The 72,089-nt window shown below is 36.5% G+C and overlaps 4 protein-coding genes and 1 long non-coding RNA gene across 5 annotated transcripts; 3 read left to right on the forward strand and 2 right to left on the reverse strand.

The window, feature by feature from the left end:
- The first annotated feature begins 2,552 nt into the window (after positions 1 to 2,552).
- On the forward strand, positions 2,553 to 19,234 carry LOC140889409 (uncharacterized). The gene is made up of 2 exons (XM_073297123.1): positions 2,553 to 2,645; positions 18,788 to 19,234. Exons 1-2 carry the CDS (start codon positions 2,553 to 2,555, stop codon positions 19,232 to 19,234), a joined length of 540 nt encoding a protein of 179 aa, XP_073153224.1.
- A 2,314-nt stretch (positions 19,235 to 21,548) lies between these two features.
- Positions 21,549 to 29,581, forward strand: LOC140889411 (uncharacterized). The gene is made up of 6 exons (XM_073297124.1): positions 21,549 to 21,822; positions 21,918 to 22,010; positions 22,096 to 22,284; positions 22,378 to 22,663; positions 29,182 to 29,275; positions 29,510 to 29,581. Exons 1-6 carry the CDS (start codon positions 21,549 to 21,551, stop codon positions 29,579 to 29,581), a joined length of 1,008 nt encoding a protein of 335 aa, XP_073153225.1.
- An 8,514-nt stretch (positions 29,582 to 38,095) lies between these two features.
- Positions 38,096 to 38,639, forward strand: LOC140886453 (uncharacterized). The gene is made up of 3 exons (XR_012151559.1): positions 38,096 to 38,203; positions 38,283 to 38,346; positions 38,541 to 38,639. It is a non-coding gene; the product is annotated as an uncharacterized lncRNA (long non-coding RNA).
- A 10,171-nt stretch (positions 38,640 to 48,810) lies between these two features.
- Positions 48,811 to 52,888, reverse strand: LOC140892733 (uncharacterized). Its single transcript, XM_073301705.1, has 3 exons — positions 51,893 to 52,888; positions 49,420 to 49,968; positions 48,811 to 48,989 (listed from the first exon to the last, which is right to left on the reverse strand). The coding sequence occupies exons 1-3, from the start codon at positions 52,727 to 52,729 to the stop codon at positions 48,894 to 48,896; spliced, it is 1,482 nt and encodes a 493-aa protein (XP_073157806.1). The 5' UTR covers positions 52,730 to 52,888; the 3' UTR covers positions 48,811 to 48,893.
- A 189-nt stretch (positions 52,889 to 53,077) lies between these two features.
- Positions 53,078 to 54,964, reverse strand: LOC140889412 (uncharacterized). The gene is made up of 4 exons (XM_073297125.1): positions 54,896 to 54,964; positions 54,578 to 54,803; positions 54,012 to 54,154; positions 53,078 to 53,101 (listed from the first exon to the last, which is right to left on the reverse strand). Exons 1-4 carry the CDS (start codon positions 54,962 to 54,964, stop codon positions 53,078 to 53,080), a joined length of 462 nt encoding a protein of 153 aa, XP_073153226.1.
- Between the last annotated feature and the right edge of the window lie 17,125 nt (positions 54,965 to 72,089).

The following is a 72,089-nucleotide window of genomic DNA, read 5'->3' on the forward strand; positions in this document are numbered from 1 at the left end:
ATAGAACATTGTTCATGGGAAACTATGAAACTTCGGATGTCGTTGGAGTTGGCAATGTAGTGCTGAAGATGACGTCGGGCAAAGAAATGATGCTAAAAAATATGCTACATGTGCCGGACATTCGTAAGAATTTAGTTTCGGGCTCTCTTTTGAGCAAGGCAGGGTTTAGAATGGTGTTTGAGTCTGATAAGTTTGTGTTGACAAAATCCGGTGTATTTGTTGGTAAAGGGTATCAAGAGAGTGGTCTCTTTAAATTGAATGTAATGAATGTTATCCGCCCTGAGGCGAAAAATAAAGTTGTTGGTTCTGCTTACTTGCTTGAAAGCTATGAATTATGGCATGAACGATTAGGACATGTTAACTTCAATACATTGCAACGACTTGCAAATTTAAACGTAATACCTACGTTTAAAAGAAATTCACAAAACAAGTGTGAGATTTGTGTTGAAGCAAAAATGGTTAAAGCTCCATTTCATAATGTCATGAGAAGTACTACGCGACTTGAATGAATACATACTGATGTATGTGATTTAAAAATGGTACAAACACGAGGTGGAAATAAGTACTTTATAACATTCATTAATGACTGCACCAGATTTTGTTATGTATATTTATTGAAAAGCAAAGATGAAGCAATCGAAGCTTTCAAGAAATATAAGACTGAGATTTAAAATCAACAAAGTTCAAAGATTAAAATGATTCGAAGTGATCGAGGTGGAGAGTATGTGGCTCCTTTCGAAGAATTTTGCTCAACTTCGGGCATCATTCATCAAACGACAGCCCCTTACTCACCTCAATCCAATGGTGTTGCAGAACGCAAAAATCGAACATTAAAGGAAATGATGAACGCGTTGTTAATAAATTCTGGCTTACCTCAAAATATGTGGGGTGAAGCAATTCTCTCAGCAACTCACATTCTAAATAAGATTTCAATCAAAGGAAAAGATGAAACACCGTATGAACAGTGGAAAGGTCGTAAACCTTCTTACTAATACCTCAAAGTGTGGGGGTTTTTGGCTAAAGTAGAAGTACCTAAGCCAAAATAAATAAAAATTAGGTATAAACGGTTGACTGCATATTTATTGGTTATGCATACAATAGTAGTGCATATCGATTCTTAGTGCATAAGCCAACAATTCATGATGTAAATGAAGGCACAATCATGGAATCAAGGAATGATGTATCTTTGAAAAGATATTTCATTGTAAAGAAAGGAAAGAAATAAGTTCGAACAAGCGAACTTATGAAAACACAACTGACACTCCACAAAACAACGAGGAACCAAGACGCAGCAAGCGTGTAAGAGTTGAAAAGTCTTTTGGTCCTGATTTTCTAACATACATGTTAGATAATGAACCAAGAACTCTTAAAGAGGCTTTATCAAATCCTGAGGCTCCTTTTTGGAAGGAAGCCATACAAAATGAAATAGATTCCATCATGCATAATCATACGTGGGAGTTGGTTGATCTCCCTCCGGGATGTAAAACTTTGGGATCCAAGTGGATTCTTAAAAGGAAATACAAAGAAGATGGATCTATAGATAAATATAAAGCTCGACTAGTGGTTCAAGGTTTTAGACAAAAGGAGGGATATGATTTCTTCGATACCTACTCTCCGATTTCTAGAATAACATCCATTCGTGTTCTTATAGCTATTGCAGCATTGCATGATCTTGAGATACATCAAATGGATGTTAAAACAGCGTTTTTGAATGGAGAGTTGGAAGAAGAAATATATATAAAACAACCAGAAGAGTTTATTGTACCCGAAAAAGAAGGAAAGATGTGTAAACTTGTCAAGTCATTGTATGGACTCAAAAAAGCACCTAAACAGTGGCATGAAAAGTTTGAGACTGCAATGTTGTCAATGGTTTCACAATAAATGAATGTGATAAATGTGTCTAGATTAAAGATACTACAAATGCATATGTAATTGTTTGCCTTTATGTAGATGACATGTTAATCATGGGAAGCAACCATGAATTGATTGTGAAAACCAAGAAAATGTTGAGACAACATTTTGACATGAAGGATTTGGGATTGTGTGATATTATTCTAGGGATTAAAGTGTCTAGACTTCCTGCTGGAATTATGTTATCCCAAACTCATTATTTAGAAAAGGTTCTTGAATAATTTAATGCCACAAATCGTCATCCGACTAGCACACATATGGAATTGGGTACACATTTAGCCAAAAATAGAGGTGAACCTGTTTCACAAGTGGAATATGCAAGGATGATAGGAAGTTTAATGTATTTAACTAACTGTACCCATCCTGGTCTTGCATATACCGTAAATAAGCTAAGTCGATTCACAAGTAATCCAAGTGAGGATCATTGAAAAGTACTAATGAGAGTGCTTGGATATTTGAAATACACTTCTAGTTATGAAATAGTGTATACAAAATATCCTGCGGTCCTAGAAGGATATTGTGATGCAAATTGGATTTCTGACACGAAAGACTCCAAGTCTACGAGTGGATATGTGTTCACAATCGGTGGGGGAGCGGTGTCATGGAGATCCTCTAAACAAACTTGTATAGCTCGGTCGACTATGGAGTCCGAGTTCATTACTTTAGATAAAGCTGGAGAAGAAGCCGAGTGGCTTCGAAACTTTCTCGAAGATATTCCATGTTGGAATAAACTGGTGTCTTCCATTACAATTTATTGTGACAGTCAGTCAGCAATAGGAAGATCACAAAGTAGTATGTACAATGGTAAATCTCGACATATTCGTCGGAGACACAATACCATAAGACAATTGATCTCGAATGGGGTTATTTCGGTTGACTATGTGAAGTCAAAGGAAAACCTTGCGGATCCGCTTACAAAAATTATAAATAGAGATCAAATGTACAAACTACTTGGAGGAATGAATTTAAAATCCACAAATTAAAATATTTATAGCCGTAGAGAATTGGAGATCCCAAAACCTTGGTTCAATGGGACAACTAAGTTATAAATATTAGTTTGAGTGCTTGGAATTGTTACTTGCTCATTCCTGAAATATCCAAGTCTAAATGACCTGCAAAATGTGATGAGGTTAAGTTTTCTTTTAATGATTCCTATACCTATGAGGTAGAGTAACGCATGATACTCTTGATAGGAGATCACCTATATAAGTACAAAGTATTGGCCGCTTTGATTGCAACACTTATGAATCAAAGATATGGTCCAGGGCCGAAATGGACACAACGTGAGAACAAAATGTGTTAGAGTATTGTTATGTAAGTACTATTGACTTGGTTTACATAAACGGTTGACTAGTTCAAGATATCGCGTCACTATGAAACTAGTAAATCCGATAGTATTTTACTACGGTAGGTTCAAGGCCACAAGCTACCTATCCTGATGTAACAATAACTCAAATGACTTTCTAGTGAGAATGCTAATATACGTGAAATTCATTCATGTGGGGGATTGTTGGAAAAAATGTTGAATGAATTGTTGGAATAAAATGGCATGAAATGGGCTTGAATTACTTGTCCAAAAAGCTTGTATACTTGTCCAAAAAGCTTGTCCCAATTGATGCAAAAATTTGAATTTGGTGAAATAAATTGGAGGAAAAGTTGTCCCACATTGAAACATGTTCAATGTATTGTTCACCTTATATAATCCAACTTTGGATTATGGGATTGGGCCCTTAGGGCACCGATGTTTTGTAAAGTGGCAAGACGCTAATCGATGCGACAAACACACACGCGCGGCCGGCGCGGCGTGGCGAGGTCTTATGATCAATTATTCTTTTTGGATAAAATTTGGTTATAAAAAAATAATAATAATTTTTATTATTTTGTTAGTGCGCCCGATTGGTAGATTTATACCGACTGAACGCAGCCCTCACCTGCCGAGACAGAAAGTTTGACAAAGTTGGCCGCCCGATCGTTAGTTTTATATCGACCGAGCGCACCCTTATTTTTCCGAGGCAGAAAGTTGGGACAAAGTTGGGCGCCCGATCTGTTAAATTTGACCGATCGAGCGCGCCTTCTGCAGTCCATAAAGTCACGTCTCTTTCTGGGCTTTTTCTGTCATGGGTTGCATCCTTACGCCATAAAACGTGTTTTTTGGAGTCATAGTATATATATATGACTGTTATAACGCAGAGGGATCATCTGAAACATCTGATAACGTAATATATCAGATTTCTCTGCGAATTCTTCCCTCTCTCTCACAAAAGAAAAAGTTGATATATATTTTAGTTCGACGAAGATCGAGATATTTGTTGTGCTGCTATATCTCGATTGAATAGTCGTTGTATCTTAGAGACGATTGCCGCCAACGTTGAGCACTGTTAACGGGCAATTTCGTCTTGCGATTAGTGAGATTCTCTCGCCTCGACTTGTTCATCAGTATTGCTGCTTTTGTTGTTGTTGACGTTCAGAATTCAGAATACACCCTTATAATAATTTTCAAATTTTAAGAATCCACCAGCTTGTCTTAATATTTTTTGTAGTGATATATGCGCTCAAAACTTGAAAACACAATAAAGTTAGTAACTACATTAGGCTTTCAATAATGTCGTGGTTTCACGTTATCTAATTATTCCATATTTTTAATTACAAATATAATGACTTCCGGCAGTCATCGTCCCTATTATCATATATACCATCGATTAATGAAACACGAATGCCTAGTAGGGACCGTGAACGTGATTGCATCATTTGCACAATAAAAATTTGTGCCATTCCATTCTTATCCACTTAAACACACACATTTCCACTGGCTTTTCTTTTCTGTCATAATGTTCTGTATGGACATTAGGATTACAATTTTATATTTTTGTACGTATGTTTAGGGGTAAGTTTTCGGTATACCGTATAAAAAATATTGGCATGAAAAAAATTCATACCGGTATCGATATCGAAATTCTGAAATGTTGGTACAGAAAAAATCCAGATAGGTACCGTATAGATATCGAAAAAAAATTCAATATACCAAAAAAATGTCTATATTTCGAAAAACGTTCGGTACGATATCCCGAAAATTCGATATTTTAGCTCGATATCCCTACCCTACATATGTTTACAAATTTTGAAAATATATATTCTCATGTTTTTAAATTTTGAATATATGTACTCTTGTTCGTACATATTTTTTATAAGTATGTTTGCTCAATATTTGAAAACTTAAGGACTTTATATTCACGAGAAAAATAGACGTCACCATTATAAGCCCAACCATCAATAGCCCCAATGGACTCAGAAATTTCAATCTACTCGAACTATTTAACCTTTTGAATACTTCAATTATTTAATTGAGCTATCCATGTTAATGTCAAATTATTTCAAAATTAATACATATAAAATGCAAAAAAATTTGTGCCAGCAGAACTTTAAATGTGGCTCTGCCACTGCCAACCGCCCAACAACCAGTTCATTACAAATTAGTGATGGATATTCACACATTTACAAAAACTAGAAAAATACACATGAAAACACATTTGCATTGTCGATAAGAATTGTTAATCAAAGAAGTGAGTTGAAAAAAGATTAAATTGCAGTAAATCAATAATTTTCATGCTTCTTTAGTCAATATATAATAAAATTCAATGTAATATACTAAGTACAAGATGTATATCATAAATTGTACTTGCAAATGAATTTTGTTCAAACATTTTTATAGGTTAAAAATCTAATTGAATTGATAACTGTTGGAAAACATATTAGTAATTAATATTTTAGTTTTGTATAAATTAGGCATTGAGAAAAATATAATATAAAATAAATATCATACTGGAGTTATTAAAATAAAATTTGAGAGAAGAAAAAATATATTTCATAGCGTTGACCACTTATTTTACCACATTGATTTCTAAACAATAAAAATATAATATAGATAATGTATTTTAAACCTTAAATTAAATTATAACGTCAAATATTTTCTTTCTTTATAGTCATCCGCTTTTCTTCTCTGTAAAAAAAAATTATATTTTTATCATCTTCCATAGATATTTTTGTAGTCTTGTCGTCATCAAATATTTTGCATCTTCATATATGTATTTATTCTTTGATTTTTTTGTTACGTTGGACAACCTCTCCCTTTTTATTTAATGTTGAAAATCCTTCATTGCAAAATTATAATAATTTCATCATCTTCAAGCTTAATTATTATATTGTTATAGTCTTCTATAACTTGTATTCAATATTTTTAATAATTGATCCCTTTGTGGGACGCTTTCATTTATTTTTAATTTCATGTTGTTCGAAATGGGTTGATCTCCTTTTTTTCTTGCAATATTTTTTGAAACAAAATATGATTTGCCTTGCTAGGAATTAATTATATTCCTTGATAATATATTTCCTTTTTGATAAAATAGTATTGTGTTTTTTATTTCTAGACCTGTGATTATCTTTCATAAGAAAATATGATTTCTTTTATTTAAAAGTGTTTATTTTCTAATATACTTTTTGTAGTGACCCTTCTGGAATCACTAACTAATTAAAGTTTAAGAATACAATAAATATCTTAAAGAAATAATCATTAAGAACTAGCGAGAACTAAGCATGGTACAACTAAAAACCCCAGAGGAATACAACCGGTACTAAAATCAAGTGTAGTTAAATATTATACAGCTTCATCGAATAACAATACTAAAATCCACTAATAGAAAATTTGGTATATATAGTACAAATCCAACCTTGTTGCAGCTCAACGACCGCTAACTCCTGGTTCGTCCAACCTAAGCCTTGTCCCATAGAATGGGGTGTCCAGAACCAAAACCGAGGACGTGAGCTAACAATGCTAATACGAAAGTATGAGTATACACATTCTATGAATGCTAATGCAAATGAAAGGATACCGAAAATCTATCACGGTAGAAAACTCTTGCTCATATAAAATGCAAAAAAATTTGTGCCAGCCGGACTTTAAATGTGGGCTCTGCCACTGCCAACCGCCCAACAACCAGTTCATTACAAATTAGTGATGGATATTCACACATTTACAAAAACTAGAAAAATACACATGAGAACACATTTGCATTGTCGATAAGAATTGTTAATCAAATAAGTGAGTTGAAAAAAGATTAAATTGCAGTAAACCAATAATTTTCATGCTTCTTTAGTCAAGATATAATAAAATTCAATGTAATATACTAAGTACAAGATGTATATCATAAATTGTACTTGCAAATGAATTTTGTTCAAAAATTTTTATAGGTTAAAAATCTAATTGAATTGATAACTGTTGGAAAACATATTGGTAATTAATATTTTAGTTTTGTATAAATTAGGCATTGAGAAAAATATAATATAAAATAAATATCATACTGGAGTTATTAAAATAAAATTTGAGAGAAGAAAAAATATATTTCATAGCGTTGACCACTTATTTTATCTCATTGATTTCTGAACAATAAAAATATAATATAGATAATGTATTCTAAATCTTAAATTAAATTATAACGTCAAATATTTTCTTTCTTCATAGTCATCCGCTTTTCCTCTCTGTAAAAAAAAAAATTATATTTTTATCATCTTCCATAGATATTTTTGTAGTCTTGTCGTCATCAAATATTTTGCATCTTCATATATGTATTTATTCTTTGATTTTTTTGTTACGTTGGACAACCTCTCCCTTTTTTTTAATGTTGAAAATCCTTCATTGCAAAATTATAATAATTTCATCATCTTCAAGCTTAATTATTATATTGTTATAGTCTTCTATAACTTGTATTCTGTTGTGAAAAAATAAAAATTTATGGTAAAAAGTAAAAACTCCAAAACTCAAAATATATCAAACTCTACACTTCACAAATTTTTCTCTCTCAATTCAATTGTATTTTTCATCACAAATGAAGACCTATTTATAGATCCACATTTGAGATTAGTCCAAAAATAAATACATCATCATCTACATAATCACACACTAATTTTCCATATTTTAAAACTCAATATTCAACATTCAACATTCAATATTCAACATAATATTAATAATAATATTATTTTTCAACACTCCCCCTTGTGATGATGATCGTGATATGATGATTGTCTTCATTACGTGTTTTATACTGCCTCGTTAAAAACCTTACTAGGAAAAACCCAGTGGGATAAAAACCTTAGTAAGGGAAAAAGAGTGCAGCCACGTAAACTCCCCCTCATGTTAACATGAGTGATTCTTTACATATTCCGCAGATTGCGCATCCCAATGTTGTATGTATGCTTTCTGAATATCGTCGTGGAAAGTGCCTTTGTGAAGAGATCTGATGAGTTCTCACTTGATTGAATATAACAGATATCAATATCTTTATTCTTCTCAAGCTCTTGAGTGTAGGCAAAGAACTTTGGGGGTATATGTTTTGTTCTGTCACTTTTGATGTATCCTTCTTTTATTTGAGCAATACATGCAGCATTGTCTTCATACAACGTCACAAGCTTCTTGTCTACTGATAATCCACAAAAAGTTTGGATATGTTTTGTCATTGATTTTAGCCAAACACATTCACGGCTTGCTTCATGTAGCGCAATAATCTCAGCGTGATTTGATGAAGTTGTTACGAGTGTTTGTTTCTGTGAACGCCAAGAAATTGCGGTGCCTCCACGAGTAAATACATACCCGGTTTGGGAACGTGCCTTATGTGGATCAGATAAATAACCAGCATCGGCATAACCAATGATACTTTGATTGGTGTCTTTTGAGTACAAAAGTCCCAAATCTGTCGTTCCTCGTAGATAACGAAATATATGTTTAATTCCGTTCCAGTGCCTCTTTGTTGGATATGAACTGAATCTTGCCAATAAATTTACAGCAAAAGATATATCTGGTCTAGTGCAATTTCCAAGATATATAAGGGCACCAATGACACTTAGATATGATACTTCTGGACCAAGAATAACTTCATCATCTTCACATGGACGGAATGGATCCTTTTCTATGTTTAATGATCTTACAACCATTGGAGTACTTAATGGATTTGATTTATCCATATTAAAACATTTAAGGATCTTTTCTGTATAATTTTCCTGGTGAAAAAAAATTTCACATTCTTTTTGTTCTATTTGCAAACCTAGACAGTACTTGGTTTTTCCAAGATCCTTCATTTCAAATTCTTCCTTCAAGTACATCATAACCTCTTGAATTTCTTTATTCGTTCCAATGATGTTTAAATCATCAACATATACAGCAATAATTACACATCCGAATGTTGTTTTCTTGATGAAAACACAAGGGCATATTGGATCATTTACATATCCCTTTTTCATTAAGTGCTCACTTAGCCGATTATACCACATTCGGCCGGATTGCTTCAACCCATATAATGATCTTAGCAATTTTACAGAATAAAATTCTCTGGGTTTTGAACTTTGTGCCTCAGACATCTTAAATCCTTCAGGGATCTTCATGTATATATCACTATCAAGTGATCCGTATAATTAAGCCGTAACAACATCCATCAGACACATTTCCAAATTTTCAGACACTGCCAAACTAATAAAATATCAAAACGTAATTGCATCCATAACAGGAGAATACGTTTCTTCATAATCAATTCCAGGCCTTTGAGAAAAACCTTGTGCAACAAGTCTAGCTCTATATCTTACTATTTTATTTTTCTCATTTCGCTTTCGAATAAAAACCCATTTGTATCCAACAGGTTTTACACCTTCAGATGTGGGGACTATAGGTCCAAAAACATTACGTTTATTTAGCGAATTCAATTCAACCTGGATGGCATCTTTCCATTTTTCCCAATCATGACGATTTTTACATTCACCAAAATTTTTTGGTTCATGATCCTCGTTTTCATTTATGATGTCACATGCCACATTATAAGAAAATATCTCATCAATATCTTCTATATCTTTTCGGTTCCATATTTTTCCAGTATTAATATAATTGATAGAGATTTCACGATTCTCGTCAGTTTGTGGTTCTGACAGAACATTTTCATCATCAGGTATTTCTTCTGGAACACCATTTTCTATTTTATGATCATCGTGTTTCTCTATGCCTTTTCTTTTCCGAGGATTTTTATCCTTGGAACCGACTGGCCTTCCACGCTTCAAGCATTTTATGACATCATAAGTGTCTTCAATTTGTTTCTTTGGAATTTCATTTCGAGCAGGGGCATTTACAGCATGTATATATGATTTTGTTACCCCTTTTGTGTCTGCAAATGCATCTGGAATTTGATTTGCAATTCTTTGCAAGTGCACAATTTGCTGTACATCTTTCTCACATTGTTTGGTCCTTGGATCCAAATGTAACAATGATGGTACATATCATGTGATTTCTTTTTCGATGTGTTTCTTTTCTCCCCCTAACATTGGGAAGATTTCTTCATTAAAATGACAATCAGCAAAACGTGCTGTAAACACATCGCCTGTCTGAGGCTCAAGATATCGAATGATTGATGAGCTATCATAACCGATATAAATACCGATTTTTCTTTGAGGACCCATTTTTGATCGTTGAGGTGGTGCAATAGGCACATACACCATACATCCAAAAATTCTCAGATGAGAAATATTTGGTTCTTTACCAAATGCAAGCTGCAATGGAGAGAATTTATGATATGCACTTGGTTTGATGCGAATTAATGCCGCAGCATGTAAAATTGCATGTCCCCATATAGAAATAGGGAGTTTTGTTCTCATAATCATTGGTCTAGCAATCAGTTGTACACGTTTAATCAATGATTCAGCTAATCCATTCTGTGTATGAACATGAGCAACAGGATGTTCAACAGTAATTCCCATTGACATACAATAGTCATTGAAAGTTTGGGAAGTAAATTCTCCAGCATTATCAAGTCTTATTTTCTTGATTGTATAATCGGGAAATTGATTCCGAAATTTTATTATTTGAGCCATTAATCTTGCAAATGCCACATTCCGAGTTGACAATAAGCATACATGTGACCATCTGCTAGAGGCATCGATTAATACCATAAAATATCAAAATGGTCCACATGGTGGATGAATTGGCCCACAAATATCACCCTGAATGCGTTCAAGAAATATGGGTGATTCTGTTTGGATTTTAGCTGGCGATGGTCTTATAATAAGTTTTCCAAGAGAACATGCTTTACATTGAAACTTATTATTCTGAAAGATCTTCTCGTCTTTCAATGGATGACCATGCGTATTTTCAATAATTCTTCGCATCATTATTGAACCAGGATGCCCCAATCGATCATGCCAATTGATTAATATTGAAGAACTATTAACCATCATATTTGATTCGATTGACCTTATATGTGTATAATGCAATCCAGTAGGGAGCATTGATAATTTTTCAACCACATATTTCTTTCCTGATTTATATGTGGTAAGACACATATATTTCTGATTTCCATCAGTTATCGTCTCAGTATCATATCCATGAGAATATATGTCATTAAAACTCAACAAATTTCATTTCGATTGTGGTGAATATATAGCATCATTTATCAAAAATTTTTTACCATTTGGTAACAAAAATTATGCTTTACCACAACCTTCAATCAAGTCTACAGGACCTGATATTGTATTCACCATTGTTTTTGTTGGTTTTATTTCCAAAAAATATCTTTCATCTCGCAGAATAGTGTGCGTTGTACAACTATCCGATATGCAAATTTCCATGATATTATTTCCATGTTTGCTCATAGCATTTTCCATATCAAACTTCACAAAAATGCAATAAAGAAAAATTAAGTACAATACAAATGCAAAATATAACATGCTTTATAATACAAGAATGCATAAAAATACAAATTTGTTACAATCTAATCCCACCAATCTTTTAATCAATGTCTTCGAAATCATTCAAAAAATCTGCAGCATTGAAACTAGTTGAACCAATTAAATGGTCACTATTTTCAACAAAATTGGTCTCTTTTCCTTTCCCCTTTGTCGATTCTTTATAGAGTTTACATAGGTGCTCAGGGGTTCGACAAATATGTGACCAATGTCCTGGAGTGCCATATCTATAACAAACACTCTCAGATCTTTTTGAGTGATTTTCATTTTCACTCGTATTTTCATGCTACCTTTTTGGTGGGTGGTTCGTGACGTTCTTTTGAGATGAGTTATTGAAATAACTATCTCGATTATTTTCATATCCACGGCCACGACCACGACCGCGATAATTTTTACGTCCACGTCCACGCCCACGCCCATTTCCTCGACCTCGTTCACGACCAAATTCTGGTCTATGTCTTTGATTTTGGTTTTCATTTTTCATTACGACATTTGCTTCAGGAAATGCCGTTGATCCAGTGGGTCGGAATTGATGATTTCTTATTAACAATTCGTTGTTCTTTTCCGCCACAAGAAGACATGCAATGAGTTCAGAATATCTCGTAAAACCACGCACTCTATACTGTTGCTGTAGAGTTATATTTGATGCGTAAAAAGTGGAAAACGTTTTCTCAAGCATTTCCATCTCTATGACTTCAAGTTCACAGAATTTTAATTGCGAGACTATTCGATACATCGTAGAATTATAATCACTGAATTTTTTAAAGTCTTGGATTCTCAACGAATTCCATTCATCACGGGCGGTCGGAAGTATCACTTCCCTTATATGCTCAAATCTTTCTTTCAACCCTTTCATTAAAATCATTGGATCTTTTTCTGTGAGATACTCACATTTCAACCCTTCATCAAGATGTCGGCGTAAGAAAATCATTGTCTTTGCTTTATCTTGTGAGGTTGATATATTAATTTCTTTGATGGTATCACTTAGACCCAATGACTTAAGATGCATCTCTACATCGAGAGTCCATGGCATATAATTCTTTCCAGTGATATCGAGCGCAACGAATTCAATCTTTGCCAAATTTGATATGGTGGTACTAAAAAAATAACAATGCATTTTATTAGTTAATTTCTATTAGTATGATAATACAAAATAATGGAAGGACGAAAATTACAAGTGCGTATATAAATAGATAAAAAAATCTGTGGTGAAAAATCGTCGGTGAGTACAAAACTCGTGAGCATGATGATCATAGTCGTTATGAAAAATAGCCTTAGAAAGTTCAAAAACTCCATCTTCTTCTTTTTCGAAAAAAAAAAACCGAGGAGAAAATATTTTGAGAGAAAGAGTGAATTTGGTGTGATTGAAAATGAGTTTGAGTGAACATATTTATAGGGCAAAAATTTAGCCGTTTGTGACCATTGGGGGTAAAGAAAAAAATCGAGTATGTGTTGAATAAAAATTTGTGATAATGATGCAATGCATATAATGATAATCATAATTAAATAATTATGTATATCATATCACATTATTATAAGGTCAGTGTCGTAGACAGCCTTTTATATAATGTTGTGAAATTATACCAATATAGTTAGTATAAAGTAAGGTATAGTATATCATATCACATTATTATAAGATCGGTGTCGTAGACAATCTTTTATATAATAACATGAGATTATACAAATATAGTTAGTATATAAATACACAATAATATATATCATATCACGTTATTATAAGGTCAGTGTCATAGACAACCTTTATATAATAACATGAAATTATATATTAATATAGTTAATATATATACATAATAAATATATATCACGTTATTGTTTAAAAACCTTAGAGGCTTTTATACTTGTCGTATCCCTTACCGGGAGTGTGGGATGTCGTCTTAACATCCTCCCAGGATTTATAACAAGTTTTGATAAAAAACTTATTTTTTCATAACATGATATTATATATTAATATATACATAATAAAAATATATAAACAGTAAAATAAAAATTCTTACTTGTTGAATATTTTTGACTTCTTCTTGTATTTTGGAGCGTCGAAAAATATAGAGAACCTTCGAGCGATCGTGCTGATAACGTGTTGTGAAAAAGAAAAAAATTATGGTAAAAAGTAAAAACTCCAAAACTCAAAATATATCAAACTCTACACTTCACAAATTTTTCTCTCTCAATTCAATTGTATTTTTCATCACAAATGAAGACCTATTTATAGATCCACATTTGAGATTAGTCCAAAAATAAATACATCATCATCTACATCATCACATACTAATTTTCCACATTTTACAACTCAATATTCAACATTCAACATTCAATATTCAATATAATATTAATAATAATAATATTTTTCAACATATTCAATATTTTTAATAATTGATCCCTTTGTTGGACGCTTTCATTTATTTTTAATTTCATGTTGTTCGAAATGGGTTGATCTCCTTTTTTTCTTGCAATGTTTTTTGAAAGAAAATATGATTTGCCTTGCTAGGCATTAATTATATTCCTTGATAATATATATTTCTTTTTTGATAAAATAGTATTGTGTTTTTCATTTCTAGACCTGTGATTATCTTTCATAAGAAAATCTGATTTCTTTTATTTAAAAGTGTTTATTTTCTAATATACTTTTTGTAGTGACCCTTCCGGAATCACTAACTAATTAAAGTTTAAGAATACAATAAATATCTTAAAGCAATAATCATTAAGAACTAGCGAGAACTAAGCATGGTACAACTAAAAACCCCGGAGGAATACAACCGGTACTGAAATCAAGTGTAGTTAAATATTATACAGCCTCATCGAATAACAATACTAAAATCCACTAATAGAAAATCTGGTATATATAGTACAAATCCAACCTTGTTGCAGCTCAACGACCGCTACCTCCTGCTTCGTCAAACCTAAGCCCTGTCCCATAGAATGGGGTGTCCAGAATCAAAACCGAGGACGTGAGCTAACAATGCTAATACAAAAATATGAGTATACACATTCTATGAATTCTAATACAAATGAAAGGATACCGAAAATCTATCACGGCAGAAAACTCTTACTCATATAATGGATGTCATCGTATATAGCACACTAGGTCATCGCATCAGGAGGTACTCTCATACCATAATAATAAGTGGACAAAAGTAATCGGACCCGAATCCACGAAATCCATTCACAATAACTCGGGACTGAGAAACCCTTCTACTGGTAATATCAAGTTATAGGCTTAACATGATGCGTGTAACAGTAATAACTGTGACATAATAAATGAACATAAACCACGCAGACATAGAACATGCATACTCAACCAGACTCGAATAGTATGTATGTACCTCTATCAAGCAACTCAAGAAACCTAGCAACACTGCTCTCTAGTAAGAGTCTATTATAAGCAGATTAATCATCATATCACTTATTGTCTACTAAAAACCTTAACTAGACTATATCTACTCACAGAAGCTAATCAGAGTCTATAATTATACATGCGTTTGTCGTTAGTCCTTTGAAGCATTGGCCTCAAAACCTAGGCACAACTTCGTTATTATCTCGGTAGTGCTTTGCTATTGACTGACCCTCAAGACGATGCCCGGAAGTCTTCCAAAACCACCAAAACCGAGAGAGGAATAAGTGAATTGGTGAGTCGTAAATAAATCTCTCAGCTCTTATTTATAGACAGTGATGGGATCTTCCGATATATATACATCAAACGAGTGTCCCTGATTGGACAACACATTGCTACCGACATAGTTCGAACCTTCCGAATTGGGTTTTGGAGCTTCCGATCTAGTCACGCCAAGTCATCAATCAGAAAGCCCCTAATTTCTTATCTAGAGGCAATCAGACCTTCCGATCTTGAGTTAAGAGATTCCGAACTCATCCTCTGCCTCCGAAGTACAACGTTGCTTCCAAACTAATCTTCAGAGCTTCTGAACTGTCCAATAACTTGTATCCCTTGGAACCATTTCCGATCATTCTGAATCCAAATTTCAACTCCTTAAACCCCTTAATCATGTTTAGGAGGTTGATTATGGATGAAAATGAGACAATCATAGAATATGATCGTCGCTTGATTAATATAGCCAACGAAGCATACAACATTAGAGATCCAATATCAAATAAAAGACTTGTTAGCAATGTCCTTTCACTTTCGTAGCGTTTTAACATCCAGATTTTAGATTTGTGCAATTGATGAATCAAAAAATACATCTACACTTGGTTGTATGACTTGGTGAGTTCTCTTTGCACCTTCGAGATGAATTTAGAAGCACAAAATAAGGATAAAGGTAAGACAATAGCTTTTCAAGTATCCAAAGACTCATATATACAATGAGTTTATTAAATTGTAGCATCGAAGCAATGAGTCAGACTTGTGTAAAGATTCAATTTCCTTAATCACTAAGAAATTTGGAGATTATTTGAAAAGGATAATGGCCTAACTCTGATCGGACATTCCGATCATGGTTCAGATCTTTCGAACTACACCCTTATCTTATGAACTTGAACAATTCCTCTAAACCTGATTGCATCTTCTGATCTGGATTTCAGATCTTTCGAACACGTCGTTGGTTCTAAAGTCATAATTTACCATTTCTGATCCGATTAAACATCGGGCTAATTAGGATTCTAGTTCCTTAATCATGTTTTATAATTTAATATTGTAAGGTCCAAAAAGTTCACTAGCTTAATCACGATTAATTGATTAAATTATATGATTTAATGCATGTTATTTATAAAATTTAATTGTTATGTGAAATTATGTGATTTATTATAATGCCTGAAATTTATGTGATGTGTATGTTTTTTTTAAGTTTTCAGGTTGGTATTAATTTTGGGTCGTAGGGACGAGCCTAGCCTTGGCTGGAGTTAAGAAAAATATGTTTATTTTAAATTAAGTTTAAAGGGATGCAGTGTATTTTTTTATTGAGTGGGAGAGTAAAATTTTAAAAGCATTTTAAAATGTAACTAATGGGCTGTGTTAGAGCCCATTAGTCACAAACAAAATAAGCGTTCAGAATTTTATTTTGAACTCTCATTTTGAACGCTCCCTTCTCAAAATCTCTCTCAAACACTGTGATCTTCAGGCTAGGGTTCTTCGAATTCTCAAGGCTAGATTGTTCCGCCGTCCAGGTTAATCCCAATCAGACGATTCAGGCAAGTTTTTAGTGATTTTGAAACTCATTCAAGAATATATGTATTTTCAAGGTAAAACCCTAGGTGTTTTGATTGATGATCTATGCACGTTCTTGAAAAATTTTTGAGTATGTTGCTTGATTGTGATACGTGAAGCATTCCTGATGTGTTCGGTTCAATTTTATTGAGTTTTGAATGATTTGAAGGCAATGAATCAGATTTTTGGGGCAAAAGTTTGAAGGAAGGTTTTTGATGAAAGATCTTTTGAGTTTATTGGTGTTTGGGTATATTGTTTTAAAATTTTCATGATGTTGAAAGATATTTTTGACAGAAAAGTGTTTCTAAACATCGTAGGTTCAGAAAAAGTGCAGAAAAGATCAATTTTTGGAATTCATATTTTGCGAAGGCGTACCCGCGCTGCCGAGCAGCGCGCCCGATCCTGAGCTGCACATTTATGCGCACAGGCAGTGCGCCCGCGCTGCTTGCCCGTGCCGCGGTTTCGCAGGTGTGCGAGTGGGCTGCGCGTCCGCGCTGTGGAGACAGCGCGGCCGTTCCGTAGGTTCGCATATCCCACCCCATTTTACGAGTTTTTGGGTCCTAAAAATAATGATTTTGATATTTTAAGGTATTTTAATTATTTTTAAGAATGTTCATGAAGAATTTTAAAGTTTTGAAGGTCTGGGACGGACAGAATGCCTCACGTGGATCAGTCAAGTTATGTATTGCATGATTGTATGAATTTCTCATGAAATGTTTTGAAGGATTTTAAGCATTTAGCATCACGAGAAACTTTATGAACATGTTACGATATTTATGGAAATGACATGATATGATATAATAAGATGAATCATATGATACATGAAAAATATTTTGATGAATTATGCGTCTTGTGGTGATTATATGGGGTATGCACTTCGGGATGAGCTCCGAAGTGGCTATCCAAATATGGCTCACAGGATGGTTATATGGGGTATGCACTTCGGGATGAGCTCCGAAGCGGCTATCCAAAGAATGAAAGTTTACAGGCTAAATTTCATATGCTTGTTGATCAACAGAAAACTATGAACGACTCGTTATGACAGTTACCACACTACTCATACTTCATCAACCCAAATATTTTATGTTATTGTTACACATTCGAGATGTTATTGCATGAAAGCTTAAGTTAATGTTTCTCTTTTAAAGTTAGAAAATCTTTTTTATGCATTTTCTTGCTGAGTCTTTCGACTCACTATACTTGAATGGTGAAGGTAACGAGGATGTGGATGATTTTATTGATAATTATGTGGGCGGACATGAAGAAGAGGCAGGGGTCGGTCCGACGGGCAATGCATGAGTGCAAATGCTTTAGATTGGAAGATGTTTTAAACCTTTTTATTTGATGAGAGGCAAACAAGTTTTGAATCTTATGTTGAGGGTCATGTTTGGAAAAGATTTTTAAATGCTATTTCATTATTTGTGCACTTTTAATACGCTTATTTTTAATAAAGAAGATGATGCTTCCGCAAAGTTTTTATTTTTCCCAAATTTTAGGTATGTATGTTTGAGTAACGTTTCTATTGAGAAATTTGGACGTTACAGCTTGGTATCAGGGCAGTTCGCTCTGGATTTGTCGCACACATGCATTCTCGCCAAGATCCTATGCTTCGTCTTCATGTCTGTATGTTTTATGCTATGGAATGTTTAAGATGCATAATAGTACTTACGATTAATAAGTTATGCATGTTGATTATGATGTTATGTTTAAATAACGTAATTAAGCATGTGGACTGTATGTACATCAGGATCATGGATAACCGTAGAAATCTGAACAATGAGGACAATCAGAATAACCAGTTTTTGGCTGGGTTGGCGACTCTGTTGCAAGAGCAGAGTAGAGCCCAAGGGTAACAGATCCAACAGTTAATCTAAGCACAAGAGGGGGGGACGGAACAACAATCAACCTCTTTTGACCATTCCTATCTTTAAGCAGTTTAAGGATCTAGGGCCACAGGGGTTTAAAGGAGGGGCTGATCCCCTTGTAGCCGAGGAATGGGTGCAGTCAGTGGAGGCTATTTTTTACTACATGCAGCTCACTGATGCAGACCATGTGAGGTATGTCATCTTTATGTTCCGTGATGATGCACGGGTTTGGTGGCAGGGAGCCCGTTCTGTTGTGGATATGACTATGTTGACTTGGAATGGATTCAAAGATGTGTTCTATGGGAAGTATTTCACTATCAGCACCAGGACTATACTTGCCAGAGAATTTCTGGAGCTCCGCCAAGGAAGCATTTCCATTGCCGAGTATGTGAGGAAGTTTGAGAGGGGGAGGTATTTTGTTCCCATGATTTCGGGTAATGCTGCAGAGGAGTTGAAGCATTTCACGGAGGGACTGAATGCCACTATTCGTCGTGATGTCAGATTGAGTGGGGAATAAACGTATACCAAGTAGCCGTCAACGAGGCTATGTTATCAGAGAAAGACGGGAATGATATTATCAAAGAATTGCAGGCGAAGAGAACCAGTTACCAAAGGAGAGAGCAGCAAGGGCCTAGTCAGAAGAGGCCATATCAAGCTCCAGCTCAGAGGAGACCACAGCATCAGCAGTGCCAAAACCCAAATCAGGCGCGACCTCAGGGGCAGAATCAGCTGAACGCCAATGCTCAAAGGCCGGCGAATGCACCTATCTGTTAGAAGTGTGGGAAGTCACACTCAGGTCAATGCATGCTTGGGACCAATACTTGCTTTCTTTGTAAGAAGCCAGGGAATTTCGCCAAGGATTGCCCACAATCAAAGGATCCTATAAAGGGAAGAGTGTTTGCTATGACTCACGATCAGGTTGACCCAGATTCTGCAATTGTCATAGATATGATCCGTATTGCTAACGTACCTGCTTTCATGTTGATAGATACAGGAGCTAGCACTCTTTTATGTCTATTAATTTTATGATGAAATTGAGGGTCTTGCCGGATAAATCTATTTTGGAATTTTGTGTCTCGTTACCCTCAGGAGAAGAACTAAAAAGTAGTAGTGTGGTAAGAAATTGCAAGGTTCAGATGCAGAGTCTAGTGTTGTGTGCAGATTTTATTGTTCTGAAAATGGTGGATTTCGATGCGATTTTTGGAATGGACTGGTTGTCTCTGCATGAGGCTATTATTGACTACAGACGGAGATCCGTCTCTTTGAAAGATCAGAATGGAAAACCATTTGTGTTCCGCACTATATCTAAAAGGAGCTCACCAGGTATGATTTCCGCAGGAACAACCTGGAAATTATTGAGTAATGGGTGTACATGTTTTCTTGCAAGTATAACCGGTGATCTGGAGGTACAGCGACCGAAAATTTGGGAAGTGGAGGTAGTGAAAGATTTTCCAAAAGTTTTTCCCGATGATGTTGCGGGATTGCCTCCAGTCAGGGAAGTCGAATTTGGGATTAAATTGATGCCTGGAACTAAGCCAGCTTCTAAGGAACCGTACAGATTAGCACCGACTGATCAGATGAAAGAACTGAAAGATCAATTGCAAGAATTGCTGGATAAGGGGTTCATCAGACCGAGTATGTCTCCATGGGGTGCACCGGTGTTATTTGTTAAGAAGAAATATGGGTCAATGAGGTTGTGCATTGACTATAAAGAATTGAATCAAGTTACAGTGAAGAACAGATATCCCTTGCCCAGAATAGATGATCTGTTCGACCAGTTGCAAGGGGCAGTGGTGTTCTCAAAAATTGACCTACGATCAGGCTACCACCAACTGAAGGTGAAAGATGAGGATGTGCAGAAGACAGCATTCAGGACTCGCTATGACCACTACAAATTCTTAGTAATGCCGTTTGGGTTGACCAATGCACCAGCTGTGTTCATGGATTTGATGAACAAGGTGTTTCAACCTTTCTTGGATCAGTTTGTCATAGTCTTTATAGATGACATACTGATCTATTCTCGCAGTTTGGAGGAACATCGTTAGCACTTGACTACAGTATTGCAGATTTTGAAAGAAAATCAGCTTTATGCTAAGTTCAGTATGTGTGAATTTTGGCTAGAGCAGATTTCATTTTTGGGTCATATAGTTTCAGCTAAGGGAATTGAGGTGGATCCGTTTAAGGTGGAAGCGGTTCGAAATTGGGTTGCTCTGAAGAATGCTACAGAAATATGAAGTTTCTTGGGCTTAGAAGGATACTATTGGAGATTTATTCAAGACTTATCTAAGATATCTCTACCACTGACTTCCCTAACTTGAAAAGGTATGAAGTTTGTGTGGTCAGAACAATGTGATAAGAGCTTCGCAGAATTGAAAGAAAGATTGATGTCAGCGCCAGTGCTAGCAATTCCCGATGGCACGGGTCGTTTTGTGGTTTATACCGATGCTTCTAAGAGTGGATTATGAGCTACTTTGATGCAGGATGATAAAGTAATAGCATATGAATCTCGATAGCTGAAGGTCCATGAGAGGAACTACCCGACTCATGATCTTGAGTTGGCGGCAGTTGTTTTTGCCTTGAAGCTATGGAAACACTACTTGTATGGCGAAAGGTGTCAGATTTTCACTGATCACAAAAGCCTAAAATACTTCTTCACCCAGAAGGAGTTGAACATGAGGCAGAGGAGATGACTGGAATTGGTGAAGGACTACGACTGTGACATTAGCTACCATCCAGGTAAGGCTAATGTAGTAGCAGATGCATTGAGTCGCAAGTCTGCAACATTAAATTAATTGACAGTCCAACAGGAGTTGATTGTTGACTTTGAACGGATGATCTTGGAGGTACTCGAACCAAGGGATGTGTGCACACTATCAGCAATAACGGTAGTACCTAATTTGCTCGATAGAATTCGAACAGGACAAGTTTATGATGAACAACTGATAACCTGGAGAACAAGAGATGAGGCTAAGGGTGGTACATTGTATATCATCAAAGACGGCATTGTGCATCACAGAGGTAGAATGTGGGTGCCAACAGTGGATTCATTAAGATTGGAAGTGATGACTGAAGCCCATACTGTTCCATATTCTATTCATACAGGGAGTACAAAGATGTATAAGGACCTGCAATCCTTATATTGGTGGCCAGGTATGAAGAAGGATGTTGTAAAATTTGTGAATGAATGTTTGACTTGTCAGCAAGTGAAGATCGAGCATTAGAGACCGGAAGGACTCCTGAAACCATTGCCAATACCCACATGGAAGTGGGAAGATGTCACTATGGATTTCGTGGTAGGATTGCCAGTTTCAACGCGAAGAATGAACTCGATTTGGGTTATAGTTGACAGGTTAACTAAGTTAGCTCATTTTATTCCAGTCAGAAATAACTTCTCGATGAATCAGTATGCAGAGCTGTACATTCGAGAAATTGTCAGATTGCGTGGAGTACCAGCGAGGATAGTATCTGACAGAGATCCTAAGTTCACTTCAAACTTTTGGGGAAGTTTACATAGAGGATTGGGAATGAAGCTAGCTTTCAGTACAACATTCCACCATCAGACAGATGGTCAGTCAGAACGAGTGATCCAAATACTCGAAGACATGTTGAGAGCTTGTATGATCGACTTTGGAGGTAATTGGGAATCGAAAATGCCTTTAGTGGAATTTACTTACAACAATAGTTATCAAGAAACTATTGGCATGACTCCTTATGAGGCATTGTACGGGATAAGGTGTAGAACTCCCCTACACTGGGATGAAGTTGGAGAGAGAGCTGTTTTGGGACCGGATATAGTGACTCAAACGGTAGATGTAATAGCCAAGATTAGAGACAGATTGTTGACAGCTCAAAGTCGACAGAAAAGTTACGCCGACCAGCGACGTAAAGATTTGGAGTTTGTAGTAGGTGACCATGTATTTTTAAAGGTGTCACCTGTTGGAAAACGGTGTTCAGATCAATTAGAATTGATACCCAGTGCAGCGGAAGTTTAAAAATTTATTTTTATTAATATGGAACGATTCCATATCTGGGTATCAAAACTTTTACGATTAAATTTATGTAAGTAAAATAAATAATCACAATTAAATATTTTACCTTAAAATCTCGAAGCGAGATTATGGACACCAACAGAATTTAATCTGCTCTTGTTGTATATCCCCGGAACTGATGAACGAACATTTCTTCAATCAGGTCCACGAATAGAAAACAAAACCCTCTGATTGACTGCACTAGAAATCAATCAGAAGTTTGCGTAGAGAATAAACAGATATGATCTGTTAATTCAGATTGTAATTTTTCATAAAAATCACAAGACGAATTTTCTCCGAAAGGGACAGAGGATTTCGAAATTCCTCTTGAATAATCTAGATTGATTTTCGAAAATTCAAGACTGAAAATCACACACAATTTTCGAACACTGCAGTCCTATTTATAGATAATTTCTAGACTGGATTAAGTTATAATTATATCAGGACTCTAACTCCTTAAAGCCCACAATCCATAACTTAAGCCCAACAAGCCAAGCCTGTTGTTATAGAAATTAATATAAAATTTATCGTGAATCCGATTGATAAACTGATTTCACCAATGTGCACAGAAACCATTTCTGCATCTTTTAGAGTCAAGATAATTTTTCTGAATCCGAATTCAGTGATTTCCAAAAATGTCCATCCCTATGTCATTTTAGGAAATCCCACTCCCTTTAGTTAAGAAGTCCAACTTCTCTTTCATTAAATTTAACTCTTTAAATTTAACTATCTCTACGGGGTTTTAGTAATCCATTACTTGTGTAACCCTCAATGGTTCAGGAATACAGCTAGCCGTGGGCTCACAACTCCTTGTGACTCGGAACAACAATTTCCGACTTACCCATCGAATCATGGTAAGAGCGCCTAGCAACATCGCCCCATGATTCCCTAGGTATTACTGATAGTGCCTGCAAGAACCAGTAGATTTTGGTTAGTGTACAGTACGGTCCCTTCAACCAAATATCCCGATCGAATCAACAACCATTGGTGCATCGAGAGTCGTTCGAGATTCGATAACTATGCATAACATCTTGGAGATCTATTAGTGACATCGCATGTGTTACTAGGAACACCAAGTAACCTAAAACACATCATGTACTCTGGCCAGAGATTCGTCACACTAATATCTCCTCAGATCGCATAGGATATCCACACTCGCAAGTATGTGGTGAATCCTTGACAACAAAGCATCGACTCCTATATGTGTCGTAACTGTACCCAATCCTAACACCTGATGACCCCAATAGAGTCGGTAAACGAGTCAAAGCACAGTACTAGCATATAGAGTCTCAATGATGTTTCAAGTAATAAGGACTAATGGTGTACAACCAAAACCGCGGACTTTATCCACTCGATAAGTGATAACCACTTGGAAAGTCCGAATGCGGTAGTTCGATCATTCATCATATGAATATCCATTTGCATACTTTGAACATCTCTATGTTCCATACCAATGAAACGTGGTACTCGGCATCGCAAATGCTAGTCTCAATCTCGAGCGATCCTTATCCTTATTTGCGGACGGCGCAATTGACTAGGAACTGTTTAGAATATACAGTGACTATAAGATGTGTTTCATGATAGCCATCCCCATGTGCTACCACATCTTACATACACTATAGTATATTCAAGGTCCTTATCAAAACAACAATAGTATATCATAATATAACAATATGAAGAAAGATAAAGTCAATGCCATTATAAAAGTGTAAATTATATTAAACAAAAGATTGTTTTACATAGAGTCATAAAAGCCCTTAGCCACAAGTTGGCTAACCGGGCACCCACTCTTTCAATCTTCCACTTGCCCTAAAGCCAACTAGTCATACTACGTAATCACATTGCTTCGCGATGTTTGTCAAACAATGGTCCTGGCAAGGGCTTAGTAATCGGATCAGCGATATTGTCTGTAGAGGCCACTCTCTCGACACTGATGTCTCCTCTTTCCACGATCTCCCGGATGATGTGGTATTTCCTCAGTACGTGTTTGGACTTCTGATGAGACCTTGGTTCCTTTGCCTGAGCAACGACACCCGTGTTGTCACAGTACACCGGGTGTTGGAACACGGTCGTTCTCCGGATCGAAAAAGAAAGTGATACCCGGTGCATCGGAAGTTTTAAAATTTTATATGGAACGATTCCATATGGGTATCATATTCCTACGATTAAAATTGATAATATAAAATTTAAACAATATAAATTTTACCTTAAAATCTCGAAGCGAGATTATGGACACCAACTGATTAAACTGCTCTTGTTGTATATCCCAGAAAATGATGAACGAACAATTCTTCAATCAGGTCCACGAACAGAAATTTAATCCCTCTGATAGACTGCACTAGAAAGTCTATCAGAAGTTTCTACGAAGAGAAATAACATATTTGATCTGTTAAACCAGACTGCAAATTCAAAATTCACAGGCTGGAATTTTCGAACAGAGAGAGGAGAGGGGGCGGCCACACCTAGAGAGAACAACTAGGGTTTTCAAAAATTTTGTGTCCTCTGTTGTATAATTTCTGTACTGCAATAAATTATTTATAATGTGGGCTGCTAATAGCTTAGGGCCCATTAGTCATAAGTTCAAGCCTGACAAGCAAAGCCCGCATGTTCAGAAATTAATATAAAATTCATCGTGACTCAGATTGATAAACCAATTCACCAATGTGCACAGAAACCATTTCTGCATCTTTTAAAGTCAAGATAAATTTTCTGAATCCGAATTCAGTGGTTTCCAAAAATGTCCATCACTATGTCATTTTAGGAAATCTTACTCCCTCTACTTTTAAATAAGAAGTCCCACTTTTTTATTCACTAAATTTAACTCTTTAAATTTAATTATCTCAACGGGGATTAGAAATCCATTATTTGTGTGACCCTAAATGGTTCAGGGATACAGCTAGCCGTGGGCTCACAACTCCTTGTGACTCGGAACAACAATTTCCGACTTGCCCATCGAATCATGGTAAGAGCGCCTAGCAACATCGCCCCATGATTCCCTAGGTATCACTGATAGTGCCTGCAAGAACCAATAGATTTTGGTTAGCGTACAGTACGGTCCCTTCATCCATATATCCCGATCGAATCAACAACCATTGGTAAATCGAGAGTCGTTCGAGATTCGATAACTATGCAATACATCTTGAAGATCAAATAATGACATCGCATGTGCTACTAGGAAACCAAGTAACCTAAAACACATCATGTACTCTGGCCAGAGATTCGTCACACTAATATCTCCTCAGATTGCATAGGATATCCACACTCGCAAGTATGTGGTGAATCCTTGACAACAAAGCATCGACTCCTATATGTGTCGTAACTGTACCCAATCCCGACACCTGATGAACCCAATAGAGTCGGTAAACGAGTCAAAGTAAAGTACTAGCATATAGAGTCTCAATGATGTTTCAAGTAGTAAGGACTAATGGTGTACAACCAAAACCGCGGACTTTATCCACTCGATAAGTAATAACCACTTGGAAAGTCCGGATAGGGTAGTTCAATCATTCATCATATGAATATCCATTTGAATGCTTTGAACATCTCTATGTTCCATACCAATGAAACGTGGTACTCGGCATCGCAAACGCTAGTCTCAATCTCGAGCGATCCTTATCCTTATTAACGGACGGCTCAATTGACTAGAAACTGTTTAGAATATACAGTGACTTTAAGATGTGTTTCATGATAGCCATCCCCATGTGCTACCACATCTTACATACACTATAGTATATTCAAGGTCTTTATCTAAACATCTTATAGTATGTCACAACATAATAATATGATAAAAGATAAATGAAATGCCATTATAAAAGTGTAAATTATATTAAACAAAATATTGTTTATACATAGAGTTATAAAAGCCCTTTGCCACAAGTTGGCTCACCGGGCGCTCACTCTTTCAATCTCCCACTTGCCCTAAAGCCAACTAGTCATACTACGTAGTCCCATTGCTTCACGATGTTTGTCAAATAATGGTCCTGGCAAGGGCTTAGTAAGTGGATCAGCGATATTGTCTGCAGAGGCCACTCTCTCGACAGTGATATCTCCTCTTTCCACGATCTCCCGGATGATGTGGTATTTCCTCAGTACGTGTTTGGATCTTTGATGAGACCTTGGTTCCTTTGCCTGAGCAACGGCACCCGTGTTGTCACAGTACATCGGGACTGGACCAACAGCTTCAGGAATAACGCCCAACTCTTGGACGAAATTCCTCATCCAAACGGCCTCTTTAGCAGCAGCTGATGCCGCAATGTATTCTGCCTCAGTGGTGGATCCGCTGTGGTGTCCTGCTTGGAACTCTTCCAAGAGACAGAACCCCCATTGAGCATGAACACAAATCCAGAGGTTGACTTCGAGTCATCCACATCACTTTGGAAGCTAGAGTCCGTATAGCCTTCCAATTTCAGTTCTCTTCCTCCATAAACCATGAATACATTCTGAGTTCTTCTCAAGTACTTAAGAATATCCTTCACGACTTTCCAATGCATTTGACCGGGATTGGCTTGATATCTGCTCGTGACACTTAGAGCAAATGCCACATCCGGTCTGGTAGATATCATCCCATACATGATACTCCCTATGGCTGACGCATATGGTATGTGTGTCATTTTCACTACAACAAAAATGGCCTTTAACAACAGTTAAAAGACAACGTTTTTCATAAAAAGTGTTGTAAAAAAATTTAACACAACGCTTTTTATAAAAAGTGTTGTTGTTTTTTTAAAAATTTATAGAAACACAACGCTTTTTTCAATGCGTTGTAGATGAACGTGTTTTTAACCCATACTACAACGCTTCGTTTAAAAGCGTAAAAAGACGAAATAAAACCCTAAAAAAACCCATTTCACCGATTAACGTCACCGCTTCTCGCCTCTCTGCCTTTTTTCTCTGTGGTTTTCTTCCATTAAATCACTCGTTTCCTCTTTTTCAATCTTCTTGATCGTTCTGTGTTTTGCTACGACTTTGGATGCTCGTCGTCTTCTTTCTTTGTGTGAACCAGGCGTCTTCTGATTTCTATTTCGGAGTAGGGGACTTGGTACGGGTAACGGACTCGTTGTTCTCTGTTTTTTCCCCTTTTTTCCCTTCCACCTGTTGTAAAATGTGCTCTACCTCTATGTTCTCAGATCTATGTTTTCTGGGGCTTCTATTTGGGACTCGGTATGAGTTTGTTCTTCTAAATCTATTTTCTTTAGGTTTTATTCCATTTGTTCCAAAGCTTGATCTATGCTTTTAGATCTGCGTGTTGTTTTCTTTACACTTAAAATTTCGTCCAGGTTTCTTTTTCTGCCTTTTTTTTCCTCGGCTTTGCTTCTACACATTAACATTATGTCTTTTAATTTGTGTTTTGTTTAAAACGGTTTTTGTTCTTATGGTTTCTTCCATATCTTGTTAAATGTGATATATGTTTTTAGATATACGATTTATTTTGGTAACTCTATCGTGACTCTACAATACTTGATAGAATCATTTGATTTTTTTTTACAAAAATAAAACATGCTTGTTATATGTAATTAATTCTCTTTTAAGATCCCGAGTTTTTAAAAATACGATGCAAAAGCCCCTGCAAATGACAATATATCTGTTTTTTACAAAATATGGGCTTTTAAAAGTTCTCTAAATTAATATCAGAGCTTGTACAAGAAATAGGTGTTTGTGTATACTTCTTCAAATCAAGAAATATGTATTTGTGTATGGTTGGATTTTCCAAATTCAAATCAACCATCTGTGCAACGCTATGGAAGCCAACTACAAATCGTGGATCTTCGGATTCACGTAGCTCGTGGTAAGCGGAGACATGGATTTGATGGCGCTGCAGGAGTTCAGCCGAACATTGTTCAAAAGATCTGAGTTCTTCATTTATTTTATTTTTAGTTGAATATCTATGATTGGTGCTTGAACAAATGTTGTAAAAAATGAAATTTTACTTGAATTTTTGTGCAGGGTACTTGCTATAGTCTTACCAATGTAACGTCTAGATATTCAACGGCACCGGCTTCGAAATGTAGACTTGATGATTCTGCCAAAGCTCTATCCGCTTCAGTCATACACTTGCTAGGTAAACAAAGTTGCTTGCTAAGTATTTCGGTATTGCTTATGGTTTATTTCTTGAGGAGTGCTTGACCCTCCTCTGTTAGTTGAGTGAATGTTTAGTTTGCAGATATCTTGTTAGCCCACAGTGCTGGTTTGAGTATTATCAGAGGCTTATGAACCGTATGGTGTAATCCTGATAATATACTGATCTAGTTCCTTCAGTGGGATTTGAGCTCATTAGTTTGGCCCTCTGTGTTTTTTTAAAGAGTTTTCTCCTCTGTTGTTTCCTCGTAATTTGTTGAAATTAGCAGTAAAGAGATGGAATATTCTACTTCTTGTGTTGGGTTTATCACTTAAATATAGAATTTGAGGATTTCTTGAATTTGTGAAATGATTGAATCAGGCTAGGTGGCAGTTTGTCTATTGCAGAAAAGTGCATTGACAAAGGAGCTGAAGTGCAGTTTACATCTGCCATTTTTTCGATAATGATAATGATTGTTCTGCTGCGTTCTTTTGTTATGGACATTACTAGACACTACTACGCTTTTGATGAAACATTAATATGTAAAATTTCAAATCCTCGTTAGTTGTTGCAGCAACACCATTTGTCATGGTTTTCTGCATATGGCGTTAAACATTGCCTAATGTTTATGCGGTAAATTGTCTTAATGTAAACATAAGATGGTTGGTCTCTTGCCTTTTTTTTTTTCACTAACTCGGTGAAATTCTAGATTCCTGGAGGTGCCCCTGTATATGGCTTCACCTCGGTTCATGGGAGACGTGATGGAGGCTTGGAACTTTAGCTACAGTCTAGAGGTTGGAGGTTTAGCTACAGCTACATCACATACCAATTATATTATTGTTGAGTGTCCTGCTAATTTATGTATCCAGATCAGGTGCACTTTGGGATGTTTCTGGTGAGACTAAAATACACTAATTGCTTCATCTTTTTGACTATATTAGTTACTTCTTATTGCATAGGAGAATTGTCAATGTGTTTCATATGATTTTGCATTCTGTATGGCTTAGGCGATTAAGAGTTCTCGTTCGAGACCCTGAAAAGTTGCTTTTAATGTTCTTATGCTTTTTCCATTCTTTATCGTTTCTCTGCTTTTGAAGTTGGGGAGATGGATGCTGATGCATATCCTGAAGCTCCTACAATGTCTTGAACACATTGTGGAATATCGTATCCTATGCAGAAGTTAGCCAGAGCTCTTTGTGGACTAGTGCTCAAGAAGTTGCCTTTGCTGCTTTATTGCGGTATGCAGTAGGTCCTTGGGTTTTAGTTGTTATTATAGTATATATTATTACTACGTTGCTTGGAAGAATATATTATTACTGAATCTTGTAATAAGACCCGACAAAATGATTGGAACTAGTCCATTTAAAGTAATTCTTTTAGAACTTATTGTTATAATTTAAGTGGATGCCAAGGTTTTATATAGAGAAACTTATAGCCAATGGACCCACTGCATGTTTTGTTTTTAGAAATATGATTCCCGTGTATTGAAGTGGACTATCTACATGGAAGTATAGTTTATTTTCTTATGCCTTATGCTATATTTATCATGATATTTAGTTGTGTTGATCGAAAGAGCAGTGATTTAGGTCTAGGAAGCTTCTGAAGAGAATACTTACAGACTGACTGTGATGTAAACGAGGTAAATATGTGTTTAAATGGATCTTTTGATAATTTCAATCGCTTACTGATAATTTCGTAATTCGTAGTTCATTTGATAATTTCAATCGCTTAGTGATAATTTCGTCATTCGTAGTTCATGTTTTTTTACAGATAAATATGTGTTTAAGTTTACTTTACATTTTAATCTATTTATATTTGTTTTATGTTTGTTTTTATTTTTAATAATTTACAGTATGGAGATACAAATTAAAGGAAAAGAGATTGTTGCGGCTTTTATGAAAGCTTGGGACGCTAACATGTGCTGAATGAAGGAATCAAAATTTTTCGAGATTAATGCATAGTTTTTTCCTAGTGTTCATTAATTTAGAATTCGATTATTTTTTTTATTTGAATGATTTATAATATTGGAAGACTCTATATTAAATTTTATTCTACAAATTTTTGAATTTTGAGTGATTTATAATATTGAAAATTTGTTAATTAAATTTTTTTTTGTTTTTTATTTGAACAATGACAACGCTTTTTAAAGCGTTGTCTTTACCAAAAAAGACAACGCTTTTTTGAAGCGTTGTCTTTTCCAGATACAACGACGCTTAAAAAGCGTCGTCTTTTCCAAAAATGACAACGCTTTTTATAAAAGACAACGCTTAAAAAGCGTTGTCGTTTTTAGATACGACAACGCTTTTTAAGCGTTGTCTTTTCCAGAAACGACAACGCTTTTTCCGCGTTGTCTTTGAGCGTGGTCTTTTACAACACTGGCTACGACAACGCTTTTTCGGGGACATTAACAACGCGGAAAAAGCGTTGTCTTTAGCCGTTTTTCTTGTAGTGTTTCTCTATCTCTTCGTCAGTCTTGGGACACATAGACTTGGATAGAGAGACTCCATGACACATAGGTAGATGTCCTCTCTTGGACTCATCCATTGAAAACCTTTTCAATATAGTGTCGATGTAGGTAGCTTGAGTAAGTCCTATCATTCTCTTAGATCTATCTCTATAGATCTGTATTCCTAGAATATAGGACGCCTCACCCAAATCCTTCATCGAGAATCTACCTGATAACCATATCTTTGTTGACTGCAACATCCATACATCATTCTCAATGAGTAAGATGTCATCAACATAAAGTACTAAGAATGTCACAGCATCCTTAACTACTTTCTTGTACACGCACGGTTCCTCCGGGTTCTTGATGAAACCAAAATCCTTTATTGTTTCATCAAATTTCTGGTTCCAACTTCTTGATGCTTGTTTGAGACCATAGATCGATCTCTGAAGCTTGCATACCTTATGCTCGCTTCCCATGGATGTGAATCCCTCGGGCTGCATCATATAGATTTCTTCCTTAATGTTTCCATTAAGAAATGCAGTCTTCACATCCATTTGCCATATCTCATAGTCATACCATGCTGCTATGGCAATAAGAATTCTTATGGACTTGAACATTGCGACTGGTGAAAAAGTTTCATCATAGTCAACTCCTTGTCTTTGAGTATAACCTTTTGCCACCAATCGTGCCTTGTAGGTCAGTACCTTTCCATCAGGCCCAAGTTTTCTCTTATAGATCCATTTACACCCTATTGGAACAATTCCATCGGGAGGATCTACTAAAGTCCAAACTTGGTTTGTATGCATCGAATCTATTTCCGACTGCATAGCTTCAAGCCATAAATTCGAATTTGCATCAGAAATTGCTTCCTTGAAGTTTCTTGGATCACATCCAATGTCGATTACTTTGATCCCCTTCAAGAAGAAAACCATATCTAATAGGAGGCCTAGAAGTCCTCTCGGATCTTCTAGTAATAGGCGTGTCAACCAATGGTTCCTGAGGTGTAGGATCATTATTTTGTATCTCGGGTTCTTCTCGAATTTCTTTGAGTTCCATCATCTTGCCTTTCTTATCCAATAAGAACTCCTTCTCCAAGAAGGTGGCATTCCTTGAAACAAACACTTTTGTTTCAGTAGGATGATAGAAATAATATCCGATTGAATTCTTCGGATACCCTACAAAATAACATAAGGTGGATCGACTATCCAACTTATCTCCCACTGTCTGCTTCACGTAAGCAGAACATCCCCAAATCCTCAAGTACGAATACTTAGGAGCTTTGCCATTCCATAACTCGTATGGTGTTTTGTTCACTGCTTTAGTGTGGATGTTGTTCAACAACAATACCGCCGTTTCAAGAGCATAGCCCCAAAACGAAGGTGGGAGCTCAGTGAAGCTCATCATGGATCGAACCATGTCCAACAAAGTTCGATTGCGACGCTCCGAAACACCATTAAGCTGAGGTGTCATAGGAGGAGTCCACTGAGAGAGAATCCCATTCTCTTTTAGATAGCTCAAAAACTCGGTACTCAAGTATTCTCCACCTCGATCCGATCGAAGTGCTTTAATCCTCTTACCTACACTAGTAGAAATTTTGCATTTTACTTCGCCACTTTTTACTTCGGCAATTATCAATTACGAAGTAATATGTAATATATAACTTCGGTAATAACATAAGTGAGGTAAAAACACACATTTTACTTCGGTATTTAAAAAAACACGGGCTTCACTTATTTTTTTAGGACATATTACTTCGGCAAGTATTGTTTTTCCGAAGTAAAAAGGAAAAAAATAAAATTTTAATGGTAAGTTGTGAAGTAAATTCCCTATCTTTCTAAACCTTGTCGTTGACTTACACAATCGTAAAAAACCCAAACTCCATCCCCTTTTTCCACAACTCCATCGATCCCCTTTCTTCAGCCCTAATGCCCGCCGCCGATTGACAATTCCAGCCTTCCACCACCACCAAGAGCTGCTCGTTGTCTTCCAAACTCCATCCCTTCTTCCGAACTCCATCGATCCCCTTCTTCAGCCTTAGCGTGCCGCGGATTTACAACTCCAGCCTTCCACCACTACCAGGAGCTTTTCGCCGATGGAATAATCGTATGAATCCTTCTCTTTTTCTATCGATTCGGGTTTTAAATGTATTTTTTGGATGAGTTTTTTGTTTTTTTTTCTGAAATCGGGTTTTTTTTTTTAAATCAATTCGGGTTTCATTTTTTCATTTTGATTTTCAATGTTTCGTGGCTGAGGGAAACGAGTAAATGTTGGTTTGGAAATGGTTATGGAGCCTTCACTCTTAATCCTGGATGAGCCCACATCTGGCTTGGACAGTTCTTCTTCTCAGCTACTACTGAGAGCCCTTCGCCGTGAAGCTCTTGAAGGTGTAAATATATGTATGGTGGTTCACCAACCAAGGTAATTTTGACTTACACATCTATATGACAATATATGACCTTGATTCTTCCCTTACCATTCTTATTCAAATAATTATTGCTCACACCAATGCATCCTCGTGTGGCTTTGAGAAAACCAGCTATCGGAGGAAATATATAGCTTGTGACCTACATTTTACTCAAGCACTCTTATCATGTGTTGAAATGGAATTATTTCTGTATATGGTCTAGTATAATTTTCAATGCAACTATAAATGGATTTGTTATTAGACTAGGGCAACTACTGTCGAGGTCTTTTCATATGGCACCATCCTCACTGATTTCAATTGAACTCTTTGACTTCTTCTTAATATTGTTTAGTATGAATTTAGTGTTGGTATTGTCTATCAGCTTTCTCATTCTTGTAGCTTGGTTTAGCAGAGTCTTGTTGCAACACAAAAATTCTGACATTTCTGGTGTTCCCTTTTCCATTCTCTGCTCTACAGCTACACCCTCTTTAAGATGTTTGATGATTTGATACTTCTAGCCAAGGGTGGGCTCACGGTGTATCATGGATCAGCAAAGAAAGTTGAAGAGTACTTTGCTGGAATTGGGATCAACGTCCCTGAGAGAATGAATCCTCCGGATTACTTTATTGACATCTTGGAGGGAATCGTAAAACTAAATGCTAGCTCAGGTGTAAAATATAAGGAGCTTCCTTTGAGATGGATGCTTCATAATGGTTACCCTGTACCACCAGATATGCTTGATTCTGCAGGAATTCCATCTGTAACTGGAGATTCAGCCCACGGAGGAAATCCAGCTGCTACTGGCCCTGATCAGTCTTTCGCGGGCGACCTTTGGCAGGACGTCAAGTATAATGTTGGACAGAAGAAAGACCATCTACGACTTAATTTCAATAAATTACAGGACTTATCCAATCGAAAAACTCCAAGTGTATTTCAGCAATATAGATACTTTGTGGGAAGGTGATTTTTTTTTTTGGCATTTCTTTATTCAAGTTTCTATAGTTTTTTACAAACGGTTACTTTCCATGTGTTTTGCTTACTTAGTGTTTGCTTATGAGATACTCATGTCATAAATTTTTTTAAGGAATCGGCACTCTGTATTTTTAACTCATGCAGATCAAGACCTGTAATACTTTTGTTACTAAGTGGCAGCAGGCTTCGGTTTTTGACACAGTTTTTTTATTCTTTTTTTTTTCAGAGTAGGAAAGCAGCGACTACGGGAGGCTAGGATGCAAGCTGTTGATTATTTGATTTTACTCTTGGCTGGTATCTGCTTAGGAACACTTGCCAAAGTGAGCGATGAAACCTTTGGTTCAACGGGATATCTATACACTGTCATCGCAGTCTGTAAGTTTTAAATTCCAAATCAACACCTTTCATATTCCTTGGATTCCATGGTTTGAAGTTCCAGATATTTTCATGTCTATAACTATAATTTAACCAAGATCCTATCATCACTTCTGTACCGGTAAATCTTCCTCGGATAACTGAGGAAGTACCAGTAAATTCCGTTGTTTCTTTTAAAAAATTTAAGTGTTTTTAGCTTCAAAGTTTTCTGGCATCAGTTCCAGCCGTAAATCCTTCAAAATTATGTTCATGTAGTTGTGCGGATCTCTGGAAAAGAGTGAGATATTATTTTACGTGAGCAGGTGTTAATTGTTCGTTATTTGAGATTTTTATGGGTTCCTGATTTCGATTCATAATGGGTCACGAGAAATTCTGTTCTTTTTGTTTCTTGAATAAAAAAATTTTTTTGTTAATTGTTCGTGATTTTAGATTTTTATGGGTTTCTGCTTTCGATTCATAATGGGTCACGAGAAGATCTGTTCTTATAGATTGTTTCGTTTAATTCACGATGACGATATGCTTTTTCTGAATTCCATTTTTATGGTATTCGCATACGCGTTTAGGTGAGAAAACAAGCAGATTGTGGCTTATTCGTGACTCTAAAGATGACACTTTTTATGGTCTCCCACACTACCTGCTGTAATGGATAACCGTATGATCTTATTATTTTTGTGCTCGCAAGGTGGTACGCAAAGCGCTTTTTTCACCCGGATATCATGGCACCAATCCGATTATATCTTTATCTGGGATGAAGATTTAGGCGTGGAGGACTTTGATTTTGAGGAGTGAGTAGAGATACCTTATATCTTTCCATCTTTTAGCTGATACTAGAGAAAAATTATCACTGAAATTACATGTCTTAATTGCAGGTATATAAAACTTGTGAAGAAGAATGGTTTGGATATTTCGCAGCCCGGTTTATCCCCAGATAGTGGAATGATATGGGAGATGACGCGAAAACGAAATGACACTTTCACAAGTATTACTAGCAAACTTGTGTATCTTGATTTGGTTTGTTTCGGACGATTGTTGAAACTTTACAACTTAGAATGTAATCATTCCTCTTCACATGGATACAGAGGAAAGACCAGGCTGGTGCAGTGATTCACATTTGCCGCCATGTGCAGCGTATGTTGGTTAATCTCTTTCTATCTCTTTCTATTTATCTCTTTCTATTTAATTAAGTTTGAGCCTTCTATAATAACCGTCGGTGTGTTGGTGTGGCAAGTTCTCTCCCTATTTCTATTTTTGTATGGCCAACTTCCCCTGCAAAAAATGACTACTAATCTCCTTTAAAAATTACATTAGAAATATTACTCTTTACAAATCGTTAATGAACGTGGGTCAGAATATGAGAGAACGAGGAGTTAACTGCTATTCTGCAATTCAAATACCTCCACCTCTTCGATTAAAAAATGGCTGATATTTTCCACCTCTTCAATTCAAATACATTCGGAAGTCTGTTCGAATCAATTCATGCTCTATGGTTTTCTCTGGTGAGACTTCTTATCTCAATTGTAATATTGTCTGTAATCACACTCTTATGCATGTTTTTCCATTGTATTTCAGTTTTCTCTTTCGGCTCTGTTATTGTTATTCACACACCACATGTTTGACAAATTACCAAACTCAATGTTCAAACGTTTAGGCATTTAGCAAAAGGTGTGATTTCAGAAATGGATAATAATTGTTTGCTTACGGCATCACACCAATCACTATGATTGGTCAATCTTCATCGTCACATATTTTGCCTTTAAAGAGGGAAATTGTGTTTTGAGTCAGGGATCACAACGGGAATTGAAAATGGTGTTTGCCATAGCAAGTTACATGTAATATTCAAACCGTATTTAGCGAGCTTTGCCCTATCATCTATATTCCTTAAGCCTCATAATTAATTTAGCTATTTCAAATTACTTTTCTTCGGCTTAAGCACACTGAAATTTTCTTAATTTTTTTACCACAACTTTTGATTCTTAGTAAAAGAATTTTCTAACGTTATTTGGTGTTGCTATTAAATAAATATTACTCTTATTAATGTTCATCTTTTACATTCTATAATTTCATATATAAGATAAAATAAGATACATTTATTGACTTGCATGTTATATACAATAGTAGGAATGAGCAGAGCAGAGACTTTAAGTTTGATACAATTAGTATTGTGGAAGAAGCCAAGAAGGCTGTGGAAATGTTCCATATTTACGTAAGTTTTCTGAATTTCTTTTTACATTGCGATAGTGAACTATAATATGTGGTTTAATTTTTTTTAATGAATGAACTTAATGATTTTTTTTGGGTATTGTGTTCAATTAGTGGCTGTTGATTTTATACATTATCTGAAATTAAGAAATCCATCATTTTCTCAGAATGTGTCAAAAAGAAGACTATGATTTTGCTAATATTTAAGACTATGCGAAAATATTATAAATTTCCTTTTAGATTAGTTTAACTTATTTTGTGTTTGTTTTTTTTTTTTTGGTATCTTTAATAAATTTGGAATAAATTGAAAATTAATTGAGTGGACCACTTAAACAATGATAAATATTTATTAATTCATTGCAAGTTACAATGACATATGGGTACGATGATTCTGTAGATCATATTCTTATAATATCAGGACATAATATTTAGTATTATGAATAATTATGATTTATGTTTTATAGATCAATAATAAATATTAAAGTATCACAATTGTCCTGATTATTACAAAAATTTATTATGGAACATTTATTTGGATTATATGGGGTAATTTTGTGTCTAACCTTCAATGTTTGCATATTAAATATTTTATTTGGAACTTGTCACTCTTGAAAAGATTTCTCATCGTGTTTGTAATATTTATTGCAGTCACCTCTATAAATATTTGAAGGAAGCAAACCGGGCTGATAGTATTTCATTTGTGGATCCTGGCCACATACCTACATGCCCAATTGACAGAGATGGCAACCACTTATCACAACATATTGCTAACCAGTTGGAAGCAGTGTGTAGAGACAGCATATGCCTCATCCCATACAACACTGGGTATGATTTTAATTATATAAAAATTCATACTGCATGATAGTCAATGTTAAATTTTTTTTTATTTTTTGCAAGTACCATTGGATCTTGACTATCGTCAATGAAGATAAAAATATGATCTATTTGCTGGACTCTACTACTAACAGATGTCGAGATGAGGAATGGAAAAAGATAGTGACAAAGTAGGTAGTAGATTATGTTAACGAATCAATTCTCTTATACATATGAAAAAAAAATAATTTTTGACTTTATCAAATGTAGTGGGGTCAAGATGTACAATGCTTCAAGAGGTATTCCTAGAGGGCCACTTTTTAAACAATTGACGGTATGTGTTGTGCTTACATATGAAAACATGAATGTGATTGCAATATTTTGATGGCGTTAAAGTACTGTACTATAGGGACTAGGGATGGTGTTTTAGTGTTATATTATATTTGAGAACTTTACTCATTTTCTTACCTAATTCAGTTTTTTTTTTTTCTAAACTTATTGCTGAAATATTTTTTTATTTCATTGTAGGGTAATATAAAACAAAGTGGTTCGGTTGAATGCGGATTTTGTGTGATGAAGTATATGAAAGATATAGTTGAATGTGAAAATCTACATTTGGATAAAATGGTGAGTTTCCTTTTCATTTTATGATTTGGTTTACGTGAAAATCTGTTTTCATCCTTTTTTGCTACTTAGTTGCTCATAAATGAATCTGAAGTTGGCATCTGTTTTGAAGTTGACATTTATGGTAGGCTCTGTTTTGAAGTTGGCATTTTTGGCATTCTTCTTTCCAAACTTTTTGTCTTAGCACTGTTAGTGGTGAAAGGGTTTTATAATTATTTTTTAAACAACTCTTTTTCAGAGATATTGACATATTGTACTTGCTCGCTGGTTTATATCATATTTTCTCGTACGAAAAAGGCCATTATTCCATGCTGATAAATGTTGGAATCAAAATTGTCTGAGATTACTTGCGACTGCTCTATGATGTATGGATTATTGTTTCTAGTTTGGATTGGGTCAATGGTATTTCGTGCGACTGTTCTATGTTCTGGGCATTTGATTCTGCACTTATTGGCTATTTCTCTATCTCTCACCACCTGTCCATTCGTTCTCGCATTCTCTGTCCTCCCTACTTCTGCAAATTTAGCACTCATTTCCAAACCAAAAACGTAATATGAAAAAGGAATAAGATTGCAAGAATTTCAATAATTGGTGCTGCAAATGGTCGAGGCAAGGCTTGTGATGCTATAGACCCACAAATACTTTTATTTAATTTTTCTTTAGATCTATTATGTTGAAGCTTCAAGCTTTTCATTAGCTAGCTGTTGGAATTATTTGTGAAATGACAAATATATATGTATCCTTGATAGAGTACTGTGTTTTCAATTTAGTAATGTTTTAATTTAATCATCTGTTGCAATGACAACCTGTGATCAGTACCTGCATATGTTGTTACCCTTATTTGTGAACTGGCAAATATGAATCCTCGATCTTAAATTTTATTCTAATGTATTTTATTTTTTTTACATTTCAGTATTTAGGATCCATCAGGAACCAATATTACGACCAAGCTCAATTTGACGAAATTAGAAGTGAATGGAGCGAATTCGTCTACTCCTATGTAGGTTCATAAATTGGTCATATGCACGTTGGGATGCATAATACTTTTATTGATGGATATACTTTTGGATGGATAATTTATCAATCTTTTGTAGAAATACTCGTGGATGCATAATTTTTTATTGATGGATGTACTTTTGGATGGATAATTTATCAATCTAATTAGTGTATTTTACGTTTCAGATATATATATATATATTAATGGTGTTATTGTATCTAATTAAAATTATTTAATGTTTATTTAGTGATACATATATTTTTACTTCATCAATCAATGTAAAAGCCGAAGCCATATGTACTTTATTACTTCGTCAATTAATGAAACTGCTGCAGTAAGGGAATGTTTTTACTTCGCCAAGTTACATAACATTTGAAGTTAAATAGAGCATTTACTTCATCACTCAATGTAAATACCGAAGTCATATATGTTCTCTTACTTCGTCGTTTAATGAATCAACGGAAGTCATATATGTTCTATTACTTCGTCACTTAAGAAAACTGCCGAAGTAAAATACGCGCATTTAATTCGTCAGTCAACGTAAATGGCGAAGTTATAGATGTTATATTACTTCGTCACATAATGTAAATGCTGAAGTAAAAGGCATGCTTTTACTTCAGAACCGGTCCAATATTAAGCGAAGTAAAATGATACCCTATTACTTCGGTAATTTCATGCCTAATACTTCGGTTATTAAGCGAAGTAAAATGGTACCTATTACTTCACGTGCATCTACTTCGGTACTTATCTATCTACGACTTCAGTTAATATGCGAAGTAAAAGGCATAAATTCTACTAGTACTAGTTTGTTTTCTACTTCAGCCTTTAATTCTTTGAACTTTTCAAATGATTCAGACTTATATTTCATCAAATATAAATACCCATACCTAGAATGATCATCAGTAAAGGTAATGAAGTAGGTGTTGCCACATTTAGTACCAATCCTAAATGGACCGCAAACATCTGTATGGATCAAATCCAACAGATTTTGACTACGTTCAGGTTTCCCTTTGAAAGGAGATTTAGTCATTTTTCTCTTTAGGCAGGACTCACAAGTAGGTAGAGAGTTAATATCAGACATATCAAACATGCCCTCTCCCACTAGCTTGTTCATCCTCCTTGAGGAAATATGACCTAGCCTAGCATGCCAAAGGTTTGCCGGGTTTTGACTATCGTTTTTCCTTTTAATTGTTGTCACCGGTTTATCAACATAATTAATTGGAACGTCTTTTAATTTTAAGCTATATAGATCGTTTTCAAGTTGTCTATTTCCAATCAAACATTCATTCTTGTAAATATTGCAAATCCCATTCACAAAATTGCAAGAAAAACCATCTCTATCAAGCATAGAAATAGATATAATGTTTTTGACCAAATCCGGAACATATAAAACATCTCTAAAAATAACTTAAAATTGTTCTGCAAAACTAAATAAATGTCTCCTATAGCTTTGACTTCGACTCTAGAACCATTCCCGAGCCTTAGCTGGGTCTCACCCATCCTTAGCTTACGACTTCTTGTTATCACCTGCAAATCATTGCAAATGTGAGATCCACATCCGGTATCCAATACCCAAGAAAAAGTATTAAGCGAAACATTTATTTCAATGTAAAACATACCCTTTGCAGTTCGCAACTGTTCGAGGTATTCCTTGCAGTTACGTTTCCAATGACCGGGTTTCTTGCAGTAATGGCAAACATTTTCATCTTTTATCCCAATTGAAGCCTTGGCCTTTCCCTTCTTATTTGGTACAATCTTCTTGGGCGGGGCAGAACGTTTCTTACCCTTTCCACTTGGTCCTTTCTTAGAGTTAGAAGAGGAGCCAACCAAGAGTACCGGTTTATCCTTCTTTAGTGTGGCTTCATATGTGACAAGCATATTGACCATCTCTTCAAGGGTGGCCTCTATCTTGTTCATATTGAAGTTCATCACAAAACCGTCAAACGATGAAGGAAGTGATAGAAGCAACAAGTCCGCGCTAAGTTCATGCTCCAAAGTCAAGTCGAGTGTTACCAACTTTTCAATGAGCCTAATCATGCGCACCCCATGCTCACAGACCGAAGTCCCATCTCGCATGCGGCTTGTCATGAGCTCTCTGATGGTGGCATACCTCTCCGACCTTGACTGAGCTCCAAAGAGTTCCTTGAGGTTCTTGTGAATGTCAGCAGCATTCACGGTATCCTCGAATCTCCTTTGAAGCTCATCAGACATCGAATCCTGCATGTAGCATTTGGCCTTGATATCATGGTCCCACCATAAATCAAGTTTGGCCAACTCTTCCGGACTTGTATTAGCTGGGGCTTCCTTCGGAGGAGGCTTCTCTAACACGTAGAAAGCTTTTTCCGAAGTAAGAATAATTTTGAACTTACAGATCCATTTCGTATAGTTTGCGCCAGTCAGTTTGTTTTGTTCGAGAATTGAAAACAGTGGATTGCGAGAAGTCATTGTAATAGTATACTGAAAAGGAAACAGACAATAATCAATGATTGTTTAATTAATTTACTAAGACATAAAATATGGCGAATTTTATTTTATGAATTGCACTCCCACTATTTTAACGATTTCACTACCCTCTACTGAAAACGGAAAACTTTTTCCTTAGTGAGAACATGGAGTCCAATTGACAAATCATGATCCCGAATAATATCAGCCAACCATAATTTTCAAAAGGTAGAGCTCAATTACTTCCAAAGTAACCCCCATATCTTTACCTCATGTCCAATAAGGGCCCAATAATATGACGCCGTTTATTGTGACATGTCAAGATAACCCATCAATATTAAGTTGTGATGGACGGTCGCCATGTGGATCCCCAATAATATGAGCCAATCCCATGGGAGTTCCACCCAACTTACAACATGTGTCGATCCAATGTACAGCTTTCCGACGAACGTGTCCCCCAATAATATGAGCCGGACCATATCCGCGGGTAGCATCTCATACATTGATCGTTGATGGAAGGTAGGAATATTTAAACAATATTTAAATTCCCTTTTTATTAATCTTGATATCAATTTTAAATCATATTTAAAATGAGGGATTTTTAATTTTGAAAATTTGTCTCATCATGCAATTTATGTATGCTTGCGGGATTCATACAATTTAGTCTAAACATGCATACATCAATAATATCATATATTATTTAAGGATGATCGATCTCATTAACTAATCGACCTGTGGTTGCCAATCACGAGTCTAAGTCCAATCCTAGGTGATATGTAAGTATGCAATGCAATCCTATTACATTGTGCTTCCAATTTACATTTCTTCGGTCTTCATTGTCTGCTGGGCCCACCATTTCTTCAAATCTTTGTCTCCCACTAAGTCTAATAAATTTACAATAAATTTCGATGACAAATATGTGATACATTTTTAGGGGTGGGAACGGGCCATAAACCAGACCCACTTTTATTACATATGACAATCATATTGGGCTATAAACCAAGCCCATTAATAAACACCAACAACAATAAGACAAATGTAAATCACCTAACATACACCTAAAACATTGGTCATGGCAATCGATCATCCTTTATCCATTAATTAATTCAATAATTAAATAATTGGATAAACATGCAAAGGCATCATAATTAAAAGATAAAATCATATTTTATCTTATCCATCCATAAGATCATATCTTATCATCAATTGTACCAAAATAATTAATTTTATAAAATCTAATTTAACGGATAAAATTTATAAATTTTCCAAAAATTCAAATTTATCCAAAAATCAATTTTAAAAATTTCGGACTCGAACAATTCGATCCGATGCCTCGTGATCTAATCAAAAACAATTTTCGATCGGATCAAACACTAGAATTTCAAAAATTCAAAATTTTTTAAAAAATAAAATTTTAATTTTCCGGGCTGCCCGGGACTATCCCGGGCAGCCCGTGCCCCGACCGGCGCTCGGGCTGGGCAGCGCCGTGCGCTGCCCTGGGAAGCGATCACATCGCTGCCCATGGGCAGCGATCCGATCGCTGCCCGTGTTTTGCCCGTCAAAATTTTGATTTTAAAAAATTTGTTTTGTTTCAAAAACCTAGGCTTAAAAATTTTGTACAATCGATTAATTTAATCATTTGATCTGAGCAACCTGGCTCTGATACCACTGTTGGAAAACGGTGTTCAGATCAATTTGAATTGATACCCGGTGCAGCAGGAGTTTAAAAATTTATTTTTATTAATATGGAACGATTCTATATCTGGGTATCAAAACTTTTACGATTAAATTTATGTAAGTAAAATAAATAATCACAATTAAATATTTTACCTTAAAATCTTGAAGCGAGATTATGGACACCAACAGAATTTAATCTGCTCTTGTTGTATATCCCCGGAACTGATGAACGAACGTTTCTTCAATCAGGTCCACGAATAGAAAACAAAACCCTCTGATTGACTGCACTAGAAATCAATCAGAAGTTTGCGTAGAGAATAAACATATATGATCTGTTAATTCAGATTGTAATTTTTCATAAAAATCACAAGGCGAATTTTCTCCGAAAGGGACAGAGGATTTCGAAGTTCCTCTTGAATAATCTAGACTGATTTTCGAAAATTCAAGACTGAAAATCACACACAATTTTCGAACACTGCAGTCCTATTTATAGATAATTTCTAGACTGGATTAAGTTATAATTATATCAGGACTCTAACTCCTTAAAGCCCACAATCCATAACTTAAGCCCAACAAGCCAAGCCTGTTGTTATAGAAATTAATATAAAATTTATCGTGACTCCGATTGATAAACTGATTTCACCAATGTGCACAGAAACCATTTCTGCATCTTTTATAGTCAAGATAATTTTTCTGAATCCGAATTCAGTGATTTCAAAAAATGTCCATCCCTATGTCATTTTAGGAAATCCCACTCCCTTTAGTTAAGAAGTCTAACTTCTCTTTCATTAAATTTAACTCTTTAAATTTAACTATCTCTACGGGGTTTTAATAATCCATTACTTGTGTAACCCTCAATGGTTCAGGAATACAGCTAGCCGTGGGCTCACAACTCCTTGTGACTCGGAACAATAATTTCCGACTTACCCATCGAATCATGGTAAGAGCGCCTAGCAACATCGCCCCATGATTCCCTAGGTATTACTGATAGTGCCTGCAAGAACCAGTAGATTTTGGTTAGCGTACAGTACGGTCCCTTCAACCAAATATCCCGATCGAATCAACAATCATTGGTGCATCGAGAGTCGTTCGAGATTCGATAACTATGCATAACATCTTGGAGATCTATTAGTGACATCGCATGTGTTACTAGGAACACCAAGTAACCTAAAACACATCATGTACTCTGGCCAGAGATTCGTCACACTAATATCTCCTCAGATCGCATAGGATATCCACACTCGCAAGTATGTGGTGAATCTTTGACAACAAAGCATCGACTCCTATATGTGTCGTAACTGTACCCAATCCCGACACCTGATGACCCCAATAGAGTCGGTAAACGAGTCAAAGAACAGTACTAGCATATAGAGTCTCAATGATGTTTCAAGTAATAAGGACTAATGGTGTACAACCAAAACCGCGGACTTTATCCACTCGATAAGTGATAACCACTTGGAAAGTCCGAATAGGGTAGTTCGATCATTCATCATATGAATATCCATTTGCATGCTTTGAACATCTCTATGTTCCATACCAATGAAATGTGGTACTCGGCATCGCAAATGCTAGTCTCAATCTCGAGCGATCCTTATCCTTATTTGCGGACGGCTCAATTGACTTGGAACTGTTTAGAATATACAGTGACTATAAGATGTGTTTCATGATAGACATCCCTATGTGCTACCACATCTTACATACACTATAGTATATTCAAGGTCTTTATCAAAACAACAATAGTATATCATAATATAACAATATGAAGAAAGATAAAGTCAATGCCATTATAAAAGTGTAAATTATATTAAACAAAAGATTATTTTACATAGAGTCGTAAAAGCCCTTAGCCACAAGTTGGCTAACCGGGCACCCACTCTTTCATCACCATGGAAAGGTGTTATGAGATTTGGAAAGAGAGTTAAATTGAGTCCAAGATATATAGGACCTTTCGAGATCCTAGAAAAAGTTGGGGCTCGAGCTTGCCGAGTGGCACTACCGCCAAGCTTGGAGGGTGTTCACAGTGTCTTCCATATCTCAATGTTAAGAAAGTATGTGGCAAATCCTTCTCATGTTATTCGCCATGAGCCAGTGGAATGGACACCAGACTTGTCCTACAAGGAAATGCTTGTTCAAATCTTGGACAGACAAGTTCGGAGGTTGAGGAACAGAGAGATTCCAATGGTGAAAATCCTATGGCGAAATCAGTTAGTTGAGGAAGCTACATGGGAAACCGAGCAGGATATGCGAGCACGCTATCCTGAACTGTTTGGTAAGTCAAATTTCGAGGACGAAATTCTTTTAAGGAGGATAAAGTTGTAAGGTCCAAAAAGTCCACTAGTTTAATCACGATTAATTGATTAAATTATATGATTTAATGCATGTTATTTATAAAATTTAATTGTTATGTGAAATTATGTGATTTATTTTAATGCCTGAGATTTATGTGATGTGTATGTTTTTTTTAAGTTTTCAGGTTGGTATTAATTTTGGGTCGTAGGGACGAGCCTAGCCTTGGCTTGAGTTAAGAAAAATATGTTTATTTTAAATTATGTTTAAAGGGATGCAGTGTATTTTTTTTATTGAGTGGGAGAGTAAAATTTTAAAAGGATTTTAAAATGTAACTAATGGGCCGTGTTGGAGCCCATTAGTCACAAACAAAATAAGCGTTCAGAATTTTATTCTGAACTCTCATTTTGAACGCTCCCTTCTCAAAATCTCTCTCAAACACTGTGACATTCAGGCTAAGGTTCTTCGACTTCTCAAGGCTAGATCGTTCCGCCGTCCAGAATAATCTGAATCAGACGATTCATGCAAGTTTTTACTGATTTTGAAACTCATTCAAGAATATATGTATTTCCAAGGTAAAATCCTAGGTGTTTTGATTGATGATCTATGCACGTTCTTGAAACATTAATTATGAGTATGTTGCTTGATTGTGATACGTGAAGCATTCCTGATGTGTTCGGTTCTACTTTATTGAGTTTTGAATGATTTGAAGGCAATGAATCAGATTTTTGGGGCAAAAGTTTGAAGGAAGGTTTTTGATGAAAGATCTTTTGAGTTTATTGGTGTTTGGGTATATGTTTTTAAATTTTTCATGATGTTGAAAGATATTTTTGACAGAAAAGTGTTTCCAAACATCGTAGGTTCAGAAAAAGTGCAGAAAAGATCAGTTTTCGGAATTAAGATGTCGCGACGGCGCGCCGCCCGTGCTGCGGTTTCGCAGGTGTGCGAGTGGGCTGCGCGGTTGCGCTGTCGTCGTAGGTTTGCATATCCCACCCCATTTTACGAGTTTTTGGGTCATAAAAATCATGATTTTGATATTTTAAGGTATTTTAATTATTTTTAAGAATGTTCATGAAGAATTTTAAAGTTTTCAAGGTCCAAGACGGACGCAATGCCTCACGTGGATCGGTCAAGTTATGTATTGCATGAGTGTGTGAATTTCTCATGAAATGTTTTGAAGGATTTTAAGCATGTAGAATCACGAGAAACTTTATGAGCATGTTACGAGATTTATGGAAATGACATGATATGATATGATAAGATGAATGATATGATACATGGAAAATATTTTGATGAATTATGTGTCTTGTGCTGATTATATGGGGTATGCACTTCGGGATGAGCTCCGGAGCGGCTATCCAAACATGGCTCACGGGATGGTTATACGGGGTATGCACTTCGGGATGAGTTCCGAAGCGGCTATACAAAGAATGAAAGTTTACAGGCTAAATTTCATATGCTTGTTGATCAACAGGAAACTATGAATGGCTTGTTATGACGGTTACCACACTACTCATACTTCATCAACCCAAATATTTTATTTTATTGTTACACATTCGAGATGTTATTGCATGAAAGCTTAAGTTAATGTTTCTCTTTTAAAGTTAGAAAATCCTTTTTATGCATTTTCTTGCTGAGTCTTTCGACTCACTATACTTGAATGGTACAGGTAACGAGGATGTGGATGCTTTTATTGATGATTATGTGGGCGAACATGAAGAAGAGGCAAGGGTCGGTCTGACGGGCAATGCATGAGTGCAAATGCTTTAGATTGAAAGATGTTTTAAACCTTTTTATTTGATGAGAGGCAAACAAGTTTTGAATCTTATGTTGAGGGTCATGTTTGGCAAAGATTTTTAAATGCTATTTCATTATTTGTGCACTTTTAATACGATTATTTTAATAAAGAAGATGATGCTTGCGCAAAGTTTTTATTTTTTCCCAAATTTTAGGTATGTATGTTTGTGTAACATTTTGATTGAGAAATTGGGACGTTACAAATATAGTAAAACGGGATGCGAGTTACTACAATTTTAAATAATTGCTGGAGTTTTCTTCTATTTAATTACTGAGTGACACCCATATCACTCACCCACCGAAATACCCTTTCAGATAGAACTGCAGACGAACTAGAAGATGATTAGGAAAACAAATTATAGGACTGGTGAAGATTGAAATAATGATTGATGTTTAGTTTCAGTTGTTATTATTTTTAGTCGCTGCATTTAGACTCTGTAATTTTTTATTTAAACTGTAAAAGTAATTTGATTTCAGTTTATGTAAAAACAATGTAATTTCAGTTTATGAATGAAAAGACTGATTATTTCTGAAATTTTTTGAAATCTGAGGCTTGTTGTTTAATGTGAAAACATTAAATAACGTCGATGTCAACTAGGCTCAGTTACGGGACATGACAGAAAGACTAACTCGACCAAAATTTATAAAATTTTAAGACTAAACCGGGAATACTAAGATATTTTAAGACCAAACAAGCCAAGTATCTAATCCTCGTGAGTAAAAAGATCAAACATTTAGGACTAAATCGAGTTTTTCTCCCTAAATATTTGAATAATTATATATTATATATGTTCTTTTGTGATCATTTGCACACTGTAAAATAAAGATTTAATTTTAAGAATTTTTCTTTAGTTTTTTTTAACTACTTTTGAGAATTTTCTTTAATTTTTTTATAAAATATAATCCTGCATCTAAATGTATGAGGATAATTGAATTTTAACATCTAAACTTAATTTCCAATGTTTTTTAGGTTGTTGACAAGAGGAGAACATGGTTATATATTGCCAGCATCCCTAGTTGTACATTTTACAAAGTCAACGTGGTAGGCAACGTAGAAGTCAACTCCGAAGAGGTGGAGTTTGAATTCTGATCTGCAAAACACCAGCAGGTTTATCTGAGCCGTTCATTATCTCACAGCACTGTCTACGTGGTGCCTGTTTCAATAACATGAAATAAAATGATATTAGTAATTTATTAGCCCAACGTTCATTCGATCACAACAAAACAAGCAATAAATAATCCAACCATTGGTTTGGTCAAATTTAGTTTTAGTCCAATTACAAGTTGCAGGTTTCTCTTTTACGATTTAGTACATGCCGGCCGCAGGACACTACCCTGCGGGTGACGTGTAACCCCATTATTGATAAAAAATAGTGGATCCTCCGTGGAGCCCACTGATTTTAATCAATCATAAACCGCTACATCACCCGCAGAGCACTACTCTACGGATAGCGTCGACTCAACTCTTTTACACGAGTCTAATATTTGTTGGGGTACTGTCATAACGACGGACGTACTTTTAGCATACATCCGACGTCTCGATGAAAATCAAGCTAAATGTTGATGAAAGCCATGTGCACGTACCTTGTTCCATACTTGAGGATCTAGAAACCCTGCCAGAACTTTAAAACCTTTAACCAAGTAAGCAGCCGTATAGTCTTCCCTCTCACATCGCGTCTCGTTGTTAGGATCGTCCACTATCTTATACGATGTCAACGTTTTCTTATTCCGGACATCCTTAACTCTATCGAAATAAAAAACAACGGGTTTTTCGCACGGATCGGAGCTCATGGGACGGGTATCGAAGGTAAAGGGCTCCTGACTCCAAGTCCTCCACGTAGCAAATGTCCTCAATGGTATGCTTAAAACCTTTTTTGTCACCAAAAATGGGTACAGTTGCACGGTGTAGCCCCATGAAACCGAAACAGACCAGTTCCGGCTCAGGTCATGGCAGAAAGTGTGTTGTAGTGCTCGGGACGGGTCGGATTTGTATGCTTTGATGAGTTTCTTGACAGAGTCTATTCTGGTTATGTCTGGAAACAAGGGCTGGAAATTGTCCAAATGATGCAGTGAGACTAGTGGTGCTATCGGATGCGCTGCGAGTAATCCGTATGGGTTTCCTTGAATATCCATCTGCGCATATATAAAACAGAGTTTTTCCTTGATTGCAATGGGCGAACATGAGGTTTTCGGTAATGTTTGGGAGATCTTCTAAGATGCACTTTTCAACTTTTTTTTAACGAAATTTCACAAAATTTCAAAATTTTGTTAAAATTACCGAGAAATACGTTTTAGAAACTCTTCAAAACATTACTTTATTTTAAGGTGAATTCGAACTCACAGTCTAGTAGGAAAGAATTATGCCACTACAACGTGAAGAAATTAGAGTTTTTTTCTTAATTCTTATATAGTTTGGAAATCTTATTTTACAAGGACATTGTTACTATCATAGAATTACAAATCTTGTTTTACTGTAACAAAATTCTTCATTCAAAAAAGGTTTTAGATAAGAATAATCAACATAAGTTGCCAAGCCGAGTAGCATGAAGAAGAAATTGCATATATCATCTTTGTGAAATTCTAGTTTGCTTATAGTCTCCTGTGAAAGCTTTTTGAACTAACAATCTCTTATGATTCCAGATTTGTATCATACATATCCCAACTCAGAATTTAGTCAAATAAAAATAAGAATGACAAAATTACCCCAACTTAAATAATTAATTAAATTAATTTTGTTTTATGGTTCTATATTTCATTGGATAAAAAAATTAATTAAATAATAATAAAAATTATATTTAATTATTTTATCTGAATATTAGTTGAAAGCGTGCACGGGTAGTCTAGATATGTTCTAGACATAAAAGTCATTTAAAAGTCTTTTGAGAGTATATTACATATTTTTTATCGAAAAAAACTTTGATATTCGCACCATATAGTGCATGAAGTATAAAACATAGAGGGTGTGCATGCTACAGATCTAGAATCACATAGTGTTATTAGCTTAAAAAGATTTTATAAGAGGCCCCGTTATCAGCAAATTTAAGATTTCTTCGAGGTGATATATACCATTTGTCCTAGATTGAAAATAGGGGGGGGAACTTTTTTTGTGTGTGTTTACTATCATTTCCTATTTTCAGCTGTGATTCATTCAGTTTTCAATAATCGATTTGGGTTCATAACTTTAATTTGATTTTTTTGGCTCATAGTCCTATTTAGTCGGAGTGCTGACGCAACACCGAAAAATGCAGACGGGACATCGAAATTACTGATACAACATCGAAAATCAAAGATAAAAGTACCAAAATCAAACTTTTAAAACATAATTAATGAACCAACCATATATGGTCGATGAAAATTTAAACAATTTAATAGTTATTTTTATGTGAAAGTAATGTCAAAATTCAAATGATCCTAGCCATTTTAAATTCATGTCGTTTTCCAACGTCACAAGAAATATTAAAAAGAATCAGTGTGGTACTTCTGTCAGCTTCTTCCCCAAAGTTTGGTCGACTTTTTCTAAAAAGTGTCTTTATAATACTGCTGGAGTAAATAAAAACTTGTGCTCGCATCACATGAACGCATGTGCATGCACATATAGAATTTAAGCATTACTATTTGGAATTAAAAGTTTTTTTTATACATTTGAATTTAGATGATCATGAGATAGTATAAAGAGACTTTAGGTAGTTCTTGAGTGAATTATTTACTTGTTCAGCGCTGAATTATGAAATATCTTGAAAAATGATTTTAAAAATTGACCACCTACAACATACATTTTTCTAAAGATCATATTGCATCACGAAGTGTGGTGGCCTAAATTACGGATCGATCATCATGCCACTAGAAAGAGAAGTTCGAATAAATATATATTATATTAATTTTAAAGGATATGGCTATGACAGCTACGTCCCAGAGTTGAACACAACATTTTAAATTATCAGGGAATGCGAGAAAATGACAGACCCCAAAGATAATGAAAGCTAAAAGGTTATTATAAACTAAGTAAATTTCAATATAATGATGTTAAAAAAAAAAAAAAAAAAAAAAAAACAATTACCTGATGGAAACCAAGTTCTTTGGTCAAAGGTACACCAATCTCACTCATGCAACCACTGATCTTCTCATCCGACCCATAGAAATCTGCGTACCGATCAATGCACCCATCCAAGATCCTAACCAGCTCCGCCGCCAAAGGGTAGCTAATGGCAAAGCCGCCGCCACCGTATCCCATCGAATAAGAATGCGTCAAGGTTTGCTCCACGCTTTCGGAATGGCTGCCAATGTAATACATTTGATTGTGATCATATTTGCTCAGAACATTCACCAGATTCTCCGCAAAGAAAACCGTGTCGTCGTCTCCCATGACGAACCATCTCACGTCCTTTAGACCTAGTTCGAAGCTCTCCTTCACTATGCGAGCTATGCGCACCGCGGACCTGGATGCATCCCCGCAGTTGTACTTGAAACGGGACGTGTCCGACGAGACTTTATACGGCGGTGAGGTTTCGGGCCATGGATTTGGCTTCTTGTCAAGCCACACGAAGCCACGGTGCTTGTGAGGTTTCCACCAGAGTTGGCAGTAGTAGCGGCGTTGGCCCCACGACTCCGCGGAACCGCCGATGCCGAAAAGAATGTGGGATATGTTTGTTCTTCCGTGATGATCATATTGGATTGCCTGCCGGCCGAAAGCTGGAGTGCATTCGGGGCAACCATCCGGTATCAGGCCGTGGAAATTAGCTGAGAAATAAAGATGAAGAGGAAGTGCAGAGAAAATGCATATGACAAGAATGCCCTTCATGAAATTATTCGGGCTAAATAAACTGGATTTTGAGTGTTGACAAAGGAGATTTTTCCAGGGTTTTAATTGAGTTGTCGTTTCCGTTGAAGGAGACATCGCTCTTTCTTGAATCAATCCGGATAATACTCTAATATTTATGTCACTTGAATGATTTCAAGAAATGGGGAATCTTGTTGCAATTATTAATTTATTATATAAGGGTGCTTATTTGTTTGAATTGGGTGCAACATGACATGAGCATTAATTTATTTTCAATTTTTGGTTGTCAGCTCGTGGCTCGTTTACAGATGTTCATATTTTATAGATATGTTTTTGAAATATGATAAATTTATGAACTCGAACCAATATTGTTTAATCGAAACCCATAATTAAAAAAAATAAAGTCGATCAGAAATCGAATTAAAATATGCCAAATTTTAATTTGAACCCGGGTACCTGATATTTCTATATTTGAGCCAAGCTTGAAGCCTATTCCACAAGTTTGAGTGAATTAACTCAATTAATGTTAAAAGACCCAGCATTGACTCTACTACTCCTCCCCGTGGCTTCTGGTTGAGTGAGCCACACTAAGCCCCGGTGTGTTTGATGTCTGCACCAGAGTACCACATGTCGCTATTTAGCGCGCCCCCATGTTGCATCTATGTAAGTATTTGTGATTGACTTGTATTTAAGATCTAGAGAATGTTTTGAAGAGTTTTTATTTATTTAAAAGTGATTTTTGTAGAGATTATTTTAAATTTTGTGAGAAGTTAAAGTAAGGAGTAGTGCTTAAAAATAGAAGTAGAAAGCTAATACAAACTAAAGTTTAGGTGGATGTATTCAAATTAGACTTTTAAAGACTTTTATGGACTTTTTCAAAGTCATGGACTTTTATGGAGTTCATGGATTTTTAATGACTTTTATAGACTCTTATTGACTTTTTTAAAGAATTTTGTCATAGACTTTTGTGGAGTTCATGGACTTTTAATGACTTTTATAGACTATTGTTGATTTTTTTCTGTACAGTTTTGTAAACTTTATTCGTAAATTCTTCTTGATTTTTTTATCCTAACATTGTCATGTAAATTTTTTATCATAAATTTTTTATATATAAATTATTTTTATTGTTTTTCAAAAATAATTAATCAACCACTTATTTAAATTCATGATTTTTTTGTCATGTCAATTCCAAATATATAGTCAATGAGTAAGATTTTTTTCACGAATATATAATAACACTTTTATCAATAATCAATACTAGATAAATAATGACTCAATAATATACTAGATAAATAATTGTATAAAATTATAGATAAATGATCAATCAGAATACGAAAAAATTATGATATTTAAATTGTAGTAATCTTTTATGGAAAATTTTTTTATCATTAGTGACTACTTGATCAACGTCGATCCACATTTGATTGACTATAGCATCCCTCCATGCATTAGCATTTGCTCGTTGTTGTTCTTGAGTATCAAGTAATTGATCAAAGTTGTCTTCATGAATTTGTTCTGATGAAGATGATGGAGCTTCATTATCTGCTTCAATCGGAAACTCATCGGAACGACACTCCTTGCGAAGAAAATTATGTAACCCGACACAAGCCAAAACAAGATCTGTCTGAGTCTTGTATTTAATAAATGGAGGAGCTGTCTTGAATATTTTGAAACGCGATTTGAATATGTTAAATATTCTCTCAATAACGTTTTTCAATGAAGCGTGGCAAAGATTGAACAACTCTTTTGCATCTTCAGGATGACGACCTTGTCCTATGAATTCTTGAAGATGATAACGTACACCTCGAAAAGGAGCTAAAAATTGACGTCTATTTGGATATCCGCCATCCACTAAAAAAAATTTACCTATCAAATCATATTTGTCTATCAATGAATAACATATATAAACTTTTGAAAAGTTAAAAAACATAAATAATTTAGTAATATATATTACAAAAAAAATACCTTGTGGCACTTTGAGTCCATTATTTCTTGATAAAGCATCTGTCAACACGTGTGAATCATGTGCAGATCCCTCCCACCCACTGAGTACATATATGAATTCTAAATCGAAGTTACACGCTGCTAAAATATTTTGAGAAATTATTCCATGACGATTGCGGTAACTGTTAGCATCACGCCAAGACACTGTCACGAGGATATGAGTACCATCAATAGCTTCAATGCAATCCTGCAATAAAATAATAATATCAAATATATTAATACTTGTAACATCAACAACAAAAATAATAATAAAACAACAATAGTTGAAAATGTTGTTACTTTGAAGTAAGGGTAAAATCTTGTGCTCTCTCTTATTCGTTCTGGCACTGTAGATCCAGGCTTTACCATCATATCAATGGCAATGATCTTTAATGCTTTCAACACCTTGTGGAAATTTTCGCTAGTATTGTATTGTGATCGACCAAATATTTTACGAATCATGCAATATCGAGTATTTTGAACAACAATAAGTAAAAACATTGCAAGCATTTCTTCAACACAGATATATATATCGTGTGTCTTGTAAGTGTATTTTCTCCCTAAGAATATTGCACAACTTTAAAAAAACATCGGGGTACATCCTATATATTTTTCTAAAGTTTGTTGGATCTTTTTTTAATATTCTATGAATATAATCGTATCCACTTACAGTTATTGGTCTTCTAGTTAATGGTTGTTGGATACGTTTGTGACACATGCTAGTCCTATAATCATTTAACACAAAAAATATTTCGAAAATGTGCATCAACAAACACTCAATGGATTCATGTAGTTCATCTTCTGATTTGTCTTCTTCCCTCTCTTCATTTACGTCATGTGTATTGAGATTTGACATTTAAATAACCTTTCTGGCATAAAACAATTGATTAAATAAAAAAGCTCCATGAATTCATGAAAAAAGTTCATATGCATATCAAATAAAATTTGTTCGATAAAAATCCAAAATTATATAAAAAAGTCAAAATATCATAATCCTGATCTACTAGATCAAACACAAACAATTTCACATATCAAATGACAAGGGATAAATTTTATGATCGAATCCTCACATTTTAGTTAGAAGGCTTTTCATTGAATAGGGTGAACAAAAAATAGAGACGGTAAGAACAGAAAAGTAGTATAGATCACTATCAGTAAACAAAAATACTCAGTATTATTTAAGCTACTGACTGTAAATTTCAACATGATTAATAAACACAACATGGTTTTCGGTCTTTTCTTGCTTTTGACTTCCCAACTTACACAGTAATATATGCACACAAGAAGGAAGCTACAAATTTGATAGTGGATGAAAAAGGGTTCTTCAGTTTCAAAGCTATTAAAAAATCAAAAGATGTTAAAAGTTGAGATATTTTCTCAGTCTTTTCAGGATTTTTGGACATGTGTCGTAGCACAGGATTTTGATAAACCTCAAGTAATTTTCATTCCTTCAGTCCAAAGACAAACGACTTTCCCTTTACCCATTTTGGTTTGACTTTGCTTCTAGTGAAAGAGACGTGACAATTTAAAAAGACAATGACATCAATATTAAACTAATTGGATTAAATTGTCCTTTTAGAAGTAAACTTTACCAAAACAAATACAAAAACATCGTTTTGTGCATCTAGCACCTCTGCATCAACACCTCCACACCTTTTAGAGTTTTGATCATCACCAACACCAATATGTATTTCATATGTATCACACGAAACAACTAACCCTCCATCAAAAAACTTATAAACAAAAAATTCGCCAAAATTCAGTAAGTTTTTTTACTGGAAACAATCAATCAACATTTTTTTAATAATTACTTCTTAAACTCATACTGTACCTATAATGTGACTATAAAATATACAACATACTTTTTGTATTTGAGAAATAAATGTACATGATACTTATTTCCACATACCAATTTTATTTTTTTAAAAAAATAATAAAAAATGAATCACGGCTCTTTAATTGGAACTCACATGGCTCCTGTATACAAATTTGATCAAAAAATTTGCACCAGTACACGTTGCACTCAAATGAATATTTGTTTTTGAAAAATACTTTCAAAAGTATATATTTCAAACACCAAAACCCTACACATCCATATGGCCGGCCACCACCACATGCTTATACATAAACGTGCATAAAAAAATAAAATCTTATAGTTCTTAAAAACAATAGCAAAACCGTAACCATGTAAAAATTAGTAGATCAGTAGAGTACTCAAAAAAAAAAAGTAGATCAGTAGAAGATTTTAAAATAAAAGCACACCACTTTCATCCAAAAAAATCAATCCGTATTTGCATCATGCTAACATATGTACTCAAAAATCAAAACCCATAATATTTTTATTTGTAAAGAAAATGAAAGAAAACGTTTAAAAAGAAGAAGAAATAATTTTACCAGGAAGAAGACGAGAAGCAGTGGAGAGAAGAACCCTAGACGTGGAGAGAAGAACCGACATTTGAGGAAAAAAAAGTCTGATCAAATCTTTGGTATAATGGAAAGAAAATTATGGACTATTTTTAATGGTACCTAATGCTTCAATATTTTTACATAATGATTTTACTAAGAATCATTAAAAATCTATGAAACTTTTCAATACCACTAAACTTTTATAGAGTTTAAAAAAGTCGAGATTGAATACAACTTGACTTTTTAAAAGTCCATGAAAATCTATTTTGAATACCACTATACTTTTATGGAGTATGCAAAAGTCTATATTGAATACCTAAAGACTTTTAAAATCCATAGAAGTCTATAAAAGTCTATAATGAATACACCCTTAGTGTTTGGAGAATAATTGCTTGCAAGCTTAATTTTTTTAATTAAATGACAATCATACCCTTATTTAATTATTTAATTTTTGATACTCACACTATGAAAAATGAGTTTATATATATTATTATTAGGTAATTGTTATTTACACTTCAAAAAGTGTTAATAACACTCCACCTCATATAATCAATCAATTATTATACAAATTTACTCTTACATATACTTTCCTTAAATTATGAAATCTTGATTATCTAACAAAAAAAACTAAATATAAAACATTTCTACATTAACAACTAAAATTTTTATTTAAAAACAATAACATTTAATATTTTAAGAAATTTTCATATTTTTTATAATATACAAATAAAATAGTTTTTACTATATACAAATAAAATATAAAATAATGAAAAAATTATACCGAGGTACATAGAATATTGGTTAATCAGCCATGGGCATTATTGCGTCGCCTTCGGGACATGCAGGAGCTGCATGGAATTCCTTGGATGGTGGAAGGTGACTTTAATGAAGTTTGCTATGATGGGGAGAAGCTAGGAGGGAACCCGAGGCTTTTTAGCCAAACCCAAGCTTTTCGGAGTGTTCTTGATGATTGCTCACTCCAAGATCTCCATGGATCTGGAGAATTTTATACCTAGGTCAACCGTAGATCCCCTTCGGATCTTATTTTTGAGAGGCTTGATTGATATGTGAGCACTTTTCCTTGGAGACTACTGTATTCAGCGGCTCGGGCTCAATCCTTGGAATTTTATCACTCTTACCATCGCCCAATACTCCTTGATCTTGTGACTGGTTCGCAGATTCCTAACTTAATTTCGTAGGTCCTTGTTCCGATTTGAACCTCATTGGCTCACATAACCCGACTGTCATGAGTCTGTGGAGAGGGGTTGGCAGAGTACAAATGTGGCTTTAGCACTTCCTGACCGTATCAATGCTTGCTCAGAATCACTCCGCCTTTGGGCTGGGGAACGATTCCGTAATATCCCCCCGCAAAATCAAGCAACAACGGGAGTCTTTGAATCGAATGAAAACTCATGGGAGATGGTTCAAATCTGAACATCAGATTTCAGCCTTGGAATCGAGTCTTGAAATCTTGTATACTAGACTACATCTCGTTAGAGGTGGGTCATTGACAGTCTTCATAGGGAGCATGTATCTCATTTTGGACTCGATTCAGGTATTGACATTTTTCATATGATACTTGTATCTTGTTTTGGATTCGGGTCAGGATTGGGGAGGCTCAGCCCCTGGTTTTTATCACTAGGAGCGACCACGATGGTGGAGTAGACTCTATAGTTGATAGGGGAATATACGATTACCCCGCGGATTCGCTCTCTTAGCACGGTACTATGTATTCATGGCGCCCTGAGTAGATTGTTTTAACCAAGATTTTGAAGTCATTTGTATGCTGCATATTTGTCTATATATCATTGCTTCCATATTGAGCGTAGTCGCTCACGCCCCTCTGTTTTGGTGTTTTGGGATACCTTGTGACGAGCAGATTTGAGACTGGACGGTCCAGGAGGTTCGCACCAGGAGTGAGGCCGGTGCCAGTTGCAGTGAGAGTTTAGTGGTAGGGATTGATACCCTAAGACTTTCGATATGGTTGTATAAGAGTATTTATACACATTTTACTGCCGTCGGTTGTATTATGCCGATTGGATTTGCTTTATTTAAATTATCCGCCCTTTACGCTTTAATTATTTTATGCATGCGCTAATAACTCTAATTAGGTAGTGGATCTGAATAGGGTCGCTATAGGTTGGCACATGGTGATAGAAACACTAAATTCTTCCACGCCCAAGCCTCGTTGATACGAGCAAAAAATAATATTAGTGGTCAAGTTTCCTCCCATGGGGATTGATGTACTGATCAAGACAGTATGTCTGAAATAGTGGTGGATTATTTCTCCCAACTCTTCACCTCACAAATTCCTACTGAGTTTGATATGCACCAGGTGCTGATTGCATTGAGCCAGTGATTGATGGAAATGAGAACTTCTTATTATGCCAACCTTTTACTGCTGAGGAGGTTAGAAAAGCTCTTTTTGACATGCACCCGGATAAATCTCCAGGCCCCGATGGTATGTCTGCATTTTTTCCAAAACTTTTGGAATATTATTGGGCATGATATTACATTGACAGTTCTTCAAATTTTGAATGAGGGAGCACCTTTACATGGGTGGAACGATACTATTGTTACTCTGATCCCAAATATTAACACACCAATTACCATGAAGGACTTTAGGCCTATCAGCTTATGCAATGTATGTTACAAGATTGTTTCTCAAGCCCTGACTAACAGACTGCGGCCTATCCTCAAGAAAACAGTTAATGAGTTTCAGAGTGCATTTGTCCTTGAGAGATTAATATCAGACAATATCATTTTGAGGTTCGAGACATTACACTGGGTTTGGAATAGGAAAAAGGAGAAGAACAGTTATGCAGTGCTGAAACTTGACATGAGCAAGGCATATGACAGGGTTGAATGGATATTCCTGGAAAAGGTCATGCTGAAATTGGGATTTGACCAGGAGTGGGTTCACAAGGTGATGCACTGTGTTTGATCAGTCAGTACACCTTTTCCCTTAACGATGAACTGGTTGGGAATCTGGTCCCAGGTAGAGGAATTCAACAGGGGGATCCCCTCTAACCATATTTATTTACTTTTTGTGCTCAAGCCCTATCGTCCTTATTTGTCACGTTTGAAGCATGCAAACAATTCTCTGGAGTTCGCATAGCCCCCTCGGCCTCGTCGATCTCTCACCTCTTTTTTTGCAGATGATAGTATAATCTTTTTCAAAGAGACTATAGAGGGTTGTGCTGGGATCCGACATTGCCAATTACTTTATGAACATGCATCTAGCCATCACATTAATTTTGAGAAATCATCTCTACCTTTTAGTCCAAATATCAAAGAGGACTTGGAATATCTGATAAAAACGTCCCTGTCAATTCCTATAATGTAGGGGCATGAGGTCTACTTGGGGCTCCCAACTTTCACAGCTAGAAACAAGAAACTACAGTTCCGATTTCTTTTAGACAAGGTGGTCAAACGTATGCAGGGATGGAGCAACAAGTTCTTCTCTTTCAGTGGGAAAGAGACCCTCATCAAATCTATTATGCAATCTATCCCCACTTATGAAATTTCCTGCTTCCGCATTCCAGTTTCATTCTGTGAGGCTAAAGAAAAGGAATGGGCGAACTTTTGGTGGGGCTTGGAGAATGGAAAAAAGAAACTTCACTGAAAATATTGGAAAGCGCTTAATTTGTAAGCCGGAATGTATGGGAGGGATGGGCTTTCGTCATCTCTAGTATTTTAACAAAGCTCTTCTAGCGAAACAAGTATGGCGCATTATTGCTAAACCAGACTCTCTTATGGCATGTGTGTTGAAAGAAAGATATTTTAAACACCAATATATTATGGATGCTTCTCTAGGTAACAACCCATCATTCATCTGGTGATCGCTTATGTGGAGTCATTCTATTCTGAGCAATGGAATGTATTGGAGAGTTGGCAATGGTGCGAGAATTAAAATCTTTTGGGATCGTTGGGTGGCCAGCATCCAAGCTCCGCTGACTAATAGGACAGGGCATGAATATTTTGGCACAGTTAACTCACTAATCCTAGAGGGCAGATGGAATGGGCCAATGGTGAACTCACTCTTTGCTCCATATATTGCAGACAAAATTCCGTCCATTACACTCGACTCTGTTCAACAACCAGATTTCAGATATTGGTCATTTGATGAAAAAGGAAAATACTCGATGCGAGATGGATATCGGGCGGATTTCGGTCCAAATAGATTCTCTGAAGAGCACTCTAGAAAATGGTGGAACTATATCTGGAGCTTATCAATCCCACCAAAAATCCGAGTGTTTTGGTGCAAAGTGCTACACTACATCATAACTTCGGCCTCAAACCTTGCGGCACACCATGTACCTTTGAGTGATATTTGTCCAATTTGTCATTTTGCCCGAGAATCTACCTGTCATGCCCTGTTTTGGTGTTCGAAGCTCAAAACCTTTGGAAGCATTCTCAGTTCTGGTTACCCCTGAAGCAAATTTGCTATCTTGGAATCATTGAGGTCTTTTTATGGCTGAAACAGGTGGTTTGTAGCGACCCAACCCCGGGTATGATACTAATCAGATTTAAGTCAACATGCATAATACTTAAGCAAAATAGAGTTAGAGTTAACAGCGGAAAGTAAAGGAAACTAAATCCAAATACATTCGGCAGAATACAACCGACAGAAAAACCCATAAATAAACACTGTTTTATACAACCAAATAGAATGGTGTATAAAATCTCTAAAAACTAAGGGAAACTCATTGGAATCCTGGCCCCTTGTCTCCACCCTGCTGCGATCCACCAGCGCTGTCTATCCCGAGACCTGCCCCGTCGAATAGGGTGTGCAAAAAATACAAAAATACTAGACGTGAGTGACTGCACTCAATACAAAAGCAATGATATATAAAAATATATGAAGCATGAAAATTTATTTAAAACTCGATAAAACTTAGTCTGCTCAGGGGCGCCAACGAATATACAGTACCATGTTGGATAGCTAGTCCGCGGAGTACTCATATATTCCCCTATCACCGTAGCGTCAGTCTCCGCCTTCGCGACGTATCCTGGCGATAGACAAAACCATAGGGGGCTGAGCCTCCCCACCTGACCCACATCTTACGAAATGTTGTCGGATATAAATCATGCATGTGCTAAAGTAGTAAAACATGTTATATACAAAGAACATACAAATGAAACATATAAGATCATATATCATGCCGGCTATCTCGGTCAGTACTTACGTACCTCTATCACCGTAGGCAAAACCCTTGTACACCGCTCTAGGTTCTAAGCCTACAAGTCAATATTATCTGAGTCACTACTATTGCTCTAAAAGCCATAACTAAGCTAATAGATACTCCCTAATAATTTTAGGGACCAAAAGTTATACCTGCGTCCGTCGTCAGCCCGTTGCTGTCGAAATGCCCCAACTCTTGGATACAGCTCAGTTACGACCGTCGGAACGCCTCGCCAACTCCCTAGGTATGCCTAGAAGCTAGGAAACCGCCTAAAGCCACTAAAAATCGAGAGAGAAGAGATGGAATTGATACAAGAAAATGAGCTCTCGGACCCCAAATTTATAGGCATAGATCGGACCGTCTGATCTCCACTCATCCTGCCACATCTCAACTCGATCGCATGCAAAGCAACACCTGTCCTAGAACAATAATGGACCGTCCCATCTCCCACCATGATGTCACCGAGCTGACGTCGTCATCCTTCTGATGTCACCTGCTACCTGGCCATGCAGATGGGACCCTCCGATTTGGCCCTCAAACTGGGACTCTCCGGGCTATTTTCGAGTATCCCGAATCCATTCTCGAACTCCTTAAACCCCTATGGAATTTTCTTAATCAATATTTACCCAATTTAATCATAATTACCAAATTAATTACTCATTTTGGCTACGGGTCACGACATTCTCCCCTGCTTAAGAAATTTCATCCTTGAAATTTAAGCTTGAGGAAAAAAAGATAATGCAACAAAAAAGAGTTCTTTTATTACATCTGATTCTTACAAATTACAACACAATCCAAAATAATACAAGAACTTAAAACAACTCTGAATGCTCCCCACGCATCCTGCTCTCTAATTCCCAAGTAGCATCCTCAGCACCTCTGCGCTGCCACTGCATCATGACTAACAGTATGCACTTATTACAAAGTACCTTCTCCATCCTGTCAAGGATTCTAAGTGGTCTCTCCGCGTACGACATATCTTGTTCCAACTGCACCTCAGTCGGATGCAAAATATGCGAATCATCCGTAACCTAGTGTCTCAGCAACGATACTTGGAACACATCATGAATGCCAAAAAGTTAAGGCGGGAAGGCTAAACGATAAGCCACATCTCCAAATTTCTCAAGAATTTCAAATGGCCATATGAATCTTGGCGAGAACTTGTCCTTAAGCTCAAATCTCATCACAATTCCTGGAAAACAACGACAAGTGGGTGACGAAATCCATATTCACGTGCTCCCACTTCTACTCAGGAATCTCCAAACTCTGAAGCAAACCTCCTAGTTGTCTTAATTATGCCTTGACCGGATGATACACAAGGCATCGAGACACAAACTGATACACGATGTGCTTCGTTTTTTTCCACAAAAATTTCGTCCATAGATCCTTGTACATTTTCATACTGCCTGGGTGAACAGAGAATCTAATATGTTGAGCCTGCAACAAGATCTCCTCCCTCAGTGTGGAATTATCTGGAACCACCACATGACCGAAAAGACACAAGAGACCATCGACATGGAAATGGAAACCAGAAGTATTCTCATCCTAAGCTAATCGAGCTAACTTATGAGTCTTTGGATCAGCACTTTGCGCCTCTCTAATTCGAGTATACAAAGCTGGCTCGGCGAGTATTGATGAAACGCAAACACCCTGTTGCTCCTTCTTGTGCCGAAAATTGAATCCCAAGGAACAACAATTCTCTACCACGCGCAAAACAACACTGGTACAAAAGGAACTCAAATACACCTTGCGACTAAGTGCATCAGAAACTGGATTCGAAGAGCCTGGATGGTAATTGATCTCGCAATCATAGTTCTAAAACAAATCCATCCATCTACCCTGTTGCATATTCAACTCAGCTTGAGTGAATAGGTATTTCAAACTCTTATTATCCCTAAAGATCTCAAAACTCTCACAGTACAAATATTGACGCCAAATCTTAAGCGTAAAGACAATGGCTGCAAGCTCCAAGTTATGTACGGGATAGTTCTTATAGTAGCCCGGTTCCATTTTACAAGATTAAGTGATTTTAAACATGTTAGAAAATGACATATAATTTTAAAAGTGTCAAAAAATGTTTAAGGAGTCATTATTTGGTGAAAATAAGTGGAAAGTCAAATCTGGAACGTCCAAATATGGTAGGGACGGTCCCGGGGGTTTCACACAGTCCAAAAACAGCCAAACGACTTAGGAAGGCCCGAATTAGTTCAGAGCATGCGGACAAGTTCAGACCGTCCGAACTCAACAGAGTCCAGGTGTCGAAAGTGGCTCGAAAAGTGGCAGTTCGGACCATCCAAACCCAATTTGGACCGTTCGAACTCACCGCTAGATTGAGGTGTCAAAATGCACTCTACAAATGGAAATCATGCCCGAGTCGTAGCCTTCGAACCCAGTTCGGACCGTCCGAACCTAGGACTATAAAAAGGGGTCCGAGGCTCTCATTTTGAATGTCAAATTTTCTTTCCTTTTCCGGTAATGGCTCTATTTTAAGGGCTTTGGGACTCTTTTTTAAGAGTTGGAGTAGGAAATAGTATTTTTATAGTGGACACTCTCCGTAGTAGCAGCCACGCGGTGGAGCTTTGGCGAGGAGTCCAGTGGTCGTAACTAGGCTATGCCCAGGCTCTAGGGCATGCGACATCAGCGGGCTGACGACGGATGTAGGTATGACTTTGGTTCCCTATAGTAAATAGGGAGTAGACTATAGTTTAATTAAGGCTTTTAGATCCTGTTAGGTGATGTTTGGCATGTTAGATAATGCATGGTATTTATGCATTTTAGTGCTGCATGGTAGGCTTGGACCTAGGTGGGAGCTTCTAGAATCTGCCTTAGTAAGGTACGGAAGTATTATTCGAGATATCCAGATTGAGTATGCATGTATTATGTGTTTGCATGGATTATGTGATTACATGTTTTATATGACTTTATATACACAACATGTCATGACTGTATGTTGTATACATGAGCATATTGAGCTTTTACCTTAGAGATATCCTGTAGTAGGATGCTCACACTACGAGTTTGTGGATGGTTGGATACATATGTCTTGTGTCAGGTCACCATGATGGTTGGACACATGTACTAGTATCAGGTCACCATTATCTACTGGGTATATGAGCCACCTCCTGAGATGACGACGCAACATGCTATGTACCCTGGGCCCATTTTATGAGCTAGTTTCTTGACCTGAGTGTCTTGGTACCCAGTTCATTTGCATTCATGCGCATATAATAGTGTATACTCATACTCTCGTACTGAGCATGTTAGGCTCACTTCCGGTTATTTTCTGTTGGCTGGATGCCCTATTCCATGGGGCAGTTGCAGGTAGTTCTCCCGAAAATAGGGAGGTTAGGTGGTGGCCAAGGCTGGATAGCAGGGTTGACCACTAGGTTTTGCTTACCTGGTATTTGATTTATTTTAATTCCACAGTTACTATGATTAAGATTATTTTATTGATTAATTGCATGCTTAAGTCATGATTAGTAGGTGATCATGGCTCGGGTCACTACATAAGAAGATGCACCTCCTTGATATGAGCAGTACATATGAAATCTTATAAGCCCTCCTCAACTATGTAGTCCCATACCTACACAGTATCAGAATCCCCTCTCATTCCGGCACGGGATTGGTTCATTCATGTCTCCCTCCGCCTAGAAGCCTACCAGGAGCCGCTCAATGTCCGTGCAACCTCTTGGCACCGGCGATCACTCCCTGCCTCTTCAGCCCCGGGCGTCACACTGTCGGGTTCCGAGATGGTATAGTAAGTGCGACCTTATGCCGGTGTACTCTGGAAGGATTATTTTTCTCCAGTTGGGCATTTTTGGAAGACTAACCTCAGCCTCGTTGTATGTACAGTCATAGCAATGAGTATAAGAAGAATATCCATGATGTATTTGAGTCTTCTAGAGCTTATTCTTGGGGCTGGGATTAGTACCAAGGAATGTGATTAGATATTGTTTGTCTTCATCAGAGATACAGATATTGATTCCGTAGATAGAATAGTCTTGGAAAGGATTCCTTGACAAGGGTATATTCTGGACGAATAGTTTTTACGTGATACTGGGGGAGAACCAGGAGGTTTTACCAGTATTGTCTGATTCTATCTGGGATATAACTAGTGATCAGTGTCTTGATTACTAGAGGAACATGAATTTCTAAGTGATGAGTTTACTTAGGTAAGTTTCCCTGTAAGAATTGGAAATTTATTATGAGTTATCAAGCAAATATGAGTTTTATCAGGATACTATGATGAATTATACTGGGAGACGTGAACTGTGATCAAGACTATACTTTGTGAAGTATATTTCCATTGTTATTCTGGAAGTCTTTTGTACTTCAGAGGGTTATGGAAATTTATTCAGTCTAGAAATAATTGCAACAGTTACGTTGAAGTATAATTTGGTGTCAGTTTGATAACCTTGAAAAGATACTCGATTCTATTGACAAATTTCACGAGCCTGCTAAGTTACAACATAGATACGCCAATATAAGAATTCACTTGAATAGTGAAAAGATGAGCACTTAGGTGTTCATGGGTGTTTTGAAATGGTCAGTTAAACTGATGCAAGTTTGGTGCCCAATGACTATTTGCAACTATTTGTCTGAGGTAGATATAGATGTTATAACCCCGTGATGGGGGAGCTAAATATTCTTTTGCAGAAAGAACGATTGGAATTGTTCACTTTTTCGTAGACTGATAAGATGAGTACAGTACAGTTCTCAGGAATGTTTTGCAGTAATTCTGGGACTTCAGTGTCAGAAATTTATCTAGAAAGAGTTTGAAATTTTATGGATACTAACAGGATAGCATCAAGTGTTTAGACATGGAAAAAGGACAACAGCTGAGATATAAGGTTATCAGATCCAGCGGGATTGTTGTCACCAATTTTCCGGGAAGTTTATTGGATGCGTTAGGTCATTGATATGTTAGATTCGATGAGATCGATTCAGGAGAATTGTTAGGTTGTATTGGTTTTAGGACTTTGCCTAAGAGGGATGAAACAGTTTTATTTATCTAGTAGTGCAAGTATGAATTCAACAAGAAATTATTATCCGTGACAGGATAATCAGTATTTTCATTTTCAGGTAATATCTCAAGTTATGAGATAGATGACATTATAAGTGGCACTAATTGACTTTTGAGTCCATAGAATTTTTTTATATTGATATTTCCAAGAAAGAACCTAAAGGATTCAGGAAATCAAGAATTGTGGACAACGACGTTGTCACAGGTGTTATGACAAGTGTTAGTCATAAAGTATAAGATTCCTTTCGGTGTACAAGTATTTGCGTATGAGGTTCTTTATAGTGGAAAGGAATGAAGAAAAATGTGTATCAGTATGTTTCTAGATGTTTGGTGTATCAGTAGGTCAAGGCAGAACAACAATGACTTGGAGGATTGCTTCACAATTTATCCATTCCTGAGTGGAAATGGGAGTTGATCATGATGGACTTCGTGACCTATTTACCGGTGAGTTCGAGGAATTCGTGACCCATTTACCGGTGACCCATTGACCGACTCACCAAGTCAGCACATTTCATTCCTTATAACCGAGACTACAGTTTTGATAGGATGACACGGTTGTACATCCAGGAGATTGTTCGATTGCACGGAGTGCCTGTGAGCACAACCAGCAATCGAGATCCCAGGTTTACATCCAGGTTTTGGGGGAGTCTTCACCGCGCTATGGGTACTAATCTTAGCTTGAGTACATCTTATCACCGAGAGACTGACGGACAGTCAGAGCGCACAATTTTGACTATTGAAGATATGTTGCGAGCATTGTTATCTGGACCGTGGTCCAGATTGGAAAGATCTATTGCCATTGATTGAGTTTGCGTACAGCAACAGTTACCATCACAGTATTGAGATGGCTCCGTTTGAGGCGTTGTACGGGCGACGATGTCGTACTCCATTGTTCTAGAAAGAATTGGGGGAGCAACAGTTAGATGGAACAGAGTTAGTCTAACAGGCTGCTGATATTGTTGGACAGATCAAGAAGAGAATTAAGACTGCGCAGGATTGGCAGGCTAGCTATGTGAATGTCAAGTGCAGACCTTTGCAATTCGAAGTGGGAGAGAAAATGTTCCTTAAAGCCCCATTTCGCAGAATTTTGAGATTCGGTCTCAAGGTTAAGCTATCTCCTAGGTACATTGGTCCATTCGAGATTCTGGAAAGTGTTAGAGATTTGGCTTACAGGTTGGCTTTACCATCGTATTTGTCTAGTATCCACGACGTTTTTCATGTTTCAGTGTTGCGACGATATGTGGCAGATGAGTCTCATATCTTACAACCATCTGAGGTACAGTTGGATACGGATTTGACATACGTGGAGAGACCTTTGCATATTATAGGTCACAAAGATAAGGTGTTACGCAACAAGACCATTCCTCTTGTTCTAGTTCAGTGGCAGCGTCGAGGCACGGAGGAAGCCACTTGGGAACTTGAAAGTCGTATGCGTACAGATTATCCAGAGTTGTTTTAAAATTGTTGTATTTTCAGATTGTAACTTGTAAAATGAATCAGTTTGAATAAAATATGTTTATTCAGTATTTTACTGCATTCAGTACTTAAGATTGTTCGAGAATGAAATATCTTAAGTAGGGGGAGAATGTAGTAGCCCGGTTCCATTTTACAAGATTAAGTGATTTTAAACATGTTATAAAATGACATATAATTTTAAAAGTGTCAAAAGATGTTTAAGGAGTCATTATTTTGTGAAATAAGTGGAAAATCAGATCTGGAACGTCCAAAAATGGTAGGAAGGGTCTCGGGGGTTTTAGACAGTCCAAAAACAGCCAAACGAGTTAGGAAGGCCTGAAGTTGTTTGGAGCACGCGGACCAGTTCGGACCATCCGAACTCAGCAGAGTCAGGTGTCGAAAGTGGCTTGAACAAGTGGCAGTTCGGACCATCCGAATCCAGTTCGGACTGTTCGAACTCACTGCCAGATTGAGGTGTCAAAATGCACTCTACACGTGGACATCATGCTTGCATCGGAGCCTCCGAACCCAGTTCTGACCATCCGAACCCAGGCCTATTAAAAAGGGTCCGAGGCTCTCATTTTTAATGTCAAATTTTCTCTCCTCTTCTGGAAATGGATCTATTTTAAGGTCTTTGAGACTCTTTCTTTAAGAGTTGGAGTAGGAAATAGTATTTTTATAGCAAACAATTTTCGCAGCAGCAGCCAGGCAGCAGAGCTCTGGCGAGGCATCCAGGGGTCGTAGCTAGGCTATTCCCAGGCTCTGGGGAATGCGACATCAGCGGTCTGACGACGGACGAAGGTATGGCTTTGGTTGCCTATAGTAAATAGGGAGTAGGCTATAGTTTAATTAAGGCTTTTAGATCCTGTTAGGTGATTTTTGGCATGTTAGATAATGCATAGTATTTATGCATTGTAGTACTACATGGTAGGCTTGGACCTAGATGGGAGCTTCTAGGATCTGCCTTAGTAAGGTACGGAAGTATAATTCAAGATATCCAGATTGAGTATGCATGTATTATGTGTTTGCATGGATTATTTGATTGCATGTTTTATATGCCTTTATATACAGCATGTCATAACTGTATGTTGCATACATGAGCATATTGTGCCTTTACCTTAGAGATATCCTGTAGTAGGGTGCTCACCCTACGAGTTTGTGGATGGTTGGATACGTAAGTCTTGTGTCAGGTCACCATGATGGTTGAACACATGTACTAGTATCAGGTCACCATTATCCACTGGGTATATGAGTCACCTCCTGAGGCGATGCCGTAGCGTGCTATATACCCTGGGCCCAGTCTATGATCTAGTTTCTTGACCTGATTGTCTTGGTACCCAGTTCATTTGAATTCATGCGCATATAATAAATAGTGTATACTCATACTCTCGTACTGAGCATGTTAGGCTCACTTTTGGTTATTTTCTGTTGGCTGGATGCCCTATTCCATGGGGCAGTTGCAGGTAGTTCTCCCGGAATTAAGGAGGTTAGGTGGTGGCCAAGGCTGAATAGCAGGGTTGACCACTAGGTTTTGCTTACCTGGTATTTGATTTATTTTAATTTCGCAGTTACTCTGATTAAGAATATTTTATTGATTAATTTCATGCTTAAGTTCTGATTAGTAGGTGATCACGGCGAGGGGCGTGGTTCACTACAGTTCTCCTCATGAGTCTTCAACTGTCTGGAGGCATAGGCAATCACATGCCCATTCTGAGTCAGCACACACCCCAAACCCTGGAGAGAAGCATCGGTGTAGACTACGAAACCACCAGATCCAGACAAAAATGCTAGCACTCGATCTGTCATCAAACGAAGTCGCAACTCACGGAAACTCTCCTTGCACTCCGCAGACCAAACAAAAAAAATACCATTATTCGTCAACTGAGTCAAAGTCTTGGCTATTTGAGAGAAATTCTCCACAAATCGCAGATAGTATCATTCCGATCCAAGGAAACTACGGATCTCCAAAGATGTCATCGGACGCAACCAATTCAGAACAGCCTCTATCTTGCTAGGATCAACTGACCATCTCGAGAAATTACATGACCAAGAAAGACAACTCGGTCAATCCAAAAATCGCACTTATTGAGTTTAGCATACAACTGTCGCTCTCTAAATATCTGCAAAAAAGTACGGAGATGAAAGGGATGCTCGTCAATATTGCGAGAATACCCCAAAATGTCATCGATGAACACTACCACGAACTTATCCAAGAAATCGTGGACAACCCTGTTCATCAAGTCCATGAAAAAAACATGAGCATTCGTCAATCCAAACGGCATCACCAAGAACTCATAGTGCCCATACCGTGTGCAAAATGTTGTCTTAGAGATGTCCTCATCTTTAACTCTCAAATGATGATATCTTGATCGCAGATCAATCTTAGAATACACAAACATCCCCTGAAGCTAATCAAATAGACCATCTATCCGTGGAAGAGGATACTTGTTCTTCATTGTTACCTGGTTCAACTGGTGGTAGTCTATGCAAAGACGCATCGAACCATCTTTTTTTTTGAAAAACAGAACTGGGGTTTCCCAAGGCGAAACACTAGGTTGAATGTAGCCCTTGTCAAGCAGATCCTACAATTGATTTTGCAATTCCCTCATCTCTATCGGAGTCAGACGATAAGGTGCTCGGGAAATCGGCGAGTCCCTTGCAACAACTCTATGCCAAACTCTACCTCACGCACAGGTGGAAAATCGGGAACCTCGTCAGGAAACACATTCGGAAACTCACGGACCACTGGTATCTCTTGAATGTCTGGAGCCTCTAAGGATGCATCAATCGCATAGATAACGTAGCCTTTCCCACCAGACTCTAAAGCATGACAAGCTTTTAGAGAATAAACCACTAGCATCGGGGGTCGCGCTACCTCACCATAGAAGTACCACACATCCTCATCCTCAGGGAGAAATTGGACAAACCTCTGGTAAAATTCTACTACGGCTCTATAGGTAGTACAAATCAATCCCAATGATACAGTCGAAATCATCCATCGATCGCTAAGACCATCAGGTTAGCACTTAACTGATGACCCTCAAAACTCAAAACACAACCCAAAACTAGACGTTTAGCCAACACCTCCTGACCCATAGGAGTCGAAATAGCTACCAACACGTCTAAAGAAACATATGGTAGTCTAAACCTCTTTAACAAACCGAGATGATATGAAAAAGGATACGCACCAGTATCAATCAAAACACATGAAGGAAAACCACACATACTAAAAGTACCTGCAATCATACACTTGCTATCAGACTGCGCCTGCTCCTAGTTCAGCGCAAGGACTTGCCCTTGAGTACAAAGGCGCAAAGTAGAATGACCATGAGAAGAAGACGGAAGTTGTTGTTGTTGCAGATGTTGTTGCGGCTGCTGCTGCTGGACGGCAGCCTGAGATGTCCCATCTCTGTTCCCACAAGGT

This window comes from Henckelia pumila, chromosome 3 (genome assembly GCF_033568475.1).
Source record: "Henckelia pumila isolate YLH828 chromosome 3, ASM3356847v2, whole genome shotgun sequence".
NCBI classification, from domain to species: domain Eukaryota; kingdom Viridiplantae; phylum Streptophyta; class Magnoliopsida; order Lamiales; family Gesneriaceae; genus Henckelia; species Henckelia pumila.

What these genes read in the sequence shown, in the direction of transcription:
- LOC140889409 (XM_073297123.1), top strand. Translation starts at nt 2,553, where the DNA reads ATGGAGTCCGAGTTCATTACTTTAGATAAAGCTGGAGAAGAAGCCGAG. An exon ending in TTCCATGTTGGAATAAACTG is followed by an intron (nt 2,646 to 18,787) that starts GTGTCTTCCATT and finishes ATCTTTAAGCAG; the next exon opens with TTTAAGGATCTAGGGCCACA.
- LOC140889411 (XM_073297124.1), top strand. Translation starts at nt 21,549, where the DNA reads ATGATCTTGGAGGTACTCGAACCAAGGGATGTGTGCACACTATCAGCA. An exon ending in ATGTCACTATGGATTTCGTG is followed by an intron (nt 22,011 to 22,095) that starts GTAGGATTGCCA and finishes ATTTTATTCCAG; the next exon opens with TCAGAAATAACTTCTCGATG. An exon ending in ATTCCACCATCAGACAGATG is followed by an intron (nt 22,285 to 22,377) that starts GTCAGTCAGAAC and finishes AAATGCCTTTAG; the next exon opens with TGGAATTTACTTACAACAAT.
- LOC140892733 (XM_073301705.1), bottom strand. Translation starts at nt 52,729, where the DNA reads ATGTCTCCTTCAACGGAAACGACAACTCAATTAAAACCCTGGAAAAAT. An exon ending in AAGAACTTGGTTTCCATCAG is followed by an intron (nt 49,969 to 51,892) that starts GTAATTGTTTTT and finishes ATATATGCGCAG; the next exon opens with ATGGATATTCAAGGAAACCC. An exon ending in ATCCTCAAGTATGGAACAAG is followed by an intron (nt 48,990 to 49,419) that starts GTACGTGCACAT and finishes TTATTGAAACAG; the next exon opens with GCACCACGTAGACAGTGCTG.
- LOC140889412 (XM_073297125.1), bottom strand. Translation starts at nt 54,964, where the DNA reads ATGGTAAAGCCTGGATCTACAGTGCCAGAACGAATAAGAGAGAGCACA. An exon ending in TGGACTCAAAGTGCCACAAG is followed by an intron (nt 54,155 to 54,577) that starts GTATTTTTTTTG and finishes CGATTGAAGCAG; the next exon opens with ATAATGAAGCTCCATCATCT. An exon ending in TGTGGATCGACGTTGATCAA is followed by an intron (nt 53,102 to 54,011) that starts GTAGTCACTAAT and finishes CTTGTGGAATAG; the next exon opens with GCTTCAAGCTTGGCTCAAAT.